The sequence below is a fragment of the Neltuma alba genome, unplaced genomic scaffold, assembly GCF_004799145.2.
Source record: "Neltuma alba isolate B1F8T4 unplaced genomic scaffold, ASM479914v2 tig00012419_pilon, whole genome shotgun sequence".
Classification (NCBI taxonomy): domain Eukaryota; kingdom Viridiplantae; phylum Streptophyta; class Magnoliopsida; order Fabales; family Fabaceae; genus Neltuma; species Neltuma alba.
This window is the reverse complement of record NW_021636908.1, coordinates 115,841-179,074: the sequence shown is the minus strand read 5'-3', so window position 1 is coordinate 179,074 and position 63,234 is coordinate 115,841. Positions and strand designations below refer to the sequence as shown.

General features: G+C 33.7%; 4 protein-coding genes and 1 pseudogene across 6 annotated transcripts; 2 read left to right on the top strand and 3 right to left on the bottom strand.

Moving 5' to 3' along the window:
• The first annotated feature begins 4,433 nt into the window (after positions 1–4,433).
• LOC114726981 (uncharacterized) lies at positions 4,434–15,530 on the top strand. 3 transcript variants are annotated; one of them, XM_028913688.1, is made up of 8 exons: positions 4,434–4,637; positions 4,799–4,944; positions 5,155–5,195; positions 5,287–5,423; positions 5,571–5,861; positions 13,113–13,202; positions 14,208–14,270; positions 15,112–15,530. In XM_028913688.1, exons 1-8 carry the CDS (start codon positions 4,584–4,586, stop codon positions 15,166–15,168), a joined length of 879 nt encoding a protein of 292 aa, XP_028769521.1. In that variant the 5' UTR covers positions 4,434–4,583; the 3' UTR covers positions 15,169–15,530. The 3 variants fall into 3 exon arrangements, with proteins under 3 accessions (XP_028769521.1, XP_028769520.1, XP_028769518.1); XM_028913687.1 differs by having other exon boundaries at positions 5,155–5,192; positions 5,287–5,861; XM_028913685.1 differs by having other exon boundaries at positions 5,287–5,861.
• Positions 15,531–25,847: 10,317 nt separating this feature from the next.
• Positions 25,848–26,855, top strand: LOC114726986 (zinc finger protein 5-like). The gene has a single exon (XM_028913693.1). It carries the CDS (start codon positions 25,902–25,904, stop codon positions 26,718–26,720), a length of 819 nt encoding a protein of 272 aa, XP_028769526.1. The 5' UTR covers positions 25,848–25,901; the 3' UTR covers positions 26,721–26,855.
• Positions 26,856–38,275: 11,420 nt separating this feature from the next.
• LOC114726985 (benzyl alcohol O-benzoyltransferase-like) lies at positions 38,276–39,238 on the bottom strand. The gene is made up of 2 exons (XM_028913692.1): positions 38,789–39,238; positions 38,276–38,581 (listed from the first exon to the last, which is right to left on the bottom strand). Exons 1-2 carry the CDS (start codon positions 39,236–39,238, stop codon positions 38,276–38,278), a joined length of 756 nt encoding a protein of 251 aa, XP_028769525.1.
• A 5,009-nt stretch (positions 39,239–44,247) lies between these two features.
• LOC114726977 (benzyl alcohol O-benzoyltransferase-like) lies at positions 44,248–45,775 on the bottom strand. The gene is made up of 2 exons (XM_028913683.1): positions 45,326–45,775; positions 44,248–45,147 (listed from the first exon to the last, which is right to left on the bottom strand). Exons 1-2 carry the CDS (start codon positions 45,773–45,775, stop codon positions 44,248–44,250), a joined length of 1,350 nt encoding a protein of 449 aa, XP_028769516.1.
• A 5,303-nt stretch (positions 45,776–51,078) lies between these two features.
• Positions 51,079–52,604, bottom strand: LOC114726978 (benzyl alcohol O-benzoyltransferase-like; annotated as a pseudogene).
• Between the last annotated feature and the right edge of the window lie 10,630 nt (positions 52,605–63,234).

The window sequence follows — 63,234 nt, the reverse complement described above, 5'->3', positions numbered from 1 at the left end:
TGATCCATGTTTTTGTTGTGCCCTAGGTTTCTAAGACATCATTTAATTTGCTTGGGTTGATTGCATAATGAAAAATGGATTGACTTATGTGTTAGAACTCTTGAAGGCACCTTGGGTTATATTGGACAAAACCCACCAATTTCGCAAGTTTCTACAAATTTTTTTCTCATTGAAAATTAGAAATACATAGAAACAACTCCAATATAAGATATGTTTATTATTTACTTTGAGATATCAAGGAAAACATTTTTGTTGCCTCTTCCTGAGGGTGCAGTAGTTGCTACTGACCTTTTGTGGCCATTTTCTTCTACATTATCTAGAGCTCTTCCTGACTCAAATTCTTGAGAATTTTTTCAATCCTCTTAAACTTACCAAGTTCCTTAACTTTAATTGGCATTTCTTTTCTTTTTCATGGGCTTTTTCCTTTGTTGGAATTGTTTTTATTTTATATGCCTTCTAAGATTAAGTTGTTTAAACTTTTGATCATGAAAATTTATTCATTAAATTTTAGCCGCTATTTGGGGTCTTTCTTGTTAGATATAATTGGAATGGTTAGGGGATTGGCTTTGATGTTTACTTCTCCATGCCGTGAGGCAATGCATCTGTAGCTGCTATGGAAATGATCAAGTTGTTGAGTAAGTAGATTATTCATTCATTTATTTATTCTCTTATATGGAATAATGTGGGCTGTAGTTTCTGCATGAATGCAATGGTTATTAACTTGAATCAATGGTCTTCAGAAGGTATGACTATACTATTTTATATTTGTTTTGTAAAGTATTTTATGAGTGGAGTCTTTTCTCATTATTAACACCCTTCTGCTTGATCATGATGTGCAATATGATATTATCTTCCACCTATTATGGATGATTAATAGTGAACAGCTTTAGTAATACTTTTGTTAAAAAACTTCAATGTGCTCAAGCATGAAATTCATAGAATACAACTGGTACACGTCCAAACATACTTTATCTTTAAAACTTGTTGCTTATTACATTACAAAGTAATTTACTTTCCATGTTGAGATTCAAGACATTCATATTTTTGAGTTGTAGAAAAGCCTTTTATTTTATGTTTAAGTTCTAGAATGCTTTGAAAGTTTTTTGGTTATGATAGAAGAAGGTAATTCTTAGGATATAGTCAGTGAGAATGATCTATGGAAAAGTAAAGATATTGAGTCAGACAAAGAATGTTATGTCCTCATTAGACAAGAAGATATAGCAGAGAGAATGGGTTGCTTCATATTTACTACCCCTTAACCATACTAAGGTATCTCCACAATTTAGGAAGCTTTATACATGTTATGCTCTACGTGGCATATACACAAAACTTTATTTATTATACAGTTCCATGTTTATAATGAATTGAAAATATGGCATTTGTGCATCCTAGTGCTTGTTATTGGATCCCTTATTTGGACAAGTCCAACTACGTTTACATCTTTTATCAGTTTCAGATTTCAAGGTTATTTTTTAAATTATTTTCAGCTTTATGTGTCAAAGGTAACATCTCGGATGAAATAATGTTCTCAGGTGGAGGACTTGTCTTTGGGTTTCTCTTATTCCTGCAACAATATTTGCAACTTGAAGAGCATGTCAGCCAAATTAGGCAGAGCATCTAGCTTTTTATTTATGTGTTATTACAAGTTTATGCAATTGCTGAAATTTAGGTTGGCTTTGGCATTTTTAGTCCTTCTGAAATTAGATATGTGTATATGTACTGAGATGCTTGTACAAATTAGTTCATGAGTAATTGGCAATCATTGGATTTGTGTTTTATTTTTTTCCCCAAAAAATGACTACTTATAGCGTCTGTTGCAGTGAGCAATATAAGTCGTAAGTTGTGACTTATGGCGTCTATTGCAGTGCGTAACAGAATCGTAAGTTGTGACTTATGGCGTCTGTTCCTTTATGACCGACATCATAAGTCCTATCTTTTGTTTCTTTGCCTTCTACTACAACTCTAATGTAGTAGCGAAAGCATATTTTTAATTGAAGCCAAAAGGGGTATTTTGCACTAGTGATAATCTTTATCTTATAAGGAGGCAAAGAGGGGGTCAGCCAAGGCTATAAAAAGAGGTCCAAGAGCAAGGAGCAGGCCATGTCTTCTTCACTCACTCTCTACACCCCTCACAAGCATCCACTAAGGCGTCAAATTCTTTCTATTTCATCTCTATATTTTTGTTTTCTTTCTTTATCAATATGATGTGCTCTAGCCATATGAGTGGCTAGTCTCTTTGTTCTTGAGGAGAGATGTTGTGGCTTGAGTCTTATGCTTTAATTTGGATGAGTTGTAATTAGAGTTTTTAATATTTCATATATAAGTTTTATGATTTCGCAGTTGTAGGTTTTGAAACTCTTACATGCGGTTCTTTTGATTATTAATAATGTGAATTGCTTTTTCAGTTATAATTTGTGAGCTTATTTATAAATCCTTTTTCCTCTTATGATTATTTCATGTTATTCTAATATGTTATTTTTAGGGTTGCATGAGTAGTTATGAACTAAGTTTAGTGCTAGCTTATTTTTCAAGAATATATTGTTTGAATGTTTTTGTTTTGAGGAACAAATTATAATTGGAATTGAATTTTCACATGCTAAGTGGTTCTGAAAATAATTATTTAGTTGATATTTATATACTAGTTCTAGGTATAGATATTAATTAAATAGTTATGACCTATGTGTTCACTTGGGATTTATATTTGACTTAGTACTCTCTTTTTATTAATTCTTATTAACTTTGGACCGGATAGCCACACATCAATCTTTGGGAAGCTCATCTTATCAGTAAAGTTTTTCTTATTTAGTATCTTTTATTTTTGTGTTCTCTCTAATTTTTTTGTTAACCTTAATTGAAAATCAACATTTTCTTCTACTCATTATTTTTTTTTAATCACATAACTCAACTTAAAAGTTATTTTAAAGCCAAGCTTTGACTCCACACTGACCAAGAGTTAGCTCCTATACTACATAGGATTAATACTAATAACTTATTTGAAGCGCTAGTGACAAGTGTGGTCAGCCCATTACTTGCATTTTTTTTTTGCCTCTTTAAGTCCACCCATTAAGTGCTCAAAATCGATGGACTTAAATGGGTTGGGTTAGTGTGTTATATGGGTGTGTAGTGGGGTAAGGGCATGGACTGTCTGTGCCCGCCCATTTACATATAGTTTTTTTATTTTTATTTATTTCGCATGGTATCAAGTACTTATTGATATGGTAAAAGACGAGATCAGGGTGCAAGCAGATTCAGTCGGTCAGAGTTAGTAGCCAATATTTTTGCCCTTTTCTTTTACAATAATTTCTTCAGAAAATATGTTTGGGGTTATGATAAAAAGGAAAAAGGAAATATGCTTGGGGTTACGTGGTTTAGACTATGCTTGATGAGAAATCCAAAACACTTCTGCAAATTGAACCGGACACCATTTTGCGTTCGTTTATGGGTCTTGGTGGAGTAGTAACCAGCTTCACAAGTTAACGTTTGGTTTCTAATTTAGAATCTTTTAATAATGTTTGAGGTTTTCTCTTTTTCTGTTTTGATGTTGCTGTGGGTCTTTATAATTTAATCATATGATAAGTCTCATAATAAATATATTTTAGAGATACATGAGGAGTTAATTAGGTAATTTCAAATTAAGATTTATTTCAAGAGTTCATAAATGTACGTTCATTACATATTTCAAAAATTCATCCAAATAATTTTATTTAGAAATTAGAAAATCCATCATTTAGAACTTTCTTAGAGGTATTTTCTTCGGCTTTTTAACACATATCATATTACATTTGTGCGCAAAACATTTGCTTAAATTAATCAAGAGGCAGAACTTCTGAGTGGAAAACTTTACGTATATGTACTTCTTCAGTATTTTCCTTATATTTTCCTGTTCAAATTATCAGAATACTTTTTTTTTTGTTAAAGCATATGTATTTTTCTATTAGAAATAATTCTATTCGAGTACTGTCGGGTATAATTATGATGATAGTTAAATCCTTTGCTAGTTCTTGCTTGTTATAACATGCCAACAAAAAAAAAAAAAGGGCTTTGGATTAGCCTAAAACCTGTGAGAAGGGCCCATTTATAATGGGCTTAAATGGGCTCTGTTTGGATACTGGCTAGCCCGTACTCATTGCCCGAAGCCCGCCCGGTGCTATTCAAACCCAGAAGCGAGGGAGCACACCACGGTTAATCGAACGGCCCTTGTTTAATCAAAGAAGCGACCATTGGCCTGGCTTCAACCATACGATACGACCTCTCTCCCCCTTCATTTTCAAGCACCGCAACGGCGGAGCACCGCCGTGCTAGTTCATCGCAGCTCATTTCAAACACTCCGTCTTCTCTCTACCATTTTTTCGGAGAGAAAATCCTCTACTTGAATCTCGGGGCACTTCCATAACTTCTTCAGCGGTTCTTAGAAGCTTCGCACATGTCAATTTCTCTGTCTATTTGTTACTATTCCTAGCAATGGGATTTGGGTGCCTTTGTGGGCTTCTGGATCGAGCATATTGATGCCTCGTGTTTGAGTTTGAGGATTTTGGTTGCATAAAATCGCGCCAAGATAATAATTTAGGGTTTTGATTCCTGACATGTCCGATACTTCGAGGGGTCGAGTTACCATTACTCTTGGCCGTAGTGGTCAGGTACAAGTTTTGCTAAAGATGCTTGAAATCCCTTTTGATGGAAAACTAAATCATCGTAGAGTTTAATTTTCACTTTTTCTTGCATTCTGGGCATTTAAATGTTGGGTTTAAGACCTCACGGCTTGGATTTACCTTAGTGACTTGTTATGTGATTGAGCTAGGTTGTAAAGAGGGATCTGTCTGCGTTGGGTGCTTCTTTCTCTTCTTCTGTTCCCACAGCCGGGATTAAGCGCTCTGTGAGAGATAGAATAGGACATAATGCAGACAGTTCTTTATGGCATGAGGATGATCACAGCAACAATAAACGGTGTGTTTTCTATTCACTTAATCTCCTATTGTGTTGTGATAGTATTGAATCCGTAGCCCTTGGCCTGATGACATCAATATCTGATATTTCGTTAGTGTGTCCTGCGTTTGTTCAGAAACTTCATGGTTCACGTACGATGCTGCATGTTGTTCTTTGTTTCATGAATTGACAATTCACTTTGAATGATACCTTTATTCATGTTTACTGCAGACAGAGAGGAGATATAAGCATGCGAAGTAGGCTGGATGGTAGTAAACTTCCCTAGCAGTGATTTACGTTTGCATCTCTGTGTTGCTTTGTTGTCGCTATATATGTTTAATTTATTGACATCAATTTATTCAGAAGGGCGAATTGACAAAGATGATCTCCGCCTAAAGCTTATGAGGAAAAGTGCACTGAGGCGCACTGAGGGTAATGGTGATACTAAGAGGCTCGTGGATCTCCGTGAAAAATTGTCAACAGCAGTTCAACATCCAGTTGCAAGTTCTAGTTTAAAACAACAAATGTCTGATAGGGAAACAAGCATGTTAGGCCGAATCTCTTCAGCTAGAAGTTCTGATGATTTAATGCGAATGGAAAATATGAGAAGCTCATACTCACCTTGGTCATCAAATCATATGAGACAGAGATCACCAGATGGATTTCCTGGTACTTCCAGGGGCATTTCCCCTCAAAGTAATGTTGAAGACCTCCAAAGAAGGCCTTTGAGCAGGACATACAACAGTGCTAGGCCCGTTCCTTATGTGACTAGGGATGCTCTCGAGAATTCAAGGCCTCCAAGCGCTGCACCTGCATCTTTAATGTCACATTCTACAGTGTCCACGGTGCCTTCAATAACAGCTAAGCCTATAGCGCCACAACTTGGACAACTTCCTCCTCCAAGAATTGCAGCAGCAGCACAGAGGACTTCATACATGGTAAATGACAGTTACATTTCGATCATCAGACCCCCAACCACCCCCCCAACCAAAAAAAAGAAAGAAAGAAAAAAAATTCAGCCCCTTAGATTAGTGCTATGTGGAGAAACTTTTTTAATGGCTGTCAGCTTCATGTCCTGGTTGGTTCTGTTTTCTCCTCTGCTGTTATTTTATGCATTAGGAGTAGAAATTGTTTGTATAAGGAGAACTATGCTGATTTAAAAGCAAATAATCTAAGTAGGATCGTATGCAGTTTTAATTATTTTGAACATCCACCTTAAAATACGCGTATTGAATTATTTTGGGGGAGTTAACCAATTAGTACCTGTTTACTTTGCTGAATATTTCATGCTCATATCTTATTCCATATGATTGGGTTACAATATATAGAGTCCGGATGAGAATAATATCCGGTTACAATCAATCAGCCATAAATTACATATATTGCAATATCTCAATAAATCAGGAAATATATCTTCTAGCTAATATCATGGGCAATAAATGGAGAGAATCAAGGGAGATAATCAGGGGCTTTCTAACACTCCCCCTCAAGCTGGAGAGTAAATGTCAACCATTCCCAGCTTGCTTCGAAGCCCTTCAAACTTGACTCTGGCTAAAGGTTTGGTCATGACGTCAGCAATCTGATCAGTTGAGCGCACATAGCTCAGGTTAATTGTGCCATCTTCAACCTTTTCTTTGATGAAGTGTCGATCAATGTCAACATGCTTTGTTCGGTCATGATACACAGGATTCTTGGTCATTTCAATGCTGGCTTGGTTGTCACACCAGAGGTTCATAGGTCCTTCATAGGAAATTCTCAATTCCTTCAGAAGTCTGATCACCCACATTCCTTCACATACCCCCAGGGCTACAGCTCTTAGCTCAGCTTCAGCACTACTCCTTGAGACTACTGTCTGTTTCTTGCTTCGCCAAGTGACTAGGTTTCCCCAAACATAAGTGCAGTATCCTGTGACAGATCTTCTGTTATCCACAGCTCTCCCATGATCTGCATCAGTGTAGACCTCTATGTTCCTTGTACTCCCCTTTTTAAAGAATATTCCTCTTCCAGGATTGAGTTTGAGGTAGGTCAGGATTCTGTATACTGCTTCCATATGTTCTTCCTGGGGTTGATGCATAAATTGGCTTACTACTCCAACAGCATAGCTAATGTCAGGCCTTGTATGAGTCAAGTAGATCAGTTTACCTACAAGTCTTCTGTACCTTTCTGAGTTGACTGGTACCCCGTCTGGTTTCACTTCCAGATTACATGATTCTTCCATAGGCGTCTCACTAGGTTTAGCCCCAAGTATTCCTGTTTCGTGGAGCAAATCAAGTGTGTACTTTCGTTGAGACACACTTATACCCTTTTTGGATCTTGCAACCTCCATTCCAAGAAAGTACTTCATTTGTCCTAGGTCCTTCACTTGGAATTCCCTAGCTAGAGCTTTCTTGAGTTGGGAGATAGAAACTTCATCACTGCCAGTTATGACTATATCATCCACATACACAATTAGGATCGTTACCTTTCCATTACTGTGTTTAACGAAGAGAGTGTGATCAGCTTGTCCTTGGACGTAGCCAAACCTTTTGATTGCCTTGGCAAACCTGTCGAACCACGCTCGTGGAGACTGTTTCAGGCCATATAGTGATTTCTTCAGTTTGCAAACTGAGTTGGGTGGAGCTATTACTCCATCTGGGATTTCCATGTACACTTCCTCCTCCAAATCTCCATTTAGGAAAGCATTCTTCACATCTAGTTGATGTAGAGACCAATCAAGGTTAGCAGCTAGAGACAGGAGTACCTGGATGGTGTTGAACTTTGCCACAGGAGCAAACGTTTCCTGATAATCAATCCCATAAGTCTGGGTGTACCCTTTTGCAACTAATCTTCCTTTGTACTTGTTGATACTTCCATCAGGATTGAATTTAGGGGTGAAGATCCACCTGCAACCCACTGCTTTCTTGCCCTTAGGAAGTGTGGTAATATCCCACGTGTTATTTTCCTTTAAGGCTCTCAACTCCTCATATGCGGCACGTTTCCAATTAAGATCTTTCATAGCCTGTTGAAATGTTTCTGGAATCTTCACCTGTGAGCTATTCACCACAAAGGTTTGCATTCTAGCAGATAAATTGCCATAGGAGACAAATTTTTGAATAGGATGCTGAGTACATGATCTTACCCCCTTTCTAAGTGCAATGGGCCATCCTAGCTCTTCAGGATCCAACTCTGGATTGGAATCATGTTGCTGCCTTGGAATGGAAGGAACCCTACTACTACTATCCTGCTCACCTGATTGAGGACTTGAACGCTCTGTCACCCCTGCATCAATTTCAGCATTTGTTTCCATTGGGTGAGTCGGGTGAGGAGTGTTTGTGGGGTTTTGGTGCTCTAGTGGAGGTGTAGGACTAGGGGTTTTTGGTTCCGGTTCAGGGACAATGATTTCTTCTTGTGGTATGGCAGGTTCAAGAGGGGTGGTAAGATGTGTGTTGGGATTGGTTGTAGGTTCAGGTGTAATTAGCCATTCTACTCCATAGTGCTCCCCCTGAATGGGTAATTTGGGATAATAAGCATCATCCTCATAAAAAACTGTGTCTTTGGAGATTATGAGTTTTCTGGTAGTGGGACAATAACACTTATATCCCTTTTTGGTGGAGGAATACCCTAGGAAAATACATTTTTCTGCTCTAGCATCAAGTTTGCCCCCATCATGTTTATGAACAAAGACGACACACCCAAAGACCTTTTGAGGGATGGTATTGATGATAGGTGAGGTGGGGTAGGTCTCGAGGAGTTTTTGAATGGGGGTAGTGAAATGGAGAATTTTTGAGGTCATTCGATTGATGAGATAAGCAGCGGTTAGCACAGCATCTCCCCAAAACAGACTTGGAACATTTCTTTCCATCATAATAGCTCGGGTTACTTCTAGAAGATGCCTATTTTTCCGCTCAGCAACTCCATTTTGTTGAGGAGTATAGACACATGAGGTTTGGTGATGGATTCCTTCCTGCTCAAGAAATTCCCTAAAGGCTCCACTCACATACTCTTTGGCATTGTCACTTCTTAGAACTTTGATGGGAGTTTGGAATTGGGTTCTCACAAAAGAGTGAAAGTTTTTGAAAATTTGTAAAGCTTCGGATTTTTCTTTCATAAGGTAAACCCATGTGACCCGGGTGTGATCATCGATGAATGTAATAAACCACTTTGTGCCTGTTCGGGTGTTGATTTTGGCTGGTCCCCAAATGTCAGTATGAATCAATGTAAACGGGGCAGTAGGTTTGTAAGTATGTTTGGGATAAGAGGCGCGAGTTTGTTTGGCAATTTGACACGTTTCACATTGGAAAGGAAAAGAATTTTTATTGAATAAAGTTGGAAACACATGCTTCATATAATCAAAGCTGGGGTGGCCTAATCTTTGATGCCACAACATTACATTTTTATTCTGAGAATTAGAGCTAACCATAGCTTTCTTGGCTCCTGCAGTCTTCATATCTTTTCCTTCAAAGTAGTAGAGTCCATCCCATTCTTTAGCAGTCAAAATCTTCCTCCCCGAGGTCGAATCCTGAAAAACACACTTAACATCATCAAAGATTACCCGACATACTTGTCCTTTAGTCAATTTGCTCACAGATATAAGGTTGCAGGTAAGAGCAGGAACAAACAAAACATTATGGATTTCCAGATCATCAGATAGGGCCACAATGCCAACACCCTCAACTTTAGTATATAGTCCAGTTGCTACTTTTACCCTAAGGTTCTCATGGCAATATTTGAGAGTTTTGAAGAGGGACTTATTACCAGTCATGTGGTCTGTAGCACCGGAGTCAACAATCCAGGTTTCATCACTAGTTACCATTGCATTAAGGGCTATAATAGAATTACCTGACTGAATCAAGTTCACGTTGGGAACTGATTTTGATTTGTTTTGTTTTTCAAGTATCTTACGAAGCATTTGAAGCTCTTCTCTGGTCAACTGGTCTCCCTCATCACCTTTTTCTTCAGAGGAGGTGTGGTGGCTTTTTCTATCTTCCCGTTGTTTCTGCTTCCCTTGGGTTGGTTTCCCATGTAGTTTCCAACATTCGTCTCTGGTGTGGCCTTTCTTGTTACAGTGATTGCACCACTTGTTCCCTTTCTTCTCAGATCCCTCGAATGTTGGGGACCTCCTCATGACTAATGCTGAGCCATCTACTGGGGTTTGGTTACCCTGAGTGAGGTGTCTCCGGCTTTCTTCAAACTTGACCATACTGAAGACTTCAAATAGGGAGGGAAGCGGTTTTAGACCCATAATTCTGCCTCTTACTTCTTCAAAGACATCATTCAAACCCAATAGGAAGTCATAGGTTCGTCCTTTTTCCACCAGTTGTCTGTAGTAATTAGCATCATCCATGTCCTTCCAAGGATGAACTTCAAAGAGATCCAACTGCTGCCATATCTTCGTTAAAGTGCTGTAATATTGTGTTACAGTTAAGTTTCCTTGCTTCAGATCTTTGAGCTGCCTCCTTAGATCCAATAGGGCTGCAGTGTTGTCTAGTGTGGAGTAAGTCCTCTTAGCAGCGTCCCAGATTTCCTTAGCTGTGCTTGCCAAGAGGTATCCTTCACTGATTTCAAGAGTCATTGAGTTGCACAGCCAAGACATCACCTGATTATTTTCAGCAAACCAGGTGTCAAATTTGGGATCATTATGTGAAGGTTGTTTTGCCTCTCCATTGATATATTTCTCCTTACGCTTCCCACGTAGATACATTAATACACTTTGAGACCATTGGAGATAGTTGCTACCATTAAGTTTGTGAGCCACCACCATAGCTTGATGTTCAGAGGTTAGGGATGGTTCTGGATCAGAGGCTTGAGAGGTGACTAAAGGTGAAGAAGGAGTGCTTTGAGTATTTGAGGATGTACCGGACATAAGGGCCATTGGAATATTACGAACGGACCCAAAAAGGGGTGGGAATTCTGAAGGGTTCATTTTCTGGATCTCTGGGAGGCACTGTTGGTTTCCGGCGGCGGCGCGTGCAATTCACGCGCAGAGGCAGTGGCGGCGCGTGGGCTTCACGCGCGGAGCTTGTGACGGCGCGTGGGCTTCACGCGCAGCTCCGTTCGCGTCGTCTTCAAGGGATGCGCCGATCTGAGGGCGCCGGTGAGGACTGGAGGGGCGGTGTCGTCCACGGTCTGCTCCTGGCTTCAGATCTGGGACGCCTCACTCTCTCTCTCTCTCTCCTCGCGTTCTCTCTCTCTCTCTCTCACGGCAGCGACGCACGAAGATTTCTGGGTTCAGGAGGAACCCTATGCTCTGATACCATGTTTACTTTGCTGAATATTTCATGCTCATATCTTATTCCATATGATTGGGTTACAATATATAGAGTCCGGATGAGAGATAATATCCGGTTACAATCAATCAGCCATAAATTACATATATTGCAATATCTCAATAAATCAGGAAATATATCTTCTAGCTAATATCATGGGCAATAAATGGAGAGAATCAAGGGAGATAATCAGGGGCTTTCTAACAGTACCTCATGATCTGCTGAGTTGTGAACTGTTTTAGAGGAGATTCTGTTTTGTATATTGATATGGAATTTGTGGATATCTTGTTCTTTGCTGATCACAGTAAGTTGTCTTTGGGGATTTATTCTATAAAGAATCAGTCTGGCATCCATTATTTGGCCTTTTTTTTTGCAGGAGCAACCACATCTATGAAACCGTGGGCTATAAATAAACTCTTTTAGTTTTAGCATGACACCCTCATGTTCAATTATGACTCATGTTAGGTTTAAAAAGAATATTTCGTTTACTCAATGGCTTACAATTTTTTGAATAGCTAGGATTCATGAGAAGTTGATCTTAAAGATCTTAGTAAAATATTTGTAGTAAAATTTTATGCCCCTAGGTAACTAAATGGGTCAGAGAAAAATCTAGGAAAATTGCATATTTCAAACTTTGGTACATGGGGAAAGTAGAAAAAAGGAATGGTGTTGGGTATCATTGTTGATGAAATCATATCTTTAAGAATAATTGTTGGACTCGTGCTCCTTACTAGAGGCAAAAGTGCACCTTAAGCAAAATTTTTGGGAAGATATTAATTTTTTTTGGCGGGGGGGGGGGGGGGGTTGGGTTCAGAGCATGCCACCCAATGAATAGATTTTCATTGGCGGGGATCTTAATGCACATATTGGCAAGGAGGCAGGACAATATGCGAGGCTTATGGTAGTTTTGGTTTTAGGGAGCTTAATGATGAAGGACAATTTATTCTTGATTTCCCTTTGGCATACAATATCAAGATTGTCAATACTTGCTTTAAAAAGTAGGAGGAGCATTTAATCGCTACAAGAGTGGAGCCTTATGGCCGCAGATTAACATCTTTTTGGTAAGGAATCTTGATAGAAGACTTTGTGAAAATTGCAAAATGATTCCTAGGGATGGTATGACAACACAATATAGGTTCTAGTCTTTGATGTGCGTATTAAGAGTGAAAAGCAAAAGCATCGTCAAAGTTTTAAACAAAGGATCAGGCGGTGGCAGTTAAAGGATAAGAAGCATGGGATTTCAGAAGAAATCTTTTAGAGGAAAGGGCTTGGGAGTCACTAGGAAATGTTAACGTGTGGAAAGAAATGGCTAAGAAAGTTCAGAAGGATGCTTAAGCAATTTTGGGAGAATCAAAAGGTTTTGGACAGTGATAATGAGTCTTGGTGATAGAATGAGGATGTACAAGAGAAAATCTGACATAAAAGAGGTTGTTTCCAATATAAACCAATCATTTGTTGAATGGTTTTGTCTGGTTGGTCATTAGCTGATGCCAGAGATATGTGCCTTGTGTGATATTCTGCTGAGATTGAGTGAGAATTTCAGCAAATTATTGATTGTCTTTTCAATATTTGTTATTTGCAAGTTCTCCTTTCTACTTGCCTATCAAGAAATTGCTTCAACTTTTACCTTAGAACTAGGATCCTACTTGAAAATTTGAATCTGAAAGGTTTGTGTGAAATAATGTTTTCTTTTGTTCATGTAATTTCATGATTTTTTTTTTTTTTTAATTTTCTTCTGTTCGATCCCCCCCCTTTTTATTAATACCTTTTAAATCGTCTTATCTGTGAATTTCCCAGTGTTATAGCAGAGGCAGATGAATTTTCAATGCTCCTATGGATTTCTCCGAATTCCTTTAATAAATCTTTCCACCGTACCAAATTGGCCTTGAATTGAGTTGATACAGAGTATGTTCTAACATGTGACTTCCCTGGATAATCATGTAGGAAAGCGAACAGCAAACACCCCAAACTGTGGATGGTCTGTTAAATGCGCTGGGACTGGGAAAATATGCTATTCTCTTCAAGGCTGAGGAAGTATGAAACTCGTATATTTGTGTAAACAATGATCATCTTGATACATTTTGAAAGATATTTAAAAATCATAATTTGTTTAATGGAAGTTCAAAAGTATTGATGCACCGATTATTTATGCCCTAGAATAACAACAACAAAGCGTTATCTCACTAAGTAGGGTAGGCTACATAGATCGATGCCATTGACTATTTATGCCCTAGAATATGATTAGAAAAAATGTACTCCTCTAGTCTTATTTATAAATCACATTATTAAATTTTTGACATAAATGTACTATTTTACCTTTTATTGATTATTATGTGAATTGTTATTTTGTTGGAAAGTTTTATATATTTTAAAGGGTGAAATTGGAAAGTTGTTAAATTTTAAAATGGAGGGGTTTAAAGTTTTTTTAAGTTTTGTTAAACATGTTGGAAGTGATTGATAAATAGAACCCTACGAGTATTTTTGAATCATGGGCTCCTTTGAGTAGTTAATCCTTTACAAGATTGACATTAAATATTTACGTTAAAAACCTATTGAGTTCGTCATGAGCTTTACTGTTTCTAAGTTTAGAAAATGTTTCTAAACATGTTATTCGTAGAATGCATCCTTGATCATCCTTGATTATGTAAATTACAATGTTGACGTGACTGAGAAATATGGTTCTTTGAGTAATGACACCAATTGCTTGAAGGACTTCTTCAAAATATGTTTCAGTTTTGAATTTCTTTTGTAACACCCTGTCTTGGTTATCGTCCAAAGTGCCTCATACAATGATTCATGAGCTTCAGCAATGTTAGGCATTCAGGAAAATCCTTATTGTTATGCTAACTTAATTAAAAATGAGTCCCTTCAGTATTTGGCATAGACTAGTAAGTTATGGTCTCATGATATTAGTTTTTTTATGAAATTATGGATTAATTAAATAATGTAAATATAATATGCGTTTGATGTTTTAGTTTCGTTCCTGTCTGGGTTAGATTTGTAATTTGGTATTTATGTTATCCATTCATGTATATGCAGGTGGATATGGCTGCATTGAAGCAGATGGGAGAGAATGATCTTAAAGAGCTTGGAATTCCCATGGTAATTGCCTTGTTTCACTTGTGGCAGTTAGATGTCCCATGAGGCTTGAAATTTCAGCTTGAATATTTTTCCTTATAGATGATTAAGAGTGTTTTTGCAATCATGTTGCGGTAGTTCCGAACCACGTTTTGGCAGAAGGAAACAGTGGTTCTAAGCTTGCGCTAAAGCCTTGTCATTTTGCTGAAGAAACAGAAATGCATGATGAGTTTATGTTGTATTATGTTTGCATGTTAACTCCTGTGTTATCTGTCCTGTTCAATGTACCGCCTATCTTTTACTGTTTTCCTCTGCTGCATCTCCATTCCCTGGGTATATTAAATAAGACCGAATTAAAACCATTAAACGGCAAAACGTCTCCACAGCATCTATCATTTTGGTGTCATATTTTATAATATGCTGTGCTATTTATAGATTCTTTAGAAAGACTTGTTTCTTGGGCTATTGCCATTTTACTGTATGACATGTGCTGGATGCCTTTTCTTACACTCTGCCTCAGGATATACTCCTAATCCTATAGCAGTTTGTGAGCGTTTTATTTCTCAGCCATGGACTCGTGGCTTTAATACATTCTGTAAAATCGTGTCATCTGAACCATGTGAAAGGTGCTATTCCTGGTTATTTTTTTCTTTTTGGTGAATTTATTCCTGGTACTTTGCTTGTCTTCATTTTTTGCTGCCGTTTCGTGCTTCTTGTGTACTTGTACCCCCTGTTACAAGGGGAATTTGGTGGCGCACAGAAGTATGCTGCGTAAATTCTGGGTTATATGGTTTTTTATGTGCTCTTGTGCATTTTTTTGGGGGCAAAATGTGATGTGTTCTTATGAAGGATACTCGAATCGCAGGGTCCAAGGAAAAAAATTCTTCTTGCACTCATGCCTCGCACCAAACGTCAACAGTGACATCTATTGTGCTTGATGCTGAGACTACCGCGTGTTGGGTTCACCAGCTTTTTTTTCTGGGGCGATGATGAAGTATGCACATGAAGATTCCAATGACTATAACATAGGCCTTTTAACCTATGGGATGGATATTATCCCATTCATATATATACTGGTTCCTTTCTGTGGATAACAACGTAAGATTGGGTTATGATCTATAAAGTGTGGGGAATATTGATATGCGGATAATGATATCTCTTTCCCCCCCCCCCCCCACTTTCTTTTTCTATTTTCCCTAAAGAAATAGCTAATGTCATAATGGGATCATCACTTTGTCCTGAGTAGTAATTGATCAAATTTCTGACATGCTTTTGTGCTTTTGCTTTCCACGGAGCAAGGATTGTGCCCTTAAAATGTGACTAATCTTTTTGACCATCACTTCACTAAATTTCCTTCCAACTCTGGCCTCCCATGAGAATGTGGACTTTGTTCATAATGGATGGTTAAATAAGCTCTTCCAAAACCTCAAAAAAGATGTTTGAATATTAATAAATTTTAGGCAACTTGTATCATAAGACATGTGACATTTTGGTTCTTAATATTATAGTTAAGAATTGAATTTAGTCATAAGTGTGAGATTTTATCTCTCAAATTTATAATTTATTCTTTAAAGTATTGTTACTGATTACAGGGATAAAGGGGTTTCATTTAAAGGTGGTTATGATTAAAAATGGTATTTTAGAAAAAAATTAACTCATATTTATTACAAATAATTAAATTAATTTTTTAAAGTAATTTTTATATTAAGGACTGAATGTAGTAGCATTTGGTGATGCAGAAAGAGGTTTATACCTTATTAATTTGGCTTTCTATCTTATTTTTTTCAAAAAGTATCTCATATATTGTATACAAATATACAATATCAGGATAATGATGCCATGATATTTAAAATTCCTCTAATTGTTGTTTTATATATCAAAAGGTAAAAATGATAATTAACAAAGCGAAACTAGTGCCATGTGCCTTTTTAAAGTGTCATGATTTAGTGTCAATGGTCTATTTGAATTAATGTGGGTAAAAGTGATCTTTATCCCTGCTGATTTTTACAAATTGAAGTTGGGATAAAAGTTAATTAATGTAATATAATTTATGTTTGAATAGGGTTTTATAAAAAAATCAGTTTAATAAAAAATTTGTTTGGATGATATGATAAAAAAAAATTAGTTTTACAAGATACGCGAAGTGCTTCATTTCACATCAATTCTTCGCTGCAATTGCTTCGATCCACCCCCGGGAAAAATCGTAATACATCCTGAATGTAAAAATATGAAGAAAAGGAAAAAAAATCCAAAAGCTAGAAATTCAGAAAAAGTATATTCAATTTTTAAGTGACTTTTGGGTGAAAAATTCAGTTGATCCAAATCTATATCAAGTATCATTTTCTATCCAACTACCTTTTTGTTTTTTTGTCCCATTTGATTTCTTGGTTTCCTAACACTCTCAAATAAGCACTCATATAGAAAACGCATTTGGTATTTAGTGCAAATATGACAGGAAATTGATCAAGAACTGGTTAAACTAGTTTTATGTTTTAAAATTTTAATCCAGGTTTCTAGGTTACAAGTTATGCTTATATACCAAATGAGCATGGAAAGGAAGAAAAATAAACATACAAGGAATAGGAATTTATGTATAAGAAACTTAAACACATATTATTATTATTATTGTTTTGAATGAGATTATTCCCTATGCTGCCAAGATAAAGTATAAGAACTTCTTAAAATTATATTATTTATAAAATAGTACGATCTATTTTAAATATTGGGCAAATTTACAGATCCATCCTTGTAAAGGTATAGATATATTGGATGTCATTTGACATCCAAGTCTTGGCGTTTAATTTATTGCATGCTTTAGTTCAACAACAGACACTTGTGCCGCTATAGGTTAGGATCAAGTACCTTTCAAATTGAATATTTATTTATTTGTTTGTTTATTTATTCCATATCATTTAGCTTGAAATCAAACAATATTTATTTAAATGTGAAATAAATCTTCAATTCGTAACAATCAAGTTTAATTATAGCATGCCTACGTATAATTTAATGATCTTAATAAGAACAACTTGGACGGCAAAGCCAGCTAAAATGAAAAGGGAAGTTTATGTATTTTATTTATTAATTAACAATTAATGTTAATTTATCAGATTTGTGCTTCACATGAGCAAGTATGTGTTATAATATGTTTTTTTTCCCTGTGCTTTTAAATTTATGCGATGTGCTTGTGTTTTTTTTCCAGTACATCACATGTTTGGGTGTTATTAATTATTCTAAATCTGAATCTGAATCTAAATGCAGCTATATTTTATTATTTATAATAACATAAAATATAAAAGGTTGCGTAACAAAGATGGCTGAAAAGAAATCATTCCAACCTTAGACTCCAGATGTTATTGACAAATACACTTTGATATGATAATGTTTTCTATAATATTATAATAGTGATATAATTTTATAAGATATTAACTTTCATTTGTTCAATTTTTTATCCAAATATGGAGATGATATGAGGAGAAGAAAAGGGGAAAAAATGATAAGGACATAATCCAAATCCGTCATTGTCATGTGTAATTTTTTTTTTTTAAGTGCCTGTAACTCATTCAAGAATGCACTTAAACTCTTACAAAATTAACCAAGGGCAAGGATACTCAATCAATAATGATATTTTTCATTAAAAAAATCATTAATCATATTTATATAAAATATAAAATTTATAGTATTTATTATTTAACCATGCGTGTACTTCTCCAGTCCTTAATATAAAACCTATTTAACTTGCTTTGATTAAAAAAAATTAGGTAAGTTAGTTAATTATAAAAAATATGATATGTTTTTCCTCAAACATCACAATCATCTTCCTTAATATCCTTTCTCCTTCTTCTACTTGATCATGGTTAAGGGAGATCCATAGGGGTAATTTAGAAAGCATTGATAAATATGAAAAATAGGTCTTATATTTAGGACCAAAATCAACTTAATAATTAGGTCTTATATTAAGGACCGGAGGAGTAGTAAATAATACATTGTGTAGAATCTGTATATTATATGCCTAGGAACAATTCGGTGAACTTTTAGAAGAAGCACGTTCCAAGCAGTTTCTTATTCTTGCATGTGGATTAAATTTTTATAGTGATTTATCGCGAGTTTGGTACAACACATTATTCATAATTGACTTCCAATATGCAGGACCATGCAACTATCACATTTAAGTCACACAATTATTATCTTTTGTTTGCTGAATTAACTCACACAATTAGGTCACGTGCAAATTAGGTCATACTTATAAGAAAGAAGTTTAAGGGAAGGCAAAGAGGAAATTAAAGAAAATTTTTTTTTGTACTACATCACTCTGATCTATTTATAAGATGAGGAAAAAAAACAATTTTTTGTAATAATTATAAAGCATATGCCATTAATTTTTATCACTGGTTTCTCCTTTTACCCCTTATTAAATACTGGCCTATGCTATTTAATTTTTAAATTATGTACATTTAATCTGGAAACAATTGAAAACTTATTAAATTGTCGAACAAGATTAATGAAGTCTAAAACTTTATTTAATTTTAGTCAAAAAAATATTGAAAGTGATTTATAAATATAATCAGAAATGTTAAACGGTAACTAGCAAGTGAGATTGAACCCACAATCAAGATAAATGGCATGCCACTATACCACAGGTAGTTATAAACAAAAATACTCATTAGAAGGGTTTTAACTTTAATTTAAACACTCCCGACCAGTCAAGAATTAGTTTCAAGTACAAAATGACATGGGGATGCCTTGAAGTACACTAAAAATTAAAAATGCTTATGGTCATCACAAGTGGGAAGCGATCTGTGTCATTGACATGGGAGTCGTCTTCTTTATTGGCGGCTTCACTGTATGTAGGGTTAATTTCAACAGATGTATAGTAGCTTCAACTTCAACGGCAATGCATGGGATGACCGCGATGGCAGGCTTTGAACTGACTTTATATTGGCGATATTAGTGATGGGAGAACCTTCAGGTGAACATGGGACGTGTTAGAAATACTATAATTTTAACTTATTTTGATAAGCTAATTATCATATAAAATGACTTAATAATTGCCCTCTCTGTTCTCTTTTTATAAGAAACATATGACCAAATCATGTATACCAAAAGTTAGTTAAAATTGATTAAGGCTTTGTTTGGTTCAATGGAGGGGAGGGGAGGGGAGGTCATGGGTTTTGTTTGATTGGAGGGGAAGGGAGGGGAGGGGAGGGGAGATTTCTTGTTTGGTTCACAAGGGGAGGGGGAGGGGAGGGGATTATAAATTGACAAATGCCCTTATCTTTATATTTAGACTGACTTATTCTTTTATTATAATATTTATATCAAAATTATTATTCCTAATTTATCATTTCAAAAAAACCAATTACCTCACTTATATGTGATAAAAAAATTATGAAATAAAAGTATAATATATATGAGAAAATTGAATGGGAAAAAAAAGACAAAGCCTTAACTAATAATAATACCCTCCACATATTAGGAAATAAAAAATATATATGATATTAACAGTGTCTTTTATTATTATAATATATTAATATATATAATTAATTAATATATTAACATATATGCATATTATATTTGTGTGTGCGTAACTGAGTGACGCGAAAGGGAATGCGAAGGTAATCATGTGAAACCAAAAAAATATCAAGAGGGCACCACTGGAATATTTAAAAAATGACATGGGCATATTTGTCAAGATTCTCATAATATTTTTCTCCCCTCCAAAAAACCCCCAATTTGGGAGGGAGGAGGGGAGGGGAGGGTGCTCCCCTCCCCTCCCCTCAAAAAAACCCCAACCAAACAAAGCCTAAAGATAATAAATATGTAAAATTATAAGTTTTTCCGCCTAAAGAATACTCTTATTTATGGGGAAGAGAGTGAAAAAATTATTAAAATAAAAAATTACGAAAAAGAGGGAATGTGTCATGAAGAGAGATGAATGAGTGATGTTTCAAGAAATGAGATAATAAGTATATTGAGTACTAATAATAATAATTAATGGGGCTAAATAGAAAATGAGCTAAAAATTTGAGATATCCTATAAATTTTCTTATAAACAAGGAAAAGGTAGATATACAGTAGTTGTTTCTTATAAAAAAAGAGAAGAATGGAGTAATAACGTGGAATGATTTGCACACTTGAACTTTAAGATCTTTAGCAAAAATGTAATTTTTTTCTTTTTTTCAATTGATCTAACCCATTTGTTCTCCTCCCATTTTCCGGGTTTGCTTTTGCTTCTTTGAAAAATGGAATAGCCCTAGCTAGTTATCTCGCTGTCTGCAATGACTTGATGTTTGTGATGTCTTATCGTTGAAATGTCTAAACGTGAGTATTTTTTTTTTCAGAAAAAATTAATTTTTTCATCCTTATAGTTTTGACGCATTGGAAACTCAGTTCTTATATTTTGACTTGGCACAACTTAACCTTTATAGTATTGATTTGGTTGTAACTCAGTTCTTGAAATTTGACTCGCTACAACTCGATCTCTATACTTTTAACCATTTTATAACTTAGTCCTTCCTTTTATTACATATAGAATTTTACTTTTTAAAAACACAAAGACTAAATTATAAAATAGGTAAAATTATAGGGATCGAGTGACAGTGAATCGAGTTTCAAGGACTGAGTTACAAGAGTTAAGACTATATAGACCGAGTTATATCGAGTCAAAATATAAAGACTGAGTTATAAATGTTTCATAACTATAAGGACTAAAAGATTAATTTTTTTTAATTATAAAAAAATCAAGGAAACTTACATAAAGAAAAAAAAAATTTTGGATTTAGATGTTGATGAGTATTTTTTTCCTGTTTGCCAACAAAAACCTTGGTGAATAGTGAATACTTTGTTCGTAGTATCGTTGAAAAACCTTGATGAAGTAATTTGTTTGTTGGGATGTGAAAATTTTAAGAGTAATGATTTCAAAAGTACAAGCTCTGTGTGAAAATGAACGAAAATTTAAGAGAATATATTTCCTTTCTCAAAAAATTAAGAAAAAATAATAAAAGAAGAAGCTAAAATTTACTAAATGTTAAATAAGGAATGTAAACAAAAATTTGTTGTTACTTGTAAATTTAGTGTTGTCAACATTAAATAAAGTGTTGTTATTAAACCTGATTTAGAATTTAATAATTTCCAACTTCTTTTTTTGGTGTCATTTTTTCAAAAATTAACTCAAATATATCCCTTCAAGAAGCATGGAACTATATGTCATTATATATATATATTTGAAATTAAGAATTCAGAAAATTTAGAACTCTGAGCGATTAGCTACAACAGAAGTAAAGCAACGAGGAGGAAGAGAGATGCAGCCTGGAAATTTCGTTGTTGTGACATTAAGCGAAGTGCCATTAGTGCGCTTAATCCATCATTATATATTTATATATATATTTGGCATTACCAGACATTTCAAATCAATCTCTTTCCTTAAATCTTTTTTAATTGTAACAGCTACTTTATCACATTGCAATTTGCAATTAATTAATATATTTTTTCTCACTTGGTCAGTTATGGCAGTCTATGATCTCTCTTCAATTCACGAAAAAAAAAGAAAGAAGTAATATGGATTTGCAGTCACTAAGCAAATAATTAGAAGTTCCATTTTCGGTAAAGTTAACCTTGTTGAAAAGGATTTATCTATCTCGGCATGAAATATGTTTTTATTAGTGGAAGATCATGAATTTAATCTTACTTATAACTCCAAATTGTTAATATTCGCTGCTTAAAAAGAAACTTTCTTGCAAAGGATTTACCTTTTATACCTATAACTACCTTGAAAATTAGTTTCTTCTACTAAGAGGATACTACTTATAATCCCCAAAAAAATTATTATTTTTCTTTAATTCTTAAATGGCACAAAAATTTTACACCAGTTACATTGACAATCAGAAGGAAAGTAATAATATCACTTTTTAATTATGAAATTATTACCTTCCATTACCTGGGAGAAGATTCTCTCGCGTATTTACAATTTTTGTTATGTAATTCCTAAAAGTAATTTTCTTTCTTTTAATGTGCTAATATATGTTAAATGACATTTTATAATATTTGAACTCTATCATATTATTTTGTCGTGGTTCCAAAAAAATTATTGAAATTATTACCGATCATACTTTTTAGTTTCTACACTATCTTGGTCGCAATCGGTGTAGAAAAACCGCTGTAAAAACTGAATTTTTCATTAGTGATGATCTTATGCATTTATTGAGCTGAGAGATTTTTACACATGTGGTTCAAGCTCGATCAATTTAAAACAGTGAGGCCGGTATAATTTTAGAAATTAAAACAATTAGTTTGAAAAACTATTGATAGACGACCAAGCATTTGAGACTTTTCTAGAAAAGCAACAAGGTTTCTGGAATAGGATCGCAACTGTAACTGAAACAAAATAAGAATGGTTAGGTTGCAAGATAGGGACCACCTCATGAAAATAAATCATCTTCTCAATTAATTAATATGTTCTCAAGGACCAACGTGTAATGAAATGAATTGATAAAATAATTGATTTAATTAAATCAAATCAATCACTAAACCCACCCACTAATTAAGTATATTTTGAATTGATAACATGCTTTGATGACTCTGCATGTATATATGCCCACTTGGAATTTTCCTCCTAAAGCAAGAAACCAACTTGAACATGATTTTTATGAAAGAAAAACGAGGGGGAATTGATGGTCACAATGAGATATGTATGCACACACACACACACACATATTTATATTGGTGGGATCTCTTTGCTTAAGACTAATAAATTTGTAACCAAATAAGAGTATTATATTAAAAGTATAAAATTAATTATTTAGAAATAAAATATTAATATTTTCAAAGGAATTTAATATTAAAAATATGAAAAAAAATATTGTCGTTAAATATAATTAATTAGGAATTTTTTTGATATTCTGAATATATATGATATTTGATAAAACAAAATTTTAAATGTAATTAATGAAATAAGATTTACCCCTATATATAAGCCAAAATATTTTTAAAAATATAATAATAAAGAATAAGTTAAAAATTGGTTAAAGTATGATAAATAGATTGGAAATTGAATCATTGATAATTTTTGACTCAAGTTAATTCCTAAAATTTAACTCGTTGAATTTAATTCTTTAAAATTTTCATCATTGAATTCATTGCTTGTTAAATTAAAAAAAAAATCACAGTTTTTCATGGACCGTATAGGTTGTAGTTGGGATATAAAGAGTGCAGATCAACATACTAAATTTCAGTCCCCAAAAAAAAAAAAGATCAACATACTAAAGCCGGTAGAAGTTGAGAAATTAAGTTCTACCAAGTTAAACTTTAGAAATTATAACTAAGTCAAATTTATAAGAACTAAATAATTATTTTTTGTACATAATTAAAATCATTACTCTTTTACAAAATTATATTTGAATCCGATTACATATAGAATTTTAAATGAATTATATTATTGACAACTTGTTAATAGTGATGAAACTTGTTATCTTATATATATTGATATTAATAATTAAACATATTGATATGTCATTTCATAGGCTTGATTTTATTTTTAATAAAATCAACATAACAAGATTTATATGTAACGTGAAGTTATAAAAAATGTTTAAGTTCATTGTATTCGTTTTATGTGTTATCTTTTGAAAATCTTATTAGTTTATTGTTGGAGGAAGTCCCACTAAAATATAATATATAGACAAGATGTGGGTAGAGACAATAGAATAAGAACACAATCTGATGGTTTCAAAAATGGGCCAAAAGCAACAAAAGGTGGGGTCCAAAATGAACAACTGTCCAAGGCAAATGCCAATATATTTTTTGAATTAAAAATTAAGCAAAAGATGATTAATTAATTCTCCTGAAAAGAAAACATATGCTTTTGGAGTATAAAATATTAGGGTTTTCCTGCTTTAACAAGATATGCTGAGATCTTATGGAAGACCCTTCACTATATCAGCTTACCTCATTCCCCACTTTTTGTAAGAAATATATATATTCCTTCATTTAGCAACTTTTCTCTTTTCCTATCATCATAGATTAATCACATGGTCAAGATAACCCACATTAGCTAATCAATCAATTAATTATTAATTCCCATATCTTTATCTATTTGTGGGTGGAAGGATAATTACAAAGAAGCTTCCTTTAGTGCTGAATTAATAATCACATTTTTTTTGAAGAGTTTGTAAATACTTCATTTGCATTTGAGCTGTAGTAGATGGTACTAGCCAATAGGGCATTCACATTAATATTTAATTTATAAACTACCTCTGATCCTTAGTTTGTAGTGTAAATTGAACTAATAGGAGTATTAAAACCAAATTTTATAGTATATTATTAAAATTTTGGCAAATTGTATTATTCATCGTGGTGAAATATGACTCACTGTTAAACTTTGTATAATATAAAAGATTTACTATTTACGCTTGTTGAGACTAAGATGGAGAGAGTTGATTCGAGATTAAAACATAATTTTTAGATTCCAACAAAAAAAAAAAGACATAATTTTTAGATAAATTAGTTATATTTTGGATAATTAATCCGATATCGCCACTTTAATTAGGGAGTGAGAGGATAATTTAATAGAGAATTTTCTTTAAATAAACTCTCTGAAAATTTATTTTAATTTTTATTATCATAACTGCTAGCTACCATAGCAATAAAGTTACGACAAAGGTGTAATTGAGAAATTAAATAATTGGCATGAAATGGTTAATTAGTATAAAATACCTGAGAAGACATTTGTAATATTTTATGTGAAACTTACTAATTAATTATAAAGATGCAGAACTATTTTTCTTGAATCGTGAATAACAAGCATCTGATTAAAAGATTTCATAAAATATTTGTATCATATTTTTTGCTCTTCTATGAATTTTTCTTAACATTATAATATGATGATAAAGCTGAGGGGTAGATAACAATACATAAAGCCAAGAAATCATTGGATGAACAGTTAAAATATTCTTACAAAGCAGGAAATTATATTAATTAGTAATTAAGGTTAGAGAGCTAGCTAGCCGATCACTTTTGTCCTTCCAGATGATATGATATATATATATATATATATATATATAGAGAGAGAGAGAGAGAGAGAGAGATAAATTATAACCTTTGTTTCTTTGACTTTGTGCAGCTACAGTTAGTTTAATAACTTTAATCATGTCTAATAAAGCACACCGAATATTATATCACCATATCTTTCTAAATACATTAAACAAAACCACCAATTAAGTAGTGGTAATTTAATTAATTATATCATAATTAAAGTGCTTCCCAGACCGTCTTATTGGAGGAGTTTGAGGTGTATCATTATCTACTACTACAATATTTAAAAAAAGAGTTGTAATTGAACCAACCACCATTGCATGACAGAGAGACAACACAATATAAATAAACAAAACTTTAATTTCATTAATTAACTAGTATCATAATTAATCATCAATCAATTAATCAATTAAATATTTATTTTCCTCTTATCTGATCTGACTTTTCTTTTTCTCACATCTTTTATATGTTCTCTGTATTGACCCTTTGATTTTTTTAATGTAAGCATCCCATTATCAGCTTTACTATAAAAGGAAGAGAAGCGAAAGAAGCTAAACCACTTCTTGGTACAATACCACCTTCTTCAAAACTCTTTCTCTCTATCTATCTCTCTGTTTCTCTCTCTAGAAGATGGAAAAGCAAAGTGTTCTGTGTGATGTTTCTTCAACATGGGAAGGTTCAGAAAATGAACACTCCATGGAGAAGAGGTTGAAGCTATTTGGGTTTGAGTTAAATCCATGTAGCAACAAAATTACCAGTTCAAATGAAGGAGACGAAAGTGTGAACTCTTCAACCTCAATTCTGTCTTCTTCTTCATCAGGATCAGAAAGAGCAGACAGATCTGAAGCAGGTCAAGATCAGAAGATCGTTATCGTCACAGAATCATCTTCAAGAGATGAAAAACCTAATAATAATGATAATAATAATAAGATTTCTTCTTCCTCAGATGAGCAGAGAAAGTTCGAGTGCCAATACTGCTTCAAGGAGTTTGCAAACTCACAGGCTTTAGGAGGCCATCAAAATGCTCATAAGAAAGAAAGAATGAAGAAGAAGAGACTTCAGCTTCAAGCCAGGAAGGCTAGCTTCAACTTATATCATCTTCAACAACGATCTTTTCAAGCCAGTAATAATTATTATTATCAGTATTATGGATCTGGATCTGATAATAGTAATAATTATAATTCTTCTTCTTGGTTCTACGATCCTTCTTCGTATAACAACTCAGCCGAGTTGTTCAATCTTCATGAAGGATCCCAGATTAGCTTCAGATCTTCATCAAATCCTCATCATCATCCTCGTCGTTCTCTTCAGGAGCCTTCTCGTATGTTTGATTTCTCTCGCACTGATAGGCCTTTCATGTTGGAGACTTCGACCCAGAAAACGAATCATTCTCAGAAAGCTTTGGATCTTCAACTAGGCTTAGCCTTGGAGTCGAATACAAGAATCTAAGAAGCATATGATTATACCTAGGTTAGAAAATTAATTTAGTGTAGGTTATATATATATATATATATATATATCTGTAGTTTCCATATTGTATTTGTTGAAGGATGATTTATGTAAGACAGGGATTTTCAGCATCAGGGGGAAAAAAGAAAATTGAATGAGAAAAACAAATAGTATTCACTATTCTTTATATTTACATAAGGCCCACTACAGTAAAGTGTTTTGACGTTGACCATATGTGTGTGCAATTGAAACGTAGATTTTTGTTATTAATTTATAGTCTATTAACGGTCACTGCTCATAGATTAATTGATAATTATAAGATAAATGGACACGTCCCAGAAAAGCTTTTTTTGATTTCTTTACTAGAAGATGTAGGGTTTTGCTAATTCTCTTTCTATATGATTATGCTTTTGTACATCTCATTCATTTGCCACATTTTCTACACAAAAGGCCCACTTAATTAATTAAATTAGCAATGTAGTTATTTTTAAAAGTATTTTTTTTCCAAAAAAAAAAAACAAGTGTCTGATATTTGATACTATTGATTCAGTGAGATTCAACATGAGCCAAGGTCAAGCTCTAACAAGTGGAAAACCCTATAAGCACAATTTTCCATATCCTAAACTCGAGTTTAAAAAGATTTGCTTCAGTGTCGGCAAAGTCTTTTTATATATGTATATATATTCTAAAGGAATTTTAACATTACATTTGAAGCGACATAAATAAAAGTAATGTAGTAAATATGCTTATCTAAGCCTGTTCTAGAATAGACACAGATAAAGATATCTATGTCGACTCAAAACGGATGCAGACAAATATTGTTACTTATGTTTTTATGTCTGTTTTGAGTGAATAGACGTAAGAACATTAGTATCTATGTCTATTTCTTTTTTAATTTTGTGTTTCTTTTTTACTAAAAATTACACGCAATTAATAAAGGGGAAATTCCCAAATAAAAATGACTATTAAATGTCAAAATTTTAAATTAGGAATTACTACAAAAATGTGTAGTCATTTGCTTTTCAAGGATAGTCATTTTCTTTACGAATATAATAACCAATACTTATTTAGAATTTTAAAATTCAACAGTCATTTTTTATTAAAATTTTCCCATTAATAAATGCTTATATATAGAGAGAGACAGAGAGTAGAACACCAACAAATAAGCGAGACATTTGTTAGAGCTGTTCAGCACCTGTCATATATAAATCATTTCATAACAAAATAGTCAAGCGTATAACTCCAAATTACAACTCCAATTGTCAAAATATCCGATCCACAACAATTTTTACAATAAACTTTACACAAATCTGAAGCTAATAATGCCATCCTAATTTACTTAAATAAAAACCAAAGGCTAGATTACCTTATTTTTCACTCTCTTAAGTCTGCAACTCTTGAAGAAATTATTGTGCCAAAAAATCTCGAATAAAATTAATTCTTCAATGGTTATCATAAAAAAAAACCGCAAATTGAGAAATAAACATTATTTGAATCTATCAAGATAATAAAATAAACCATAAATAAATTTAAAAATATTTTTGACCTAAAAATCTGAGTTTAACCATAAATTATTCAAAGTAGGTTATGATAATCAGTTATTATAAATCATGATTTAAGAGAATCAATTTTATAAATCTATTTCATCCAGAATCTATTCTTCTGCCACTCAACCTAACCTCTTTTAATCAATAAAATAAAATAATTGTGGAGTGTGGTGAAGATGAAATTAGCAATTTACTTGTGATAATGAGAACACACTTACTTAGGAATCGCACTATATACGGAAAGTAAAATATACAAATATAAAATAAATCCTTGATCCCATTTTCTTTTATTCTTTCAACCCACACTGTTTGACACCCTCTATACAATGTCTTTATAGTTTATTCGTATTTTTTTAAAAATATATTCAAAGAATAAATAACGTGGATTAATATTGCTCTTAATTAATTACAATTTATAACTTCTTTTCTTTCCTTTTTTTTTTTGGGTCATGGTCTTATAATTCAATTATTCAACCAACACCAAATTCCTCCTTTTCTTAAATGTGAGCTTGTAAAATCGAACCCTTTTATAAATGATATAACGGGAAACGGGTGCTTGAATTATGAACCAAAAAACCTGAAACATTAGCAGTTAAAATTTCTCATCCCAAGACTGACTACTATAGTAGTGAGTTTGTTTTTGTGTGTGTTAATTATTTATTTCACTTAATTAATTACTATGTGATTTTTGCAATTGATTGGCGTATTTAGGAAATTACTCCTACATTTCAATTTATAAGATGTTTTTGGAGCAAATTATGAAGGCCAATAAACATCATTAAATACAACTAGAAATCTTGCTTTTTCCAAAAAGATATATAAATTAAACATTCAAAAATATCCTTCATTAACAGGTTATGTGTATATGAATCATTGTTATTTTGCAAAATATCTTATGTTATAAAACATTAAGAATCGCTCCAAAATTAAAACGCATCATAAATTGAAACTGAGGGAATAAAATATTTTAAACTGCAGTGCACCCTCATTATATATATATACACATATATGTACATACATACGTACCTATACATATACATATATATATATATGCGTGCGTACGCGCACGCGCGTATATAAAGAAGCATCAAAAGGGCCACACTTGAGTCATCTGGAATTGCTTATATGACTGAAATTTCTTGATCTTCCATTTGTATGGATCTTATAATAATGAGGCTTGTCATTCTTGAGTTTAACTTCCTAAAGCAAAAAACTTTATATATCATACTTAGCTGAATTTATTTATCAAAAATGATATCATATTTGTCCTTTTCCTCAGTGCTCATCAAAAATAGATTTTCGTTTTGACTAATTAGAAGTCTGATTCCCTGCATTGGGACTATGTCATCAGATATATATGAGCGGATCAAACCATGGACATAATGTTAGTTTGAAAAGTATGATGCATCCGGATTACTTGTAGATTAACACTTCTATTTTAATTAAATTATAATACTTTAATTATGATTGATTGATTTGAAGCACTAATACTTGAGTTGCTATTTCAACTGATTCACTCACCGGTTCAATTTTCAGTGCCTTCAAATTAATGAATTAAATAAAAAAAAGTAAAGCAATTTGATAGAATTAACAATAATGGTACGAAGTCATTTTATTTCATAGGTAATGTGGTGCAACCCTTTGGATTCAAGCTTGAACCCAAATGTCAAATACGTAAATAAAATCAGATAAAAATGTGGCTTTGCTTCTTTAATTAACACAAGATTTCATTTTCATCTCTTAATTTTATAAATGTCTTTTTTTAATGCTTTAATATTTACTGACATATTAAGTTTAGATCAGCACTTTTAATGTGGTGACATATTAAAATTATGATATAAAAAAATAATTATTTAAGATTAACAGTGTTTAGTTAAAAGGATAAAAAATATTTTATAAAATTAAGAGAATAAAGTAAAATCTTATAAAATTAGAGGACCAAAGGTTAACTTTTGTCAAAATTTAAACATATATTTTTTACCACAAAATTTAAGTATATAAGGTCTGTTATTCGTATTATTATTTAATTATTTATTTGTATTAAACAAGCGTCTTTTTCCCTATATAATTAATATTTTGTGGATGGTGGAGTAAAAGATAAAATAAAAAATACACATATATAGTAAAAGGAGTAAACCAAAGCCGGAGGAGCCACCCGCCACGATTGATTTTTTTTTTTTTTGGTCAGAACGCTGCGATTGAATTTGGTTTATTAATTATTACTATCGATTTGATGAAAAAACTATGGCATTCTTATCACCTTTATTTTATTATCATGTTGTTTATTTAATTATTCTATCCAACAAAAACATGAAATCTATTTTTTTTTTTAAATCACTAACTTAAATAACTAATTATATTGTCCATCAAACATGAAGAAAACAGGAAAAAAAAAAATCAAAAGATCTTCCCGTTTTAAAAAAACAATAGCCGCCACGGCCACATGGAATGGTTTTCCTTGTCTTCTTTCTCTTCTTTTAAAAAATTAAGAAGCATAATTGATGATGGATTTAATAAACTAATTAATTATTAATTGCTAATGGAAGATGGAGATACGGGAAAGTCCGCAATTGGTATCCAATTTAAGTGCTTATATTAACTACCGAGTTTAAGATTTCACATTTTCATAATGGAGGATTTCTATTTTAGATAATATTTATATTAAGTTCTTTAATTACACATGGTCATGTGTTTTATTTTTAAAATATCATCATTTAAGTATAAAGTATAAACTCGCATTTCAAAAAGTAGCACAGATAATTATGTATGATTGAAAAATTTAACATAATAAATAAATGTAAATTGACTAAATATTTTCCTTTTATTTTATATAAGCGTGGCTTTGAATTTGAACCTTTGATTATAAAAATCAACCAAAAAGAATAATCATTTCAATTTATAATATAAGTCGCTCTAACTAATTTATTAAAAAAAGTAGTAGTTAACTTATTATAATTATAATGATAATTGTACAATATCTAATATATGTAATAATTTTATTGACCTAATTCATGAGTCCCCACACGCAGAGGTATGTAGGTAAGTGGTGAATTGAACATTTCACGTATTAAGTGGTTGGGGAAAATTTTTTTTTTTCCACCTAGCTGTTGGAGTACTTTTAAAATAAAAAGACATATTTTTAAAAAATCACGTTTTTATACAAATTTATTTAATAAATTTGTATGAAGAATTGTATTCTCATACAAATTAATATATTTGCATGACGGGTATCTTCATATAAATTAATATATATTTGTATGAAGGACTACATAGAAAGTTACAACGTCAAAAGACACAAAAGTTGATTTCTAAAGATATATAAATAAAGATGTGGCTGGTAACCACCACTTGGTGAAATGTTGTGTTGTTTTCTTTAGTCAAACCTACATACTAAAAAGATATAACTCTTCATGGATAAGTTATTAAATAACCTTTGTTTATTTAAATTATATTGGGTCATATACCAACATATAATTGTGATTTTTAATTGAAGAGGCATTGCTCCAAGAGCCATCTCTTCAAGCTATTATTTCATGATCTATATAAATTCCTCACTATCACTCTATTTAGAGAGAGAAAAAATAGAATACAATACAAACACATTAAGATTAAACCTATTACATTCCTTTGTCTTTGAGTGCATACAAAGATAGAGTCAAATCATCATTTTGTAAATACCATTGTTATCTTAACTTGAACTTTAGGAGTGCAATCCATATTCAATGGTCTTTATAGTATCCTAAAGGAAATTTGCAAGTCAACTCAACTTATAACCTATAAAATAGATATAGGTGAGGACAAATAAAATGTAAAGAAAAGTGTTGCGCATGTCTTGAAGACATTGTACAGAAATTTCTTCATCATCTCTTCTTATGGTCTTGAGAGAACCATTCCTGCAAATACTAGCTTAGCTTAACTTTTTTTTTTTTTGGTTTGCTAATTAATGGAATTAAAAGAAAAACCTTATGGTATTATACTTGCCAACCTCCCTTTTACACTGCCACAAAGGGTTTTTTGAAACTTATTAAAAAAAATCAGACTCCTTAAAAAATTTTATGCTCATATTTTAAATTAGAAGGAATACTTTGATATTTGTGTTAAAATTTAACTTTGGAAGAAATTTTTTTTTTTTTGTGACAAGAAGCAAGATATGTATATAACATGGTAGTTTTCATAACAAGTATCTAACCAATTTTTAAATTAACCAACCTCACAAGCATCCACTTGCTTTCTTTAATACAACGGAACGAAGTAACTTAATCAAATATTGTCAAAACATAATTTAACAATTTTATTTTCATGAACTTCAAGAAAAAGAGTAGCACCCAAAGAATATTATTAGTTTAACAATGCTAACGTAGTAACGTGCAAAACAAGTAACATATGTTGAAAAAAAATTATTTGGATGTGTTCGGCATCATTTAAAATGAATTAACCCATTATGTGGATCTCAAACTTCTCAATCATTATATTCACAAACGAATTGTATCCTATGGTATTACATCCAATAAGCTTTTCATCCTTAAGAAACTTAAAATTTTATTAAGATTTAATACCATTTTTAATTAGTTCCTAAAATTTGATCTTATTTTGGTTTTGATTCCTGAAATTTGACTTTATTTTAGTTTTAATTCTTGAAATTGGACTTCATTTATCATTTTTAGTTCCTTAAACTTGATCTTATTTTGGTATTGGTTCAAAAAATTTGAAACCAATAGTTTTGATTCAAGAAATTTGATTTCATTTTGGATTTTGGTTTTTAAAATTTGAAATTAATGGTTTTGATTTCTACAATTTGACTTCATTTTGATTTCAGTTCTTGTTTTAGATATCAAAAATTGTTAGACAGATCAAAATAAAATTAAATTTCAAAGACTATAAATGGTATTAACTCTATATATATATAAGCTTTTTATTAGCATTAAATATTTGCTACTAGGGTATCCTAAATATATAATTATATAAGAAATTGGTGGGTTCAAAGGACGACCCTTCAACTGATAGGTCACAATTCCTAATCATTAACAATATTGAATTAATGACAGAAAAGTTTCTCTTATTAACTAGCTTTTGTTTTATTTTTGTTGACTGACCTTACCAACAGTATATTTTGTTTTTTAAGGGCAAAACAAAATACATTATTTATTAGTAATTCGTACTTCGTACATCTCTATTGATATTTAAAATTAATTTGCTCCTAAAGCACGTCATATATATATAGGCTTCTTAATTAATTAAACAATGGAAGAAAAAACGAGATTTGGTAACATAATTGTTTAATTTAGTAGATGAGTATACGCACTTTTGGTATACATATTTTATGAGGGTATATTCGCTTTCAAAAAAATAATAATAGATCAAAGAGTGAACAAGCAAAAGTGGCGTGATTGAGAATAATTAGACTATTTTATTTCTACGATGAGACGATGATGCTCAGTTTAAATTTTAAAATATTAGATTTGATGAGCATATATCAATTCTATAAAACTGCTTTATTGTACAAATAATTGAATAATTAGTTTTGAATCTTACAGAGGTGGAGAAAAATTAAGATTATATCAATAATCAAGAAACTTATTAAACGCAACTTAGTTTATTTAAAGAGTTGGATAGCATAGAATACTCTGGTTCATAGAGCTAATCGACCCCACCCAGAAGCATAATTTGCTGCTGCTTTTGTTCTATAAATTGAACTTTATTTTAAATAAAGTCAGTAGGCTTGCATGCCTCATTCAAGATTGTCTAGGTTTAGTTCAATCTTTGAAGAAAGTGACGTTGGTTATGGTTTATCACAAGATGAATTTGTTAAGTCACTTACAACATATTTTTATCAGAATTAAAAAAAAAAAAAGAGGTACTTAAATATTCTGAAAGTGTTTATGAAGGATCAGCCAACACCTGAATTTTTTTTTTGGGCTTTTATATGCCATAAAAGTTTATTTTCATAGCAATAATACCCTAGCCGTTATCCACCGTTAAGTTTGAGTATTGAATTATGCAATTTGATTAGTGTCTTTAATGATCAAACTTGATGACAGATAACAATTCATGACAGAAATGCTATGAAATAAAACTTTCAGGACATATAAGAGCAAAAAAAAAATCAAAGTACCGGGTACCCCTTAGTGGATACTTTTGAGATATTTAAGTATTTTTATCCCCTAAAAAATCTCGAATATTAATTACACTATCCAAAAATAGACTTTTTCCAGCAACAGAAGAAGTTGCCACTAAAAATATGTCATTTGGCGACAACTTTTTTTATCACCACTAAAAATATCATTCAACGGCAACATAAAAATTACCACTGAAAGTCTCACATTCAGCGGCAATTTTTTTTGGTCACCACTGGAAGTTCTTAAAGGACATAAATTTCAGAGGACTTTCTACAACAACCGCTAGAGGTCTCACTTCAACAGCGACTAGTAGTGTCATCGCTAAAACTTTCTAAGATCTGCATTCAACTGTGGATTTGACAGATCTTTATGTTATTGAAGAGAAAAATAATATTTTTAAATATTATGAATTTTCACTTAAAATTTTTGTCAAGCATATTTTAGAGAGGAATATATCCTCTCTAATTTCCTCTTATAATTATTAAACTACATTATAATATCGCTGGTAAAAAAAACTAGATTATAATATCAATTTGTCTTTCTTGTTGAACTTCAATCACATCCATATTTCTGAATTATATTATCTATATTAAAAATATTATAAGATATATATTTACTATACTATATTAGTTATTTAAAACACCTCATTAGCTTTTCACCTACGCCACTATTCAACAATTAACAATATGTTTTAGCAAATTTCACACTTGAATAAATTAACATAAAAGGTCCCTGGATATATGCCACACTTCATTGGATATATTGACAACATCTCATTAGCTGTTTACAATACCGTTTAACAATTGACAATACGGTTTATAATAAACTCCATGCCTTAATTAATGTAATAGGTCCATGTTTCTGATCATCATTTGGTGTTTATCATAGTGATAAGATAAACACCACGTGCTTATCACTTTACTAAATACCATGTGCTCTTGTTGTACTATCTTTATTTTAAATTCTATATTTATTAAACCAAATGATTATTTAAAATACTAAAAAATTATTTAACTTGAATTTAGACTATCCAAATAAAATCAAATTGAATGATCCAAAATAAGATGAACATTCCATGGTCGTCTTTCCGATGAGCATGGAATGGCTTCGCCCTTGCTTCAGGGTATTTAATTACTACATTTGATTAGCTATTGACAATACTTTATTAACTACGCACCGTACCCATTTAGCAATTAATAACACATTTTAGTAATTCTCATAGTACATTATTGTAAAAAGCTTCTGTTCAAGATATTTATTACATTTCAGATTATTAGCTATTCATCATACCCAATTACCCATTTAGCAATTGACAACATGTTTTAGCAAATTCAACATTTTAATAAATTAATGTAAAAGGCCCCCATTTGAGGATATTTACCACTTTTTATTAGCTATTTACAACAACAAATTAGCTGCCTACCATACTCTTGATTTAGCAATTTACAATACGATAATGTATCAAAGAAAGGAGCAAACTCACTGCATCTGACTAGAACGGTAAAGGAATATAATTGTTCAGTCGTAGTAATTATAATTACCTGTGATATGCTATGCGGTCCTACAACTTAGGAGAAACAGAACCGAAATTGAATCACATAAAAGAGAATAGTCAGAGGGAACCGAAAGGCAGCCACAGGCGAAGGGAGGCATGTAAGGCAGAGAGGAAAGCTGAGTTCACAAAATCCTTTTCACCTCCCAGGTCCTAACCCTTTCATCTCTTAGCCCATTAATATGATCAAGGCCACCATCCATAATACATCATTAGAGCCATTTGTGACATTAACTCTCTTGAAGGTTGGACACATGTTGGACTTAATTAATGCAGAACATTCTAGGTTCTTTTCTCGATGTCACAAACAAGAAATCGCTATACAGGAGGATCCAACCCAAGAAGTTTCATCGTGAATGCAGGATTAGACTCCATCTTTGACAATATCAAAACACAAAGTTTTTTTTTTTTGAAAAAAGAAATTAAATTATTTAGAGTATTAAATTTTTGAAAAATTGAAGACTAAACTATTTTTTTACAAATAAATTAAAATATCACTCATTTTATGTAAAATCTAACGATAAAAAGAAGCTAAACAATATTTAGGAAGGGCCCCAAAATTGAGGAGTAGCTAGGGGCGTAGTTGGGGATATTGGAAAGCAATAGTCTCTAATCCTTCAATTTACCAACAAAAGAACTATATCATATGATTCCCTTATCAAACTGTTTGATCCTTTTTTTATCAACATAAAATTTGTAATAAAAAATGTATCATAGAAGTTTTTACCATGAATGACTTATTAGTTACTCCCTCCGGTTCAAAATATAAGCTAAAGTTAGCTGATTTATGTTTATCAAGAAATGAAATAAAAGCAGTTTAAAACAATAAGTATGTAAGGTGTATATATATTTTCTAAATATACCCTTATTAATGAGATAAGTAAAATAATAATAAATATAAAAAAAAAAAGGAGGAAAGAGAATATATTGAGGCAAAGGATGAGAGAGAGTGTGTCATGAATAAATTGAATTAGTGGAGGCAAACAAAGTCAACCAAAATGTAATTTGAAAAACAAAAGGGGTTGGGAAATATTCATTGAAGTTTCTCTCCTCTATTCACTTTGTTTAAAACACCTTTCTCTCTTCTCATGCCTTGTAAACCAGCACTTTCTATGATTAATGCCATCAATAAGCAAAAAAATTAAATACATATGTTAGGGATAAAATTGGAAAATATTCATTAAATGGTTAGACAAATTTGAAATATTATCTTATGAAAAAACCAAACCTCTCAACACATGTTAACTTATATTTTCAACAGGAGGGAGTATTACCATGCCTTTCCTAGTGTGGATCAAGGGTGAGTACTGGATCCTGAGGCCCCCAGCTGCTAGATACTCTAGCAAGCCCATGTCCTCCTTTCAAAAACGGCATAATGGGCATCTGAAACCAGTCTCTTCATGAAAATGGAAAAATATGGACACTACTACCAATAGTATATTCACCCTAACATTCTAATCTTCATGATTTGATTAGAAAGCAGATTGGTGCTACTATACATTCCTCTCCTTTTGTGCTGACTTTTGTAAGATATAAACTCTGATCTAGCAAGGATCGCAATACATTATTTCATGCATATCTTGCATTATAAAAATACAACCCCGAAAACAACAATGATCTAAAAAGTACTCATGTCCATACCTTCATACTTATGAACACTCAAACCCAAACATGGGTACACACAAACAAACGCATACATGAAGTGGCTCATTTTAAACTCCAGGTGAAGCACAAAGCACCATCTAGTAAGTTATCAAAGTTTGCTAATTATCATGTTGTTCTCTAACTCTTTGATTAATATCATCATAGATTTGCGTGGCAGGAATATTGGTACGACAATGCCTTCTTCTCCTTTTGCATTCCTATGGGAAACAAAGAAGCTTACTCCATGGAAGTCTCCAGCACCAGGCATTGCTGGTCCACCATATATTGCCTTAACCCAACCAAAATCTATGTCTTTAAAACCAACACGGGTCAAATCTGATACCTGCCAAGCCCTTGAGGAAATATGGTTAGGCCGTCCTCTCATAACCAAAGATCTGCTACAGATTGTATGTACTCTGATGTTGCCATAGCTTTTGATTTCTTGACCAGCTCCAAGGCATACCCAAAAGGGTTGCCGCAGAGCTTCCCGGCGGTGGTGATGACGGTTGGGAACATGAAAGCGTTGCCGTAATAACGCGGTGATAGCAACAGAGGGTTCGACTTTTTATTCCTTACATTATTATTGCACATTAAGCAAACCTCCTTACCTGGTTCAAGCCGTAAAGCTATGGTACGACAATGCTAGATGAATGGTACTTCAAACGTAGAGTTTTGACGATGTTGGTGATGAGGGAATCATTGATAAATGGCCTTTAACTGGTTAGGACCAAAGAAGAAAGAATCGTAGACCATGTCTTCATTTCTTGTTTCATCATCGTCATTATTTGGCACTTCATCGTATTCAGTGTGGCAGCATGTCATACGAGGTGGGTCCGTCGCATTTAGTAACTCTCTGCACCAAACTGGATGGATTGAAGGCTCACAAGCTCCTTGTGTTATCTCAGCTAAAGCCTTCACCAATTGAACAAGACCAAGACGATCACTCATAGTGTGGTTTAAGCGAAGAGCGAAAATGAATCCACCAAACTTGAGACGTGTAACCTTAATTAAAGGGGGAAGAAAAACATAACCAACATTAGCACATCTTGGAGGCATTTGAGGTAAAACCTGTCATGGTATGGATAATTCTGGTCCAACATTAATAAAAGCAAAAATGACAGCATAAGTATACCCTTTTTTCTGAGAATGACTTGTGAAGTAAACAAAAATGATGAAGCTTGAAATAAAAGACTAAATATATGAGAGGACCTGAATGAGTAAGAGGGGGCAATTAATGATTCCTTCTGAACCAGGGACATTATAAAGAAGCTCTTCAAAGCAAGGGAATGGAGGTTTAAGAGGGCCACCAAATTGGTAAAGACAAACATCTGCATCAGCTCCAATGAAAATGAGTCCTTCTTCCTTACAATCTACCATAAGTTTGCGACCAGTTCCCTCCCTAAGTCGACTTGCAAATGGATAGTAAAAGACTAGGGTTTCAGCGAGTGCCTTTTTGATGAGCTTAGCAGAGTCCTTTCCTGCCATGGAAGGCCTGTGAGGATAAAAGAAGAATAATGGAATTTGACATCTTAGATGCTCTTGGTCGTCTACGTCAGAGAGTAGCTTAACCACACGAGGTGTAGGCTTGGCTGGAGCCACTAGTTTTGGTTGGCATTTCCTCACAGTGAACTCTATTTTTGGTGAAAATGGTTTGGCCATTTATGTTACCAAACATAGAACTGAAAGGAGGATGATGGGGATGTTAGCTGCTATGCTTTGGGTTCACGATGGAAGCCAGGCGGCAATATTTATAAGGGAAAGACACAAACATTATATTGCCACCCAAATAGGCAAATCCCAATTTAAACCCTAAAATGACTTAATGGTGTTTGGATTAACTTTTCAGAAGATAAATACGTTATGAGAATTTTAACTCAACTTACGTAAAAATACTTTTTTTTAAGTGCTTATGAGAAACAAAATGACAATGCTTGTTTAATTTAACTGTCCAATGCCTCTTGCCTTGATGGGGCATGCAATGTGCTCATGCGACATCTAGAATCCAAGTATAAACCTAGCCAACAACAAAGACATATAGTGAATTAATTTTAACAAGGACAATTAGGTCATTTCACAAAAATTTAATTAATTTCAAAATAATTTCCAAATACTTCATGCGAATTAAGCCATTTCAACCAATCATTTTAGAATTCTCATATTTCGAGATGCCTTTCTCCCTATTCAGTATCCATAATGAGATAACCAAATTAGTGAATTCCATTCTCGTGTTTTTGTTTTTTTTGTTTGCCATCAAAGCCCCTTTCTATTATAGCGGGCCGCGTCATTATGCAATAGAAACAGATGCCTTTTTATTTTGTTTTTGGCCAAATCAATTGTTCGCCTGTAACTCACACGATAGTGAGATCTTTATCGGCGTAAAGCAACCCATGAGGTATACTGTATGGTATTATGTCACTACAAAAAAAACATCAATTAGTGATAAATTTAATGATGAATTAGTAATGGATTAGTGATGGAATTCAATTAGCGATGGAATTAGTGATGGTATTTTTTCCATCACTAATTCTATCGCCACTAAATAATTAGTTACAGAATTCAAACTTCTATTACTAATTATTAACGGATCAGCGACGGAATTAGTGACGAAAATTTTCCGTCACCAATTGTAGCTAATTAGTAACAGATATCCTACAAAAAGTCTGTCACAAAATAATAATGGATTTGTGACGGAAAATTCCGTCACAAATTGGTGACGGAAATTTCTGTCACTAATCCGTCGCTAAATTTTTTTATTTTGTAAATTTAAAATACCACATTATCGCCACATATCTATCACTATGAGCCGCCACATCATCCATGGCTGCCACCTCACCAACTCTTCTCTCTCCCACGTTGCCACATCATCTCTTCATCCACGTCATCACCACGTGTCCATCATTAGAGCCGCCACGTCATCACAACGTGTCCATCATTATAAGCTGCCACATCAGTTATCGCCCACATCACAAATTGGTTTGAACCTGAGACCTCTGCGTGTGTTCTGAAGCCTTTGCCAGTTGAGTTGAGAAGCAACTACAAAATTCTTTTACAAAAATATATATAATATTTCTAGTAACAAATACCAATATATATATAATAAATATTATATACATAATTTAATATATTATTATTTTATTTGAATTTAATTTTTTATATTTAGTAAAAAATTTCTAATAATTTATATTTTTATTCAAATATTTAACAAAATAATAAGTATATTATATATTTTTATTTTTATTTTCTTTATTACTTATATTTTTTAATTTTTATGTAATATTTATTTAAAAATTATGATATATTATATTTTTATTTTATAATAAGTTTAAAAATAGAGATGGATTAGTGACGGAGTTTATATTCCGTCACTAATTCTATCACAAATCCGTCACTAGTTTCATTTTAAATGATTAGTGACGGAAAATTCCATCACTAATTTCCGTCACAAAATGAGAGTTAGTGACGAATTGGCGATAGAAATTAGTGATGAAATTTTTCCGTCACTAATCATTTAAAATGAAACTAGTGACGGATTTGTGATAGAATTTAGTGGCAGAATAAAACTCCGTCACTAATCCATCTCTAAGTTAGTGATGGAATAAAATTCCCTCACTAATCCTTTACTAATTTAGTGACAAAAATTTTCCGTCACTAAATTCTGTCACTAATTTTTACGACGGAATTTGTGAAGGATTAACGACAGAATTTTATTCCGTCACTAAAACCCTGCTTTTTTGTAGTGCCTCTCGGCGTTAATGTAACATGTAGTTGTGAATTCGATGTTATTATTGCTTGGGCCCCAAGAGAGTATTTGTGGTAATATTTTTCTTTTTTAGGCATAGATATTTTTCTATTAGAGGTAATTCTGTTCGAGATACTATCAAACACTAAATATGAATATCTCTCTCAACAAATTTTGAATCTTGATTTGCTATATTGTGAGAGATTGACCTTTTAGTTGTATGATCCTGTTGGTATTGAATATGTAGGAAGGAAATGAGTATGTGTGCTTTTTAAATATACTTTTCTAAATAAATATAAAAAGAAAAGCACGTATGTTTGTCAAGTGAACTTGTCGAAGATACAAGTGAGTCCATAGGATAAGATTAACTTAAATCAACTGCTAAAGAAGGAGTTGTCTTTTTAGTTAATTAATTTCAATGCAGATAAGTTAAGGAATAATGACAAATGTAGATGGTGAAAACTGCAAAATCCTAAATCAATATTTCTTATAATACTTTAACAGTTTTTTTTATAATAATTGACTTGCAAATAGCAAAAACCTATATCAAAATAAGGACTGGGACAAGCTGCTCGTCCTGATGAATAAGGATGGAAGGGATTTCTATCCTATGTCCGTCCCAATATTACCCCGATCCTGGTCAAGACGGGATAGGACAGGGACATCCCATTTTAGTTCCCCCCCCAACATACTGGATAATGGACCTGTGGATCTAATTATGATTGGGCTTATTCCACTGGATTGCAAACAGCCCTTTTAAGTTTTGTTGGCTTTTTTCCTGTTTCTATATCTTTGGGCTTAGCCCTCTTCAAATCATATAAATATTATATTAGAATCATATTATTTGAACGCATTGGTTGGGACACTTGTGGCCTTATCTGAAAGAACAAAACTAACCTGAAACAGACTGAAATTGAATCAGATAAAGAGAATAGTCAGAGGGAACCGAATGGCAGCCTAGGGACGTGAAGGGAAGAATAGGAGGCAGAGAGGAAACCGAATCCACAAAATCCTCGACAGCCTCCCAGGCCCCAATTCTTTCATCTCTCGGCCCATTAATATGATTAATGCAGGTTGGGCCGCTACTTATCGCCAGCCTGCCACTGGTTGAAGTCCATGCAAGCTAGGCTTAAAAGACCTGCGCAGATTGATATTCAACCAATCCGCATTTCTATTTTTACACATATATTTTAAAATTTTTTAATATTAAATTCTGCTTATTTTTATATTTTTGTATAATTATATAGTTAATTAATCTCAAGACTTACAAATAATATAAACATATAATCTATTTTTAATATTTTTTTATTAATATAGAAATGATAAAATAAAAAAAAAAAGAAATCAAATATAGAATCAAAGCCCCTAACAAAGTGCAATACTATATTAAAATTAAGTGAAAATGATAAAAAATTTCTTATTAAAATTAAATAAAAACTGTCAAAAATTTTAAAAAAAAAGGTTAGCTCATGACGAATTGTGAGTTGGCAAATGTGGGCTAAAAAAGATTTGCCTCAAAACAAGCTCACATTTTATCAACTCAACACGTTTTTTGACAAGTTGAACCTGCAAATTCAACCTACATTACCACCTATGCCATAGTGTAATTAGACCCTTTCATGACATTAAGAATTACGTCCCATTAAAATCAACCTTGTCCTCATGATCCAAGAATGCATATTTTGACTGTGCTGATCAAGAAAATAGAACCAAGTGGCTTTCAAAAGCTTAAGTAGTGCTTGCCACCTTGACATAGAAAGATAGAGAGACATTCAATAATGATAACTAGAATGCAAGCCAACATTGAAAGTCCATTAACTGTCTCGAGGCCTGGACACATGTTGGGCCGAACGCAGAACACATATGTAGCTCTAGGACATCCACTTTTCTCTATGACCCAAGCAAGAACTAGCCATATGGAGAGATCCAACCCATTTCAGGAAATGAAAATACAAGTGACCCAAGAAGTTTTGAAATAATTAAATGCATGAGTAAATTCCGTCTTTGGCAATCCCAAAACACAAAGCATCGTTTATAAGTAGATCTTTGCCCTTCTAATAATAAGTTGATGTTCAAATCGCTATACATAAGAAGAAGCTTCAGTAATAATGACTCTTCCATCTTTAACTAAAAGACTGTCATGAGATTTTACAAAATGATCCAACGTTGGACACATGGTGTCCTTAAGAATGAGGTCGAAAGAAAAGACAAAGCGAGGTTGTGATGTCCAGAATGGTACCAATGCCTTCTTTCCCCTACTCAGCCTCTTGTTTACAACGTTTTATAGTTTTGGAGAAGCAAGCTTGTAGCAAAATGGTTATTTCTCATTGCAAGCTTTTCTTGAACATCATCAATCAATCAATCCTTGCAACCATCCATCAAAATCCTTTGTACTGCGTGATATTTAGCAAGTGAAAGCATATGAAAAACCCTTGTGCTTGTCATTGTGCAAACCAAACCAATTCATAATATGGAAGGGATGAATGATGTACTAATAAGATCCATGAATTTTAATTTGAAAATATGAATACGAGTGTTTCCAATTTTATAATTCCTACTTCATAGCTGAAACAGAATATCAATACTTTTTCAGTGAACAAGACAGAAAAAGTCACTGGAGCAATATATCAAACACAGGGTACGCATCTTAATTATACAAACTTCACTGTTGACTAACTAGAAATGCAAGGACTAGGATCTAAGACCATTAGAACACTCGAGCCAGCTCATATGTTGTCCTCTCAAAAGCGGCCTAATAGGTTCTCTGAAAACAGCTTCTTCATGAAATGAGAAAATGTAGACACTAGCAATAGTATATTCACCCAAACGATTTGCCTCCTATATGTCCATAAGTTCATATTTATGAACGCTTATACATGCGTACACACAAACTCCAGGTGAATCACAAAGCACGATCTCTGGCTACTTATCATAGTTTGCTAATTATCATTTTGTTCTCTAACTCTTTGATAAATATCATCATAGATTTGCGTGGCAGGAAAATTGGTACGACAATGCCTTCTTCTCCTTTTGCATTCTTATGTGGAACAAAGAAGCTTGCTCCAAGGAAGTCTCCAGCACCAGGCATTGCTGGTCCACCATATGTTGCCTTACCCCAACCAAAATCAACGTCTTCAAAACCAGCACGGGTTACATCGGACACAACCCAAGCCCTTAAGGGAGTAAGACTAGGCCGTCCTTTAATCACCATGAGATCTGCTGCAGATTGTATGTACTCTACTGTTGCCATAGCTTTTGATTTCTTGACCAGCTCTAAAGCATACCCAAATGAGTTTCTGCAGAGTTTTCCGGTAGTGGTGACGACTGCCGGGAACACGAAACCGTTGCCGTAATAACCCGATGGTAGCAATGGAGGGTTCGACTGTATACCCCTTACATTTTTAATGGCCATGAAACGAACCTCCTTGTGTGGTTCGAGCCCTAAAGCTATGGTGCGACAACGCCATATGAATGCTGTGAGTACTTCAAAGGTAGAGTTTTGATGATGTTGGTGATGAGGGAACAATTGACGAATGGCTTTTAACTGGTTAGGACCAAAGAAGAAAGAATCGTAGACCATGTCTTCGTTTCCTGTTTCATCATCGTCATCATTTGGCACTCCATCGTACTCGGTATGGCTGCATGTAATACGAGGTAGGTCCCTCGCAAGTAGTAACTCTCTGCGCCAAACTGGAGGGATTGAAGGTTCACAAGCACCTTGTGCTATCTCAGCTAAAGCCTCGAGGAACTGAACAAGACCAACGGCATCACTCATAGTGTGGTTTAAGCGAAGAGCGAAAATGAATCCACCACACTTCAGACGTGTAACCTTAATTAAATGTAAAACAATAAGCAACATTAACACATGTCGGAGGAATTTAAGGTGAACACTGTCCTTTTTATGATATGATTGTTAAAAACCGTAGAGTTCAGAACTTTAGATAACGTCTGAATGCTTGACGGTTGTCAACATTCAAATTAATGAGAGCAAAAGTATATGAGTAGACCTGTATGAGTAAGAGGGGACAATTAGTGACTCCTTCTGAACCAGGGACATTATAAAGAAGCTCTTGAAAGCAAGGGAATGGAGGTTTAAGAGGGTCACCAAATTGGTGAAGAGAAACATCTGCATCAGCTTCAATGAAAATGACTCCTTCTTCATTACAATCTACCATAAGTTTGCGACCAGGCCCTTCCCTAAGTCGACCTGCAAAAGGATAATAAAAGACTAGGGTTTCAGCGAGTGCTTTTTTTATAAGCTTAGCAGGGTCCTTTCCTGCCATGGAAGGCTTGTGAGGATAAAAGAAGAATAATGGAATTTGAAATCTTAGAGATGCTTGGTCATCTATGTCAGAGAGTAGCTTAACCACATGAGGGGTAGGCTTGGCCGGAGCCACCAGCTCTGGTTGGCACCTCCTCACATTGAACTCTATAGTTGGTGAAAATGGTTTGGCCATTTTATGTGCCAACCAAAAAAAGCTTAATGAACTACGGAGGGAGGATGATGGGAATGTTAGCTTCTTTGCTTTGGGTTTATGGTGTAAGGATTATGAGAATATTTATAAGGGAAAAACGTACAAAAATTATTTTACCACCCAAATATGCGAATCCCAATAAGTTAAACCCTGAAATGACTTAATTGCTGTGAAGTCCTTATCAATTAATTTCGAATTAAATTTTATAGTAATTAGCAAAATTGCCTACATCACTGAATTTAAAATCTAAGAAAAAAACAAAATGACCACATCAATTTAACAAATAATAATTTTAACTTATCAAATTAAATGGCGACAACAATTAAGTTAGTGACAATTAAAGTTCCTGTTGTAGAGGCCACGTCATTATGCGACGGAAACAGACACCTTTAATTTTTTGGCCAACCAATTGTGATATCTTGAATTAATGGCGTGAGGGTTCACAACTTCTTATGTAAGAACCAAGAAGATATACAAAGACCTAGGTGGTGTGTACTACTTTGCAGGTCTTAATCAATGCACACATACCTTTTCGTTTTATGACCTTTCCGTGGGAGAACACGTGCATGTGACACACACACACACACACACACAAACAAAATGATGTTACGTACGTCGCGGAGCCCGTGAAACATGTTGTAGCTGTGAATTCTGTCGTATTTGATGCGTCATTGATTTGGCCCACGAGAGCATCTATGATAATATCAATATATATAATGTTAGTTCTGTATAATATCAACATATATAATGCTCGAAAGCACTTCTATTAGTTCTGTATAACATCGTAGGTTATATCAGTTTAGATGTTACTCATTTTATGCTTAATATAAGAACTAATTAATTAATTTGAGTAGTTTAAGAATGGTAGTTAAATTAGTTAATATGGTGTGCTTTTTGTAAAATACCCTGAGTATCTTCCTTAATTTTCTCCAAGAGATATACTATATGGTATTACATCACTACAAAAAAAAAACATCAAATTAGCGACGGAATTTAATGACGAATTAGCAACGGATTAGTGACGAAATTCAGTTAGTAATAGAATTAGTAACGGTATTTTTTCCTTCACTACTTCTGCCGTTACTAAATAATTAGTGATGGAATTCAAACTTCCATCGCTAATTATTGACGGATCAATGACGGAATAAGTGACGGAAATTTTTTGTCACTAATCCGTCGCTAATTAGTAACGGATATCCTACAAAAATTCTGTTACAAAATAATAATAGATTTTGTGACAGAAAATTCCGTAACAAATTGGTGACAGAAATTTCTGTCACTAATCCATCGCTAAATTTTTTTATTTTGTAAATTTAAAATATCACATTATCGCCACATATCCATCATTATAAACCGTCACGTCATCAATGGCTGCCACGTCACCAACTCTTCTCTCTCCCATGTTGTCACATCATCTCTTCATCCACGTCATCGCCACATATCCATCATTAGGAGCCTCCATGTCATCACCACGTGTCCATCATTATAAGCTGCCACGTCAGTTATCGTCACCTCACAAATTGGTTTGAACCTGAGACCTCCTGCGTGTGTGTTGAAACCTTTGCCAGTTGAGTTGAGAAGTACCTACGAAATTCTTTTACAGAAATATGTATAATATTTCTAGTAACAAATACAAATATATATAATAAATATTATATCATAATTTAATATATTATTATTTTTTTTAATTTAATTTTTATATTTTAGTAAAAAAATTTCTAATAATTTATATTTTTATTCAAATATTTAACAAAATAATAAGTATATTATATATTTTTATTTTTATTTTCTTTTATAATATTTGTATTTTTTAATTTTTATATAATATATTATTTAAAAATTATGATATATTATATTTTTATTTTAATAATAAGTTTAAAAAATAATTGTTATATATTTATATTATATCTTTTTGGCCACAGATTAGTAACGGAATTACGACGGAAATTAGTGATGGAAAAATTCCGTCATTAATTTCCGTCACAAAATAAGAGTTAGTGATGGATTGGTGACAGAAATTAGTGAGGGAATTTTTCCGTCACTAATCATTTAAAATGAAATTAGTGACGGACTTGTGACAGAATTTAGTGAAGAAATAAGATTCCGTCACTAATCCGTCTCTAAGTTAGTGACAGAATAAAATTCTGTCACTAATCCTTTACCAATTTAGTGACAAAATTTTTCTATCACTAAATTCTCTCGCTAATTTTTGTGACGAAATTTGTAAAGGATTAACAACGGAATTTTATTCCGTCACTAAAACCCTGCTTTTTTGTAGTGCCTCTCGGCGTTAATGTAACATGTAGTTGTGAATTCGATGTTATTATTGCTTGGGCCCAAAGAGAGTATTTGTGGTAATATTTTTCTTTTTTAGGCATAGGTATTTTTCCATTAAAGATAATTCTGTCCGAGATACTATCAAACACTAAATATGAATATCTCTCTAAACAAATTTTGAATCTTGATTTACTACGTTGTGAGAGATTGACCTTTCAGTTATCTGATCCTGTTGGCATTGAATATGTAGGAAGGAAATGAGTATGTGTGTGTTCTTTTTAAATATACTTTTCTAAATAAATAAATAAATAAAAAACGTATGTTTGTCAAGTGAACTTGTCGAAGATACAAATGAGTCCATAAGATAAGATTAACTTAAATCAACTGCTAAATAAGGAGTTGTCTTTTTAGTTAATTAATTTCAATGCAGATAAGTTAAGGAATAATGACAAATGTAGATGGTGAAAACTGCAAAATCCTAAATCAATATTTCTTATAATACTTTAACAGTTTTTTTTTATAATAATTGACTTGCAAATAGCAAAAACATATATCAAAATAAGGACCGGGACAGGTTGCTTGTCCAGAAGAATAAGGATGGGAAGGGATTTCTATCCTGCGTCCCGTCCCAATATTATCCCAGGGACAGGATAGGACGGGGACATCCCGTTTTAGTTCTCCCCCCCCCCACATACTGGATGCTGAACTTGTGGATCTAATTATGATTGGGCTCATTCCACTGGATTGCAAACAGCCCAACACTTTTAAGTTTTGTCGGGTTTTTTTTCCTGTTTCTATATCTTTGGGCTTAGCCCTCTTCAAAATCATATAAATATTATATTAGAATCATATTATTTGAACTCATTGGTTGGGACACTTGTGACCTTATCTGAAAGAACAAAAACTAATATGAAACAGAACCGAAATTGAATCAGATAAAAGAGAATAGTTAGAGGGAACCGAATGGCAGCCACAGGGACGTGAAGGGAAGAATATGAGGCAGAGAGGAAACCGAATTCACAAAATCCTCAACACCTCCCAGGCCCCAATTCTTTCATCTCTTGGCCCATTAATGTGATCAAAGTCACCATCCATACTTATCGGTGGCCCATTCATATGATCAATGCAGGTTGGGCCGCTACTTATTGGCCAGCCTGCCACTGGTTGAAGTCCATGCAAGTTGGGCTTAAGGGATCTGCCTCCTGGCGGATTGATATTCAACCAATCCGCATTTCTGTTTTTTACACATATATTTTAAAATTTTTAAATATTAAATTCTACTTATTTTTATATTTTATATAATTATATAATTAATCAATCTCAAGACTTACAAATAATATAAACATATAATCTATTTTTAATATTTATTTCATTAATATAAAAATGATAAAATAATTAGAAAAAAGAAATCAAATATAGAATCAAAGCCCCTAACAAAGTGCAATACTATATTTAAATTAAGTGAAAATGATTTAAAAAATTTCTTATTAAAATTAAAATAAAAACTGTCAAAAAAAATTTAAAAAAAAAAAAGGTTAGCTCATGACGAATTAGGAGTTAGCAAATGTGGGCTAAAAAGACCCGCCTCAAAACAATTTCACATTTTGTCAACTCAACCCGTCACTTTTGGACAAGTTGAACCCGCAAATTCAACCTACATTTCCACCTATGCCATAGTGTAATTAGACCCTTTCATGACATTAAGAATTACGTCCCATTAAAATCAACCTTGCCCTCATTATCCAAGAATGCATATTTTGACTGTGCTGATCAACAAAATAGAACCAAGTAGCTTTCAAAAGCTTAAGTAGTCGTTGCCACCTTGACATGGAAAGATAGAGAGACATTGAATAATGACAACTAGAATGCAAGCCGACATTGAAAATCCATTAACTGTCTCGAGGCTTGGACACATGTTGGGCCGAGCGCAGAACACATATGTAGCTCTAGGACATCCACTTTTCTCTATGACCCAAGCAAGAACTAGCCATATAGGGAGATCCAACCCATTTCAGGAAATGAAAATACAAGTGACCCAAGAAGTTTTGAAATAATTAAATGCATGAGTAAATTCCGTCTTTGGCAATCCCAAAACACAAAGCATCGTTTATAAGTAGATCTTTGCCCTTCTAATAATAAGTTGATGTTCAAATCGCTATACATAAGAAGAAGCTTCAGTAATAATGACTCTTCCATCTTTAACTAAAAGACTGTCATGAGATTTTACAAAATGATCCAACGTTGAACACATGGTGTCCTTAAGAATGAGGTCGAAAGTAAAGACAAAGCGAGGTTGTGATGTCCAGAATGGTCATTGTACCAATGCCTTCTTTCTCCTACTCAGCCTCTTGTTTACAACGTTTTATAGTTTTGGAGAAGCAAACTTGTAGCAAAATGGTTATTTCTCATTGCAAGCTTTTCTTGAACATCATCAATCAATCAATCCTTGCAACCATCCATCAAAATCCTTTGTACTGCGTGATATTTAGCTAGTGAAAGCATATGAAAAACCCTTGTGCTTGTCATTGTGCAAACCAAACCAATTCATAATATGGAAGGAATGAATGCTGTACTAAGATCCATGAATTTTAATTTGAAAATATGAATACGAGTGTTTCTAATTTTATAATTCCTACTTCATAGCTGAAACAGAATATCAATACTTTTTCAGTGAACAAGACAGAAAAAGTCACTGGAGCAATATATCAAACACAAGGTACGCATCTTAATTATACGAACTACACTGTTGACTAACTAGAAATGCAAGGACTAGGATCTAAGACCATTAGAACACTCGAGCCAGCTCATATGTTGTCCTCTCAAAAAGCGGCCTAATAGGTTCTCTGAAAACAGCTTCTTCATGAAATGAGAAAATGTAGACACTAGCAATAGTATATTCACCCAAACGTTTTGCCTCCTATATGTCCATAAGTTCATATTTATGAACGCTTATACATGCGTACACACAAACTTCAGGTGAATCACAAAGCACGATCTCTGGCTACTTATCATAGTTTGCTAATTATCATGTTGTTCTCTAACTCTTTGATAAATATCATCATAGATTTGCGTGGCAGGAAAATTGGTACGACAATGCCTTCTTCTCCTTTTGCATTCTTATGTGGAACAAAGAAGCTTGCTCTAAGGAAGTCTCCAGCACCAAGCATTGCTGGTCCACCATATATTGCCTTACCCCAACCAAAATCAACGTCTTCAAGACCAGCACGGGTTACATCGGACACAAGCCAAGCCCTTAAGGGAATAAGACTAGGCCGTCCTTTAATTACCATGAGATCTGCTGCAGATTGTATGTACTCTACTGTTGCCATAGCTTTTGATTTCTTGACCAGCTCTAAAGCATACCCAAATGAGTTTCTGCAGAGTTTTTCGGCGGTGGTGACGACGGCCGGGAACACGAAACCGTTGCCGTAATAACCCAATGGTAGCAATGGAGGGTTCGACTGTATACCCCTTACATTTTTAATGGCCATGAAACGAACCTCCTTGTGTGGTTCGAGCCGTAACGCTATGGTGCAACAACGCCATATGAATGCTGTGAGTACTTCAAAGGTAGAGTTTTGATGATGTTGGTGATGAGGGAACAATTGATGAATGGCCTTTAACTGGTTAGGACCAAAGAAGAAAGAATCGTAGACCATGTCTTCGTTTCCTGTTTCATCATCGTCTTTGGCACTTCATCGTACTCGGTATGGCTGCATGTAATACGAGGTAGGTCCCTCGCAATTAGTAACTCTCTGCACCAAACTGGAGGGATTGAAGGTTCACAAGCACCTTGTGCTATCTCAGCTAAAGCCTCGAGGAACTGAACAAGACCAGCGGCATCACTCATAGTGTGGTTTAAGTGAAGAGCGAAAATGAATCCACCACACTTCAGACGTGTAACCTTAATTAAATGTAAAATAATAAGCAACATTAACACATGTCGGAGGAATTTAAGGTGAACACTGTCCTTTTTATGATATGATTGTTAAAAACCGTAGAGTTCAGAACTTTAGATAACGTCTGATGCTTGACGGTTGTCAACATTCAAATTAATGAGAGCAAAAGTATATGAGTAGACCTGTATGAGTAAGAGGGGACCATTAGTGACTCCTTCTGAACCAGGGACATTATAAAGAAGCTCTTGAAAGCAAGGGAATGGAGGTTTAAGAGGGTCACCAAATTGGTGAAGAGAAACATCTGCATCAGCTTCAATGAAAATGACTCCTTCTTCATTACAATCTACCATAAGTTTGCGACCAGGCCCTTCCCTAAGTCGACCTGCAAAAGGATAGTAAAAGACTAGGGTTTCAGCGAGTGCTTTTTTTATAAGCTTAGCAGGGTCCTTTCCTGCCATGGAAGGCTTGTGAGGATAAAAGAAGAATAATGGAATTTGAAATCTTAGAGATGCTTGGTCATCTATGTCAGAGAGTAGCTTAACCACATGAGGGGTAGGCTTGGCCGGAGCCACCAGCTCTGGTTGGCACCTCCTCACACTGAACTCTATAGTTGGTGAAAATGGTTTGGCCATTTTATGTGCCAACCAAAAAAAGCTTAATGAACTACGGAGGGAGGATGATGGGAATGTTAGCTTCTTTGCTTTGGGTTTATGGTGTAAGGATTATGAGAATATTTATAAGGGAAAAACGTACAAAAATTATTTTACCACCCAAATATGCGAATCCCAATAATTTAAACCTTGAAATGACTTAATTGCTGTGAAGTCCTTATCAATTAATTTCGAATTAAATTTTATAGTAATTAGCAAAATTGCCTACATCACTGAATTTAAAATCTAAGAAAAAAACAAAATGACCACATCAATTTAACAAATAATAATTTTAACTTATCAAATTAAATGGCGACAACAATTAAGTTAGTGACAATTAAAGTTCCTGTTGTAGAGGCCACGTCATTATGCGACGGAAACAGACACCTTCTTTAATTTTTTGGCCAACCAATTGTGATATCTTGAATTAATGGCGTGAGGGTTCACAACTTCTTATCTAAGAACCAAGAAGATATACAAAGACCTAGGTGGTGTGTACTACTTTGCAGGTCCTGATCAATGCACACATACCTTTTCGTTTTATGACCTTTCCGGGGGAGAACACGTGCATGTGACACACACACACACACACACACGAAATGATGTTACGTACGTCGCTGAGCCCATGAAACATGTTGTAGCTGTGAATTCTGTCGTATTTGATGCGTCATTGATTTGGCCCCCGAGAGCATCTGTGATAACATCAATATATATAATGTTTTTGAGTAGAAAGGAAAATTTTATTACTCAGGAAAAAGGGTACAAGAAACGAGGATTACAAAGGAGGCAAAAAGAGCCAAACAAACAGCCTAGCTTCAGCATCTATGAGACTCGTTAGCATGGTTTATATGCTGAGTTAACGCAATAGCTTCATTAAGAATGCTATGACATCGGACACTTCCATTTGCAAGGACCACAATGTTCCTTGCCTTCCAAAATTTCCAGCATAAGATGCTCCAGGAAGGTTTGTATAATATCAACATATATAATGCTCTATCGAAAACACTTCTATTAGTTCTGTATAACATCATAGGTTATATCAGTTTAGATGTTACTCATTTGATGCTTAATATAAAAACTAATTAATTAATTTGAGTAAATTAAAAATAGTAGTTAAATTAGTTAATATGGTGTGCTTTTTGTAAAATACCCTGAGTATCTTCCTTAATTTTCTCCTTCTCTCCCTTGCATGATAATTGCTGGAGGAAAGTTAGTTTAGAAAAAAATTGATAAACATGTATGTGAAATAGGTTTTACATATAGGATCACGCTACTACAAAAATATTTGATTTGTAGTGCCTGTTTGTGGCATTTGATTAACAAGATGTTACAGCTAATACTCATTAATTTATTAAAAAAAGCATATTCTTTAGCATTTTTCTAAAAAAGTGTTGCAGCTAGTATGATGCTTCTTGTAGCCCTTTCTCAAAAAAACACTACAAAAGCACTTTTTTTTTAAAAAAAAACATAAATATCTCCTGTAGCATTGGTTAAGAAAATGCTACAAAAGATGCCACTTGCTATAAACGCTATAGCAAGTGACGTAATTTTTTTTATTTCCCTCCTTTTTTATTTTTCCTCTTTTTTCCCCCACACTATCGTACCTCACCACTCCTACTGCTCGTCTCCACCATTTTTTCTTGTTTTCCATTTCTCCACAACTCTCTCCTATCTCCACACTCACATTTTCCTTTTCATCAAGCATCCCCACCACTCTATTTGTACCTCCCATTTTCTCTCTTCACTTCTACTTTTCATACCCATTATTCCCACCTCATTCTTTTGTCTCCACCCACAGTTCTCATCCCATTCTTCCCTTTCTTATCCCCACCCTTTTCCTGTCCCCATGCCATTTTTCCTTCCTCATTCCTACCTCCTTCCCGTCTCCACCCTTTTCCCTTCCCAACTGCCCCTTCCTTATCCCTATTCCAACTTTCCCTTCCCAACTCCCCCTTCCTTGTCCCTATTCCAACTTTCCCTCCACACCCCCTTCTCGTACCCACCTTTCCCAATCCCTATTTCTTTTTTTTTTTTGTCCTCACCCCTCTTTTCCATCCCCAATCTCTTTTTACTTTATTTTTTTTACAGGGTATTCAATGTAGTTCTACTCAATCTACAATACATTGTAGATTTTTATTCCCTTTGTCCTGACCCCTCTTCCCCGCCCACACTCTCTTTTTACTTTATTTATTTATTTATTTTGCACGGAACTCAATGTAGTTTAGTTCAATCTACAATACATTGTAAGTATTTTTATTATTTAAGCTAACATTATTTTAAAAGCTTACAAATTTAAATTTTTTAGTAATAAATATCTTAACTTGCTTAATATTTTTTATTTTAGTTGGTTAGATTTTGTAAAATTATTCATTTGGTGAAAACTTGAAGTATGCCAGAAAATTAATGAGATATGATTAATTATTATCAGTTACATGTGAAAATTTGTGATAGTTATAATTTTTTATTTTCTATTTTAGGTGGAATAATATGTTGGCAAATATGATCTTTATTGTTATGAGTTGTGAAAAATTGATGGCATATGCCATATGAATTATTTAATTAAGTACCATTAGTTAAAAAGAAGTTTTAGGACCTGAAATTTTTAAGTTTTTATACTGTTAAATTTTATTAAGGTAAAGAACATTATTTAAACAACTATTTACATAGTTTTGTAATATGATATTGTGAGATATGCAAGTTAAAATGGTATAAACATATGAAACAACAAGAAGAATAATTAAAGAAGTAATGTCACAATATTTAATTTGTTGGCTTTTAATGCTTTTTATTTTAGATTTGATATATGTTGGCAAATATGAATTTTTTTTTGTTTTTAGTTGTGAAAAATCATTGAGTTGTGTTGGATTAATTAGTTGATTAGATACTATTAGTTAAAAGAGATGGCTTGAACCTGGGAAACATCCACTAGATGCCCATGCACGTGTGTGTGTATTTGTATGATTGAAGAACCAATTTACTTTCAACTTCATTTTGTTAGTGCGTTGATTGGCTATCGAGATTCTGCATAATCGGGTTATAATAAAGCCCCAAACACCGCAGAAAGCTACGTGTGGAAAGAGATTAAGGTATCTATTTAAATTTACTAAAGTTTTGAAAATAAACCACTTGAATTCATAAATTGATTTAACTATTTGACGATATTGTTGCAGTGCCCTTTCCAACCCAATAATAATTATTGTGATTACTATATTATGAGCTTCATGAAGGATATTATTACTCACGATCAAACTTTTATTCCTGATAATGTAAGTAGTTTTAATTAGTTTAACTTTATATTGTTTATTAACTTTAATTATTGTCTAATAGTTAATTTTTAGCGATTTTAGTTGGCTGTGTAAATTATTGCGCATTATTATGCAGATGCACATTACGCAAAGTACACTAACAACCAAGTAAATGAAGTCATAAATTGAAGAGTGGTGTAGATATGTGTTCCAAAAATACTTTATATGAGCGCGTTGTTTTTATAGCTTCTCTTCTATGTTTCAACTTTAGTTGAGAACCAAATAAAAATATAATACTAGTAAGTGTAACCATCACTGTTAGATGTATTTATTATATTGTAGAATTAGAATTATATTGATCTTGTTCACAACTGTTGTCAATATACATAGCAGTGATCTAAGTTTGCTAATTAATTAGCTATGTTGTTCTGATAATTATATTGTATGTATTTGATCTTTGAATTTTGCTGGCAGTTGAGAAATTTCTATGTAAAGTTTCTGTAAATGTGGTTTTGGAAATTATATAGAATTTTTTTAAAACAATTATATATTCTGTAGCGTTTCATTAAAAAAGTTCTACAGAATATCAATTAATTTTTTTAAATGAAAAATACTTCTGTAGCGCTTCCTTATGAAAGTGCTACAGAAATGATAACTTGATATAGTGCTTACATGTTCTGTAGTGCTTTCCTGAGAAAGGGCCACAAGAAGTGAACTTCCTAAGAAAGCGCTACAGAAAGTTACCGTTTTCAAAAAATAAAAAAAATATTTTGTAGCCCTTTTGGAAGCGCTACAACTTATTCCCAACATCTTTCATAGCAGGTGTCAATGTAGCATTTTGAAAATACAACAAAAGTGAAAAAATAAGCACTACAGTTAGCTTTTTCTGTAGTAGTACTAATATTAACTCTCTAATTAGCTTCTATATTAAGAACAAGAGAAGTTGGTAAATTAGTCTGTGACTGATACAAAAAATCCTAGCTGCAATGGCAATGATATGATATGGCATCTATTAAGTTCTTTTAGATATTTTGGGATAAGACAAGCTAGATCAAACTAGCTGGATGGTATCACTACTCAATAAAAGCCATTTAACAGTGGTTAAAATGGGCTTTCTATGGTAGTTTTGGAGCCACAGTGAATTCTGTTAACATTGTAAAGAGAAAATTTCACAGCAGTTTATAACTGTAGTGAAAAAGACTTTTCACGGCGGTTTATATAAAAACCGCTGTGTAAAGTTAACTTTCCACTACAGTTTTATGAAACAAACTGCCGTGAAAAGTTTGTTTTCAACGATGGTTATAGTATTTAACCACCGTTAAAAACTCATTTCACAACGGTTATCCAAATAACCGCCATGAAATGTTTGTGAACTTTTTTTACATACTGTGATGAATTTTCTATACGACCTTGCTGCAATTTACAAACCAATTCCAATCGGCATAGCAAAAAAATGCCAAAACAATTCAAGACGTAAACTCAATCCTAATACTAACATCCAATTCTTATTCAATCAACTACACCTAATAATCAACAACTTAACTAGTTAATAATTAAACAATAAACTTAAATGTGAATGACTTAACTGTTTTATATTTTCAAAATTCTCAAGCAATATTGTTGACAAAGCATCCCTCATTATGTTGATTTCCTCAGTTTCATGTGGCACATTATCTTGAAATGCTTGTAAATTAAAAATAATATAGTCATTAGTTAACTTGATCAAAAATGTGAAAAGAATTAAAAAATTACAATGTAACTTATATTTACCTCGTCTAACTTCCTAATAACCCATGTTTCAATATTGTCATTCATATAGCGGATGACATAATATCACATTCAATACTCCCGAGTTGACAATGGTACTAACAAAATGAAACATAAAATTGAATATCTAATTTTAATCAGCTAAAAAAATTTATCAACATTAACTTTGATTATTTAAAAAATTTATAAACATATACTTAGCTCAAAACAACATTTTTGGGTGAATTTATGTTAGTGGTTGCTTATTTTTCTGCTTGGCCATAATTTTAAAACTATGAAAAGCCCTATCAGCAATTAGAAAAAAATATTAAAGCATGTTTTTGTAAACTTTACATGTAATAAATATATAAACATAAACTCATGTGTGAATGATATCTCTAGTTTCGTCTTGTTGACCTCCACGAAGGGAATTGTACTAGTAGACATTATTATCAAGGAGGAAAAAATAATGTGGGTCTAATAATAACTGTAAAATACAAACCATGCATATTGATTATAATCCTGTATATATAATTTATGTGTCTCAAATACAATAATATACTTATCCTTCCACGTTAGGTGCAAAATATAATTTCTTTTTCGTTTGCGTTTTGTAGTCATCATGTAGATTGACCTCACTTTCACAGTATTTATTACTTTTTGCACCTTTTGAGGACACATAAAGCCATATGTGCCTTAAGTCCTCTATCTTGGCAGACCCAGGTAAAGTGTCTGTTATTCAAATAAGAAACATTAGGACATGTATAAGTTGTTAGAATTACTGTTTTGATGATAACAAATTAAAGAATCTGTGTCGATCGATCACCTAATCGATCAAGGGATTATCGATAACTTGATAGATAATGTGTTGATCGATCAATTGATCAATCATTGTTAACTCAATTATGTATAAAAGTTTGCAGAAAATTATCGATCAATTGATCGATAACCTAATGATCGAATAGCTGTCAGATAATGGGACAAGTCTGGTAAATATTTATCAATCACATGATCGATAATTAAGTCATCGATGAAAAGACAGATAAATGGTAAAGCCCTCTATTCACTTTATGTTTTGTCTTAATCACTATTTATCGATCACATTATCGATCAATGGTTTTTCGATAACTTGTTCTGTCTTTGCTTCATAACTTACCTGTTTATCGCTTTGTTCAAGATTGCTGTCAAAACCTTTTATCAATCACTTGATCCATCAGTACTTTATCAATCAAATGATCGATCATCATTATCCTACTGTTTTACTGTGATAAGTTATTTTTCGATCACTTGATCCATAATCTAATTATCGATAAAATAATCAATCATCCAATCTTTTGAAACCTTATTTTTCACATAACGTGATCGATCAAATTTTTTCTTGGTTTTTATGGATTAAATCTTTTAGATATTGTTTTATCGATCACCTGATCGCTCAATCCTTAATCGATCATCTATTCGATAAATTATACAGTCTAATTTTTTCTCTTAGAACATTTTTCTTGATCTTTTATCGATCATTTTATCCATCATCTATTTATCGATAAAGTACTCGATCATTACTCCTTGGAAATCTATTTCTACCACTCAACTTTATCGATAACATGATCGATCAAATATTCAACGATCACTTGATCGATCATTGACTTATTTCAACTAGTTACAGTTACTATTAAAACACGTTGGATGAATTCCCTGATCATAAAGCTACTGGGCGCTCAGGGACCGAAACATATATTGATAGACAGGGTACGAAGAATGTGGAAACCCAAGGATATGATGAAGGTAACCGCCTTAAGTAATGATTATTATATAATATCGTTTACGAATAAGGAGGACCGAGATTATGCCTTCCAGGAAGGGCCCTGGATGATTGATGATCATTATTTAATCATCCAACGTTGGAGGCCTAATTTTAATCCTTGGAAAGCAGACACTCAACGCAGGATTGCTGTTTGGATACGGATACCAAACCTGCCTGTGGAATTCTATAATGTAGAGCCGCTATGGATGATTGGGAATATGGTCGGAAAAACAATCAAAGTGGACAGGGCTACATCTATATATGATAAAGGGAGTTTTGCACGTATATGTGTGGAGGTTGATTTACAAAAACCTTTATTGCCAACTTTTACGGCTTAGGGGGAGGATCGCCAGATTGTCTATGAGGGGTTGCACCAGGTTTGTTTCCAATGTGGTCGCTACGGTCATCAGAAACACCAATGTTTTTTGAATCCAGAAGTGGAAGCTCGCATGAATGAATTAGGAATGCCACCAGCTGTGGCCGCTGATCAGGTAGGGGCTCAGAACCAGGACGCCGGGAGAGAAACCAAAGAAACCAGAGAAAGGATTTTTCCGGCTCACAGCGACGCAACAACAGCAGAGAATCCGCATTTAGGACCTCAAATGCTAATTAGCCGCGATTTTAGGAGGAGGTTTATTATGCCAGAGAAGACGGGATCTGGGCAGGGAAATAAGGATACATATCAGACTAGAACCCAAAGAACAGATAACGTAAAATCAGGAAATAAGTCGCAAGGATCAACTGGGATTTTGAAAGCTCAATCAACCGGATCCGAAACTCGAAAAAACAAAAATTTCAGGAGGGATATTACTAATCAAAATTCAATTTGGATTCAGGTGGGGTCGAAAAGGAAAAGCACGGAAAAACCAAGAACCAAGGGAAAAGAAAATAAAACATCCGGGCAATCAAGTAATAAAGACACGAATGGCATGGGCCTGGCTTCTCAGCCCATTGAATCAATTAACTCTTTTGTTAGCTTACAAAATGATCCCTTTGCTGATGCCAACAATGGAGATAGGGGCCTGGGAAAAATTAACCGACCTGGGCTAGAGAGCATGGATATCACCTCCAAAACCCAGGAGAATGCTAAAAGTGGACCTTCCTCAAATTAGTCCATTGTGAATGGAGATGAGAGTAGCGCTATAAGATATAACGTGAACTCTAATTATGGGCCTTCTTCTGAGCCTTTACCTGGGATAGAGAAAGACTACAACACGGAGACCGGTATGGATGTTGTCCAAGTGGAGGACATTAAATCTACACCAATCAAACCAAATGTTTCTTTATGAATTACATGATATGGAACTCAAGAGGTACAGGTGCGAAGTCATTTCCCTACCTGATAAAAGAAATCAAGAAACACTATAATCTGGATTTCCTTGCTCTCTTAGAAACTCGCTCGGATCGACACAAGACAGAAAAAAGAATAGGTATGCTTGGTTTTCAAGACTTTACCTTCATTGAAGCTGAAGGTTTCTCGAGAGGTATTTGGTGTTTGTGGACTAAAGCTGTTCGAAAAGTTGAAGTTCTAGAGCGCCACCGTCAATTTATTCATCTATATGTTGAGAACAGCAAACGGGAGTGCTGGCTCATGACGGTAATATATGCGAGTCCCAATCTTGCCAATCGTAGACTCCTATGGACAGAACTCTCTCGTATTAGAAGTGGTGTGAATCTCCCATGGCTCCTTGGGGGGGATTTTAACGCTACTCTATTATCTACGGAGAGAAGATCAAATGCTCACCATCAAGTTTCGGTTGATCGTGACTATACACAGTGGTTCGATGAATCAAATATGGAGGACTTAGGATATGCTGGCCCTGCTTTCACCTGGAAAAGAAATAATTCAGAAGCGCGTCTTGATCGTTTTATTGCTAATAATTCTTGGTGTCATCACTTTCCTGATGCCCGAATAACGCACCTGCCATTCTTCAAATCTGATCACAGACCTATATTACTTAGACTTGGAGTTGAGATTGAGTCACCACAGCGTCCGTTCCGCTTCATTGCTTCCTGGGTTTTACACGATCAGTTTAACGACTTTGTTCATAATAATTGGAATGACGGGATGGATTGGAATGCCAATATTTCTCAGTTTACTGCTGCTTGTTGTGAATGGAATAGATCGGTTTTTGGTCATATAGAGGGGCGCAAAAGGAAACTCATGAGAAGGCTCGATGGAGTAACTCAGGCACTCTAGCGAGGCAGGAATATTCAATTTTACGAGGGACTCCAATCTGATCTATGGCAGGAACTCGAACAAGTCATCACTCAAGAGTCTCTCCTATGGGCCCAAAAAGCTAGGCTGAATTGGAATGTTTATGGTGATAGGAACACCCGCATCTTTCATGCTCATGCTAACAGTAGACGGAAAACAAACCGAATTGACGCCATTCAAATAGATGGGAACGACTGGTGCTACAATACTGAACATATAAAGAAAGCTGCCACAACCTTTTTTGCATCCTTGTTCGAGGAAGAATTGACAAACCGAGGAAGCATGCAATGTGACGTTACTTATCCTCCTCTGGACGATGTATTTCTTCGATGTTGTGGTCGGGAAGTAGAAGACACTGAGATTAAAGATGCTATTTTCAGTATGGGTGCCTTAAAATCTCCAGGTCCTGATGGTTTTAATGCACTTTTCTATCAGACCCAATGGCATCATATAGGCCCCTCCGTTGTGAAATATATCAAGCACGTGTTTACACACCTACAAGATGTTGGTGAAATTAACGGGACTTTGATTGTTCTCATTCCAAAAAAGGACCCACCAGAAACCTTTAGGGACTTAAGACCGATAAGTCTCTGCAATGTGATTTACAAGGCGATCACAAAAATTATTTCCAATCGTTTGAAGGCCTTCTTACCGTCAGTTATCTCTCCGAACCAATGTGGTTTTGTCCCTGGCCGTCTAACTTCAGACAATATTATTGTAGCTCAGGAAGTTATTCACTCTATGCGCAATTTGCGTAGTAAAAACAAGGGATATATGGCTATTAAGTTAGATTTAGAGAAAGCATATGACAGAGTTAACTGGCAATTTTTGCTCAGCTGCCTCCACGAATTAAAATTACCGCCTCACATCATATAGATTGTTCAGAATTATGTAAGTTCTACGAATCTCCAGCTCCTTTGGAATGGTAATAAAGCAGAAGTTTTCAAGTCCTCCTGTGGGGTCCTCTAAGGGGATCCTATATCCCCTTATTTATTTGTTATTTGTATGGAAAAGTTGGCACATCTTATCCAGGATAAAATAGACAAAGGAAGATGGAAACCTATCAGACTTACTCGGACTGGCCCACCCATATCTCACTTGTTCTTCGCAGATGATATTTTACTTTTCTCCGGGGCTTCACTGCAGCAAGCTTCTATAATTAATGAATGCCTCGACCACTTTTGTCATTGTTCGGGGCTAAAGGTAAATATTTCTAAGACCCACGTCTTCTTCTCTCTTAACATGAACCATTCAAGATGCAACGAAATCAGTTCTCACTTGGGGTTCAACCAAACAGCCGACTTGGGAAAATATCTCGGTGTTCAACTTCACCATAAACGCGTCAACAAGGATATGTATCAAGCTACAGTAGATAAAGTTAAAACTCGTCTTATAAAATGGAAACCAGCCTCTCTGTCACTGGCTGGAAGGGCTACACTGATATCTTCAGTGACGACGGCGATCCCAACCCATGTTATGCAGACATCCCTCGTCCCTCAACCTACCTGCGACAAGTTAGATAAGCTTAATAGATCGTTTCTATGGGGCAGTAACGAGGAAAAGCGTAAAATCTCTCTGATGGCATGGGACTCGGTCTGGAAAACG

Excerpts from the sequence above, each read along its gene's own strand:
- LOC114726981 (XM_028913685.1), top strand. The coding sequence starts at position 4,584 with ATGTCCGATACTTCGAGGGGTCGAGTTACCATTACTCTTGGCCGTAGT. Across the intron at positions 4,638-4,798 it reads CTCTTGGCCGTAGTGGTCAG|GTTGTAAAGAGGGATCTGTC; the intron begins GTACAAGTTTTG and ends TGATTGAGCTAG. Across the intron at positions 5,196-5,286 it reads GCGAAGTAGGCTGGATGGTA|AAGGGCGAATTGACAAAGAT; the intron begins GTAAACTTCCCT and ends CAATTTATTCAG.
- LOC114726977 (XM_028913683.1), bottom strand. The coding sequence starts at position 45,775 with ATGGCCAAACCATTTTCACCAACTATAGAGTTCAATGTGAGGAGGTGC. Across the intron at positions 45,148-45,325 it reads GTCCCCTCTTACTCATACAG|GTTACACGTCTGAAGTGTGG; the intron begins GTCTACTCATAT and ends CATTTAATTAAG.
- LOC114726985 (XM_028913692.1), bottom strand. The coding sequence starts at position 39,238 with ATGGCCAAACCATTTTCACCAAAAATAGAGTTCACTGTGAGGAAATGC. Across the intron at positions 38,582-38,788 it reads GCCCCCTCTTACTCATTCAG|GTTACACGTCTCAAGTTTGG; the intron begins GTCCTCTCATAT and ends CCTTTAATTAAG.
- LOC114726986 (XM_028913693.1), top strand. The coding sequence starts at position 25,902 with ATGGAAAAGCAAAGTGTTCTGTGTGATGTTTCTTCAACATGGGAAGGT.